The 72089-nt window shown below is 44.2% G+C and overlaps 1 protein-coding gene across 12 annotated transcripts; it reads right to left on the reverse strand.

Moving 5' to 3' along the window:
* Positions 1-15767: 15767 nt before the first annotated feature.
* ZNF217 (zinc finger protein 217) lies at positions 15768-58383 on the reverse strand. 12 transcript variants are annotated; one of them, XM_017944681.1, is made up of 7 exons: positions 58229-58383; positions 56814-56904; positions 46468-46545; positions 30361-32072; positions 27238-27354; positions 24670-26223; positions 15768-17961 (listed from the first exon to the last, which is right to left on the reverse strand). In XM_017944681.1, the coding sequence occupies exons 4-7, from the start codon at positions 31727-31729 to the stop codon at positions 17813-17815; spliced, it is 3189 nt and encodes a 1062-aa protein (XP_017800170.1). In that variant the 5' UTR covers positions 31730-32072; positions 46468-46545; positions 56814-56904; positions 58229-58383; the 3' UTR covers positions 15768-17812. The 12 variants fall into 12 exon arrangements, with proteins under 12 accessions (XP_017800170.1, XP_017800171.1, XP_017800167.1 ...); XM_017944682.3 differs by lacking the exon at positions 58229-58383 and adding an exon at positions 57293-57469; XM_017944678.3 differs by lacking the exon at positions 58229-58383 and adding an exon at positions 57075-57469.
* Positions 58384-72089: the final 13706 nt, after the last annotated feature.

Here is a 72089-nt window from a genome sequence, read left to right on the forward strand (position 1 = left end):
TTGGGAGGCCAAGGCAGGAGGATCACAAAGTCAGGAGTTCGAGACCAGCCTGGCCAACATGGTGAAACCCCGTCTCTACTAAAAATACAAAAATTAGCCAGGCATAGTGGCGGGCGCCTGTAATCCCAGCTACTTGGGAGGCTGAGGCAGGAGAATTGCTTGAACCCAAGAGGTAGAGGTTGCAGTGAGCCAAGATTGTGCCACTGCACTCCAGCCTGGGCGACAGATTCCATCTCGGGAGGATGGGGGCGGTGTTGGGGGAAAGTGTGTGTATAAAAACGTTTTGTGAGCTATAAAATGCAGCCGAGGTGACCTTCCTGTGGCCTCCTGGTCCTCTAATGACCTCTGGCCTGTTGCCACCTCTGCAGCCTGCCAATCCAATTTGCCTAAAGCTAATTCACTGAATAATCAAATATCAAATGATCATTTCACTGACTTTTCCAATTGTGTTTTTAACACCTTTCACAGCTTTTCTAAAAGCAAGAATATTTTAACAGCTTTAACAGAAAAGTACAATTTTGATTGCTGATTATGAAATGCAATTGTCTGAATAGTACCTAACCAAAGCTGATATGCTCTCTGAGAAGCTGCTGGAAGAATCCTGAACATGCTAGACAGTTGGCAAAATTGAAATCAATACAAACTAAAACATTCCCTTATGAAGTGTTACTTTTTCCAACCAAAATTCCAACTTTTTAAAATTTTATTTATTTATTTATTTATTTTATTTATTATTATTTTTTTTTTAGACGGAGTCTTGCTCTGTCGCCAGTGGTGTGATCTCGGCTCATTGCAATCTCTGCCTCCCAGGTTCAAGCGATTCTCCTGCCTCCACCTCCCAAGTAGCTGGGACTACAGGCACCTGCCACCACACCCAGCTAATTTTTGTATTTTTAGTAGAGACAGGGTTTCACCATGTTATCCAGGATGGTCTCCATCTCTTGACCTTGTGATCCGCCTGCCTTGGCCTCCCAAAGTGCTGGGATTACAGGCGTGAGCCACCACACCCAGCCTTCAAATGCTATTGAATAACGTGTTATATTTCATTTATTAGGCAAATTTTAGTTCTTTTTTGTCAATTTCACCAATGGCCTATCAGCCTTGTTTTTGTTTTTCTAAAAATGAACATTTCTAATTAAGTTTAATTTACATAATTTGATTTATTACGCTATTTCTCCAGCTCCTACGACGTACTGGGCAGAATGTCGGGTGCTTGGCAGAGAGTTATGAACCAAACCGAAGTCATCCTTGACCTCCAGGAATTTGTGGTTTACCAAGGGCTGAGGGCAAATAAACGGGTGCTCACAACCCCGCAAGTACCAGGAAAGTGGGAGTGCTTCGGGATCAGGCAGGAGAGGAGGCCCTACATGTGCCGGCAGCCACAGCTAAAAAAGAACTGCCAGCTGAGATCTGAAAACTGAAGAGAAGTAACTTTTTTATTGTTATTTTTGACATGGAGTCTCATTTTGTCTGGTATCACTTGAGGTCAGGAGTCTGAAACCAGCCTGGCCAACATGGTGAAACCCTGTCTCTACTAAAAATACAAAAATTAGCCAGGCGTGGTGGCGCACGCCTGTAATCTCAGCTGCTCGGGAAGCTGAGACAGGAGAACCTCTTCAACCTGGGAGGCAGAGGTTGCAGTGAGCCAAGATCACGCCACTGCACTCCAGCCTGGGTGACACAGTGAGACTCAGTCTCAAAAAAAAGAAAAAAAGAAAACCCAAAGCCCATCATTGTTTGAACCCACAAGATTCAAGTCTACTTTCAACAAGGAGGGGACCAGCCACCCTAAAATAAGATTTTTAGAGCATTTCTAATATTGTGGGATTCACATTATTGCAAATTGGGTACATACTGTGGAACTCTAACAAGCCTCTAATTCACAACTTCAGATTTGCACAATTCAGATTTGCAGAAAATGAGACCTCACCGTGTCAGCTAAAGTCCAAACAGACTGAATGCTACTTCTCAAGGTCTTTCAGCTTCTCAACTCCAGGTGTCTTCTGTATTGTAGATGAAACGAGGTCATTGCGCTGGTTACGACTTATGACTATTTGCTTTATATTAAGAATCAACAAAAATCAGGGCCGGGCACGGTGGCTCAAGCCTATAATCCCAGCACTTTGGGAGGCCGAGACGGGCAGATCACGAGGTCAGGAGATCGAGACCATCTTGGCTAACACGGTGAAACCCCGTCTTTACTAAAAAAAAATACAAAAAACTAGCTGGGCGTGATGGCGGGCGCCTGTAGTCCCAGCTACTGGGAGGCTGAGGCAGGAGAATGGCGTAAACCCGGGAGGCGGAGCTTGCAGTGAGCTGAGATCAGCCACTGCACTCCAGCCTGGGCAACAGAATGAACTCTGTCTCAAAAAAAAAAAGATCAACAAAAATCCATTACTAAGAGTCACTAGAGTGTTTCACTCTTTTTGGGGGGCGGAGTTCCACTCTTGTTGCCCAGGCTGGGAGTCACAATAGTCGCGATCTCGGCTCTTGCGGCTCACCTCCCAGGTTTGCTCAACAATTCTCCTGCCTCCATCTCCTGAATAGCTAGGATTAAAGCCCATGTCACCTGGCTAATTTTTGTATTTTTAATAGAGATGAGGTTTCGCCATGTTGGTCAGGCTGGTCTCAAACTCCTGACCTCAGGTGATCTGCCCACCGTGGCCTCCCGAAGTGCTGGGATTCCAGGTGTGAGTCACCACACCTGACCAAGGTTTCACTTTTCAATGTGCGCTGCACTCACCTGATCACCTTCAACTCTAACTGATAGTATCAAGGACAAACCAATAAAAGTTCAACCAAAAGTTTGTCTTGCATTTGATTTTAAATATTGCATGTCCACTTCCGGTCAATGAAATGGTAGATCTTGTCATTCTGCGACTTTGCACTCTTCATTGTCTTGTTTTTGTTTTTGTTTTTTTTCAGACAGGGTCTCACTCTGTTGTCCAAGCTGGAGTGTGGTGGCACAATCATGACTCACTGCAACCTTGGCCTCCTGGGCTCAAGCGATCCTCCTGCCTCAGCCTCCAGAGTATCTGAGACTACAGGCACATGCCACCACCCCTGGCTAACTTTGTTGGTATTTTTTGTAGAGACAGGGTCTCACTGTGTTGCTTAGGCTGGTCTCAAACTCGTGGGCTCAAGCAATCCTCCCACTTCGGCCCCACAAAGTGCTGAGGTTACAGGCATGAGTCATCATGCCTGGCCTCTTCAGTGTCTTTTTATTGACCACAAGATAATGCCCAAACTTCCTTAACCAGCTCACCACCACCTCTTCAGCCTCTTCATACCCTTTCCTGGCAGAAAACTCCCTACTCAACGGCATCCCCCTCCTGATGATCCCCAGAACATGCCTTGTTGCCTTTAACCTCCTCCCAAAAGGGAAGTTGAGAGGAAACAGCAGGTGCAAACCCTCCCAGATCCTTGTGCAAGCCTGTGATTAGGCAGTTCTTCTTCCAGGAAGCCCTCCCAACCCTCCTCCTGGGGGTCAGGGGCACTGACAGATGAAGCGTTCCAGAAATGGCAATCAAGTTCAACGAGGTGGGAGGAGCAGCTCCGGTCAACCCCACTGGTGTCTCTGCTGTATAAATATTCAGCCTCATTTGGAGTTAACATCAATGATGAAATGACCCCCAGGTCAGACACCGTGATGGAAAACACAGCTGTGCTAAGTCCAGTCACTTAAATCCTCTGCTAAACCTCCCCACAACTCCCCATCACACTTAGAGCAAAAGCTAAAAATTGGGCCGGGTATGGTGGCTCACGCCTGTAATCTCAGCACTTTGGGGGGCCAAGGTGGGCAGATCACCTGAGGTCAGGGGTTCAAGACCACCTGGTCAACATGGTGAAACCTCATTTCTACTAAAAATTACAAAAATTAGCCCAGCATGGTGGCACATGCTTGTAGTCCCAGCTACTTGGGAGGCTGAGGTGGAAGAATCGCTTGAAACTAGGAGGTGAAGGTTGCAATGAGGTGAGATCGCACCATTGCACTCCAGCCTAGGTGACAAGAGAAAAATTCCGTCTCTAAAATAAAATAAAATAAAAACTGGGCTGGGTGTGGTGGCTCACGCCTGTAATCTAAGCACTTAGGGAGGCCGAGGTGGGCAAATCATCTGATGTCAGGAGTTCAAGACCACCTGGTCAACATGGCAAAACCCCATTTCTATTAAAAATTACAAAAATTAGCCGGGCCTGGTGATGCATGCCTATTTATATTAAGAATCAGCAAAAATCAGTAAGAGTCACTAGAGGGTTTCACCTCTAGTCCCGGCTTCTTGGGAGGCTGAGGCCAGAGAATCACTTGAACCTGGGCGGCAGGGGGAGCGGCAGAGGTTGCAATGAGCTGAGATCATGCCACTGTACTCCAGCCTGGGTGACAGAGTAATACTCTGTTTCAAAAAAAAAAAAAAAAAGGGAGGCGTATTGTGAGTCGTAACCTCAATTTCTTCATACTTCATTCTGCTACTTTTTCCTTTTTTAAATTGAAATATAATACAGCCAGGTATGGCGGCTCATGCCTGTAATCCCAGTACTGTGGGAGGCTGAGGCAGGAGGATTGTTTGAGGCTAGAAGTTCAAGACTAGCCTGGTCAACAGATCATCTTTACTAAAAAAAAAATTTTTTAAGATTTTTAAAAATTAGGCATGGTGGTGCATGCCTGTAGTCTAAGCTACTGAGGAGGCTGAGGCAGGAGGATCACTTGAGCTCAGGAGTTGGAGGCTGCAGTGAGCTATGATCACACCACTGCACCCCAGCATCCCGGTGACAGAGTGAGACCCTGTCTGTAAAACAAACAAAAAAATTGAAGTATATATATACATATATATGTGTATATATATATATACAAACACACACACACACACACACAGTGCCCAAATCATAAGTATAGACTTCAATTTATTTTCACATAGACCAGCACCCAGACCATGAAACAAAAGGTCTAGAATCCCAAGCGAGTCTGTACCCACTTTTGTTTGCCCACCACCACCCGCATAGCACACACCATCCTGACTTCCAGCAGCATAGGCTAGTGCTGCTCATTTTGGTCGTTTGCATGAGTGGAGTCATACAGAACACACTTTTTTGTGTCTGGCGTCTTTTGCTCTGCATTATGTTTGCAAAGTTTCTCCATGTTACTTTATGATTGTAGATCATCTGTTCTTGTCACTGTGTACTGACCACTGCAAGGAGATGCCACAATTTACTCATCCATTCCATTCTTGGCAGGCTTTTGCACCTTTGCTATTTTTTACTTTGTTTGTTTGTTTTGTAGACATGAGGTCTCGCTATGTTGCCCGAGCTGTTCTTGAATTCCTGGGCTCAAGTGATCCTCCAACGTTGGCTTCCCAAAGTGCTGGGTTTACAGGCAAGAACCACCGCACCCAACCTATGCTATTTTAAAGTACTGAACTATCAGTATTATTGTTCATGTACTACCATTATTTTTGTACTTAACAAAATCTGTAACCAGAATAATTGGCATCACATGGCACACCCAAGGAGGTATTTGTGGCATTAAAGTTGCATCTGGGCTGGGCACAGCTGCTCACACCTGTAATCCCAGCATTTGGGAGGTCAAGGCGGGAGGCTCACTTGAGGCCAGGAGTTTGAGACTGGCCTGGCCATCATGGCGAAACCCACCTCTACTAAAAATACAAAAATTAGCCAGGTTCCACTGCACTCCAGCCTGGGAGACAAAGTGAGACTCTGTCTCGAAACAAAACAAAAAACAAAACAAATAAAGTTGCATCTGAATAGAAGTTCCAGAAGCCTTGTGATCTCTGTCATCCTGAGTTTCATTCCCATTTGAGGCAAATGGTGAGTTGGATCAATTTTCCTTGCTAGTCATCTTTAAGTCCCACAAGCCACACTAAGCCTGGTCCATTTCCAGAAGTGTGTTTTTTTTGTTTTTTTGTTTTGTTTTGTTTTGTTTTTGAGACGAAGTTTCTCTCTTGTTGCCCAGCCTGGAATGCAATGGCACAATCTCAGCTCATCACAACCTCCGCCTCCTAGATTCAAGTGATTCTCCTGCCTCAGCCAAACGAGTAGCTGGGATTACAGGCATGCGCCACCACCCCCAGCTAATTTTGTATTTTTAGTAGAGACGGGGTTTCTCCATGTTGGTCAGGCTGATCTCGAACTCCCGACCTCAGGTGATCCGCCTGCCTCAGCCTCCCAAAGTGCTGGGATTACAGATGTGAGCCACTGCGTCTGGCCCAGAAGTTCTTGATGGATCCATTTGCAAATGAGGGATAGAGGAAAGAGAAGTGGGGAGACAAGAAGGCAGGAGGAAGGGGTGAGAGAACCAGGAGGAGAGGGGAACGGCTCCAGGCTCAACCCCACCCCGCCTGGAGCCTCAGCAACTCCTTCCCTTCCTTCAGGACTGGCTTTCTCCCTTTTCCCTCCAGGGCCAAATCCTGTCTCTGAGGACTTGACTCTTTCTTCCCAGGGTAATTTACTTTCCCCTGGGCTTTCTTGCCTTACAATACAAGCCCTGCCCCTGGGGCTCTCAGAGCCCAGCACCTGGGGCAAAGTGGAGAACACAACGGCAGTGAGGGTTCCTTTTTTCTTCTTCTTTTAATTAAATTGGGCTTTTGGGGCCAGGTGTGGTGGCTTACACCTGTAATCTCAGCACTTTGGGAGGCTGAGGCGGGCGGATCACTTAAAGTCAGGAGTTGGAGACCAGCCCGGCCAAGATGATGAAACCCTGTCTCTACTAAAAATACAAAAAGTAGCCAGGCGTGGTGGTGCATATCTATAATACCAGCTACTCAGGAGGCTGAGGCAGGAGAATCGAACCCCAGGAGGCAGAAGTTGCAGTGAGCCGAGATCACTCCACTGCACTCCAGCCTGGGTGACAGCAGAGCAAGACTCTGTCAAAAACAAAAAAAGGAAGGAAGGAAGGAAGGAAGGAAGGAAGGAAGGAAGGAAGGAAGGAAGGAAGGAAGGAAGGAAGGAAGGAAGGAGAAAAGAAAGGAAAGGCGGCGACGGCGGCGACGACGGCAGAAGCGCGACGACGCGGCGAGCAGCGCGCGGCGGCAGGCGGCATCGACTTCGTAAATCAATCGATCGTCAGCCGATCATTACTCGGACGATATCGCCAAAATTTCAGATCCAGCATCGAAAATCAGATCTCTATCAAAGTTGAATTTCAAAGCTGCTAGAACAAGGCACTGGCAAACTTAACACCCATTGCACCTGGAGGTGACACTTTATAGCACTAAGTAAAATGTCCCATCATTGGTCAGTTAGTTCCATTGAGAAAAATAGCCTTGAATAATTCAGGTGTTCAATGATTGATGGTCTTCAAGAATGCACTTCTCCCCTACGATTTGGTGGAAGTGTGTTGTGCTCATTGCATTCTTCATAACTAGAGACTGGTTTGGTTTCAATGCAACCAAATCCTCATTACCGCTTTAACTAAATTCACACAAATAACCATTTTGCAAAACTCGGGTAATGTAGCAAGACCCCCATCTCTACAAAAAAAAAAAAAAAACACACACACACACACAAAAGTGGAGTGGGGAGTAGGCGGGCGGTGGCTCCAAGCCTGTAATCCCAGCACTTTGGGAGGCCCGGTGAGAGGCCCGGATCACGAGTCAGAGATGAGACCATCCTGGCTAACATGGTGAAACCCGTCTCTACTAAAAATACAAAAAACTAGCGAGGCGTGGTGGCTGAGGCCTGTAGTCCCAGCTACTCGGGCTGAGGCAGGGAGAATGGCCTGAACCTGGGGCCCAGACTTGCAGTGAGCGAAGCAGCCACTGCACTCCAGCCTGGGCGACACAGCCTTGAGACTCAGTCTCAAAAATTGGAGTGGGGTGCAGTGGCTCACAGCTGTAATTCCAGCACTTCAGGAGGCCGAGGCAGCAGAGCATTTGAGGTCAGGAGTTCGAGACCAGCCTAGCCAACACGGCAAAAACCTGTCTCTACTAAAAATATATAAATTAGTTGGGTGTGGTGGCATGTACCTGTAATCCCAGCTACTCAGGAGGCTGAGGTGGGAGGATCACTTGAACTGAGGAGGCAAAGACTGCAATCAGCCGAGATCACACCACTGCGCTCCAGCCTGGGTGACAAAGTTAATTCTGTCTCAAAAAAAAAAAAAAAAAGATTAGCCAGGTATGGTGGCATATACCTGTAGTTCCAGCTACTGGAGAGGCAGAGGTGGGAGAATCCCTTAAACCCAGGTCAAGCCATGATCGTACCACTGTACTCCAGTCTGGGAGACAGAGTGAGACTCTGTCTCAAAACAAACAAACAAACAAAAAGTTATTATTATTATTTCCATTGAGATGGTCTTGCTCTGCTGCCCAGACTGCATGGAGTGCAGTGGTATAATCATAGCTCACTGCAGCCTCCACCTCCTGGGCTCAAGTGATCCTCCCACCTCAGCCTCCTGAGTAGCTGGAACTACAGGTTTGCACCACCAGGCCCAGAAAATTTTGTTATTTTATTTTATGTGCAGACAGAGGTCTCACTCTGTTGCCCAGGCTGGTCTTGAGCTCCTGGCCTCAAGCAATCCTCCCATCTCGGCCTTCCAAAGTGCTGGGACTACAGGCATGCACCACCATGGCCGGCTAATTTTTGTATTTGTTGTACAGATAAGGTCTCTCCATGTTCCCCAGGCTGGTCTAAAACTCCTGGGCTCAAGTGATTCACCCTCCTCGGCCTGCCAAAGTGCTGGGATTACTGGGATTACAGGTGAGTACCCCACACCTGGCTAATTTTTGGATTTTCAGTAGAGACGGGGTTTCACCATGTTGGCCAGGCTGGTCTCCCGACCTCAGATGATCTGCCCACCTCGGCCTCCCAAAAAGCTGGAATTACAGGAGTGAGCCACCGAGCCCAGCCAGATTTTCTTTATATATATATATATATATATATATTTTTTTTTTTTTTTTTTTTTTAGACGGTGTCTCTCTTTGTCTCCCAGCCTGGAGTGGAGTGGCGTGATCTCAGCTCACTACAAGCTCCGCCTCCCAGGTTCACGCCATTCTCCCGCCTCAGCCTCCCAAGTAGCTGGGACTACAGGCGCCCGCCACCACGCCCGGCTAGTTTTTTGTATTTTTAGTAGAGACGGGGTTTCACCATGTTAGCCAGGATAGTCTCGATCTCCTGACCTCGTGATCCACCCGCCTCGGCCTCCCAAAGTGCTGGGATTACAGGCTTGAGCCACCGTGCCCGGCCGATTTTCTTTATATTAACATGTAGTGGGATTATTGCTGTTCTTGAATTTGTAAATTATTTAATTGTTTTCCTTATCTAATAAGGTAAATATCAATAGCTATAACCTATATAAATAAAAACTTTTGAGGATCCTGAAAGCTTTTTAAGAGTGTAAGGGATTCTGAAACCAAAAATTTGGAGAATGGTCATTTTATGTTAACTTTTCCTACAATGAATGTTAATGGATTGGCATGAACCAAAGAATGTCTTTTCTGTGACTGATGAATGTCTCAGTTTCTCAAATGCACATAATGCCCTTTCCCCAAGGATCTGTAATCTTTGATGATCTGATTATGATACTCTGCCCTCCAGCCTCCTGTACTTCCTCCACCATCACTCACTCCCATCAAAAACAAAAACAAAAACCATTCAAATACTTCAGCTCTCTTGATCCCATCCACCTTTTATTCTTCTAAAATACTCGCCACACCCAACCATCATTCTTTCTCTAAAACTCCTTTGAGGGCCAGGTGCAGTGGCTCACGTCTGTAATCCCCGTACTTTGGGAGGCCGAGGTGGGTGGATCACCTGAGGACAAGAGTTCCAGACCGGCCTAGCCAATATGGAGAAACCCCGTCTCTACTAAAAATACAAAATTAGCCAGGCGTGGTGGCACACGCCTTAATCCCAGCTACTAGGGAGGCTGAGGCAGGAGAATCACTTGAACCCTTTTTTTTTTAAGAAGGAGTTGCTCTGTCGCCCAGGCTGGAGTGCAATGGCACGATCTCACTACAACCTCCGCCTCCTGGGTTCAAACAATTCTCCCACCTCAGCCTCCTGAGTAGCTGGGATTACAGGCGTCCGCCACCACGCCCAGCTAATTTTTTTGTATTTTTAGTAGAGACAGGGTTTCACCATGTTCGCCAGGCTAGTCTTGATCTCCTGACCTCAAGTGATCCGCCCACCTCAGCCTCCCAAAGTGCTGGAATTACAGGCGTGAGCCACCACACACCACTAATTTTGAATTTAAGTTATAGGAGAAACTGTGTAGAAAAAAATGGCTTGAATGCACAAAAGCAATGTCCATGATTTTTCTGGTTTCTGTTTATCTCCAGTAATTAAGTACTAAGGAATTAGGATATTTAGCTCCACTCTGGCCCTCTAGAGTATTTCCCTACAGTGTCCAGAGTAATCCTAAAACAGAAATCTGATCCCACCATCTGCCCAGATACATTCAAAGGCTGCCACTGTACTTAAACCAACCCCCCAGAAACAAAACAAAAAGCCCAAATCCCTACTGAGATTTAATGTGGCGTTCTCCAAATTTCTCCCAACTTATCCAGGTCAGTCCTTCAGCAGGGACATTTTGCACACCCAAGGACATTGGGTTGCCTGATGACATTTTTAGTTGTCACCACTGGCGAGGGGCTGCTACTGGCATCTACTGGGTAGAGGCCAGAGATGCGGCTAAACATCCTGTGGTGTCCAGGACAGCTCCCTGCACCCAACACAAAGAATTATCTGGTCCCAAAATGTTAATAATACCAAGGTTAAGACCTCTGCTCTGTAGCCACGCTGGTCTCCATTCAGGTCTTCAAATCCATGCAGCTCTTTCTGACCTGAGTCAAGCCCTGTGCTTTCTTAAAGGGTGCCCTAGGCTGGGCGCAGTGGCTCGCACCTGTAATCTCAGCACTTTGGGAGGCCAAGGCAGAAGGATCACTTGAGCCCAGGAGGTCGAGGCTGCAGTGAGCCATGACCTCCCCAGCCTAGGTGACAGAATGAGACACTGTCTCAAAAATAAAAAAAACGACAATTGCTTGAACCCGGGAAGTGGAGGCTGCAGTGAGCCGAGATAGCAACACTGTACTCCAGCCTGGGCAACAGAGTGAGACACCATCTCAAAAACAAACAACAACAAAAACAAATAATGAATGGAAAAACAAACAAAAAGATTTTTTTTTTTTTCTTTTTTGAGACGGAGTCTTGCTCTGTCGCCCAGGCTGGAGTGCAGTGGCGCGATCTCGGCTCCCTGCACGCTCCGCCTCCCGGGTTCACGCCATTCTCCTGCCTCAGCCTCCCGAGTAGCTGGGACTAAAAATTTTTTTGTATTTTTAGTAGAGACGGGGTTTCACCGTAGTCTCGATCTCCTGACCTCGTGATCGTCCCGCCTCAGGCTCCCAAAGTGCTGGGATTACAGGCGTGAGTCACCGCGCCCGGCCAAGATCCTTTACTAAGGCATTAATTACATGGCCACCTCCTTTCATCCTCTAGGACCTGTTAGGACCTGTCCTGACCACCCAGCTCTCATGGGTTCTCCTAATTATTCTTAGTCTCCTGCTGATTTCCTCCCCAGCCACTACAGCAGGGCCCTAACTGGTCTGTTGAACTCCCCTCCCCTCCCCGCCCCTCCCACTTTTCTTTTCTTTTGAGAGTCTTGCTGTGTCACCCAGGCTGGAGTGCAGTGGCACTCTGCAACCTCCTCCCACCAGGTTCAAGCAATTCTTGTGTCTCAGCCTCCCAAGTAGCTGGGATTACAGGCGCCCACCACAACACCCGACTAATTTTTGTACTTTCAGTAGAGACAGGGTTTTGCCATGTTGGCCAGGCTGGTTTGGAACTTCTGACCTCAAGTGATCCACCCGCCTGGGTCTCCCAAAGTGCTGGGATTACAGGCATGAGCCACCGCACCCAGCCATGATGACCTGTTTTCAATATATCTTCCACCCCCAGCAACCCCACAAAGACAGCCCCAGAAGGGTAGGAAACGCTACCTGGTTCATGAGACACATGTCCCTGGCACCCAACCAGTACTAGCCTCGAGTGCCTGGTACTTAGTGAAAGCTCAATAAGGATGTACTGAGAAATAAAAGCAGGTGGAGAAAAGACCACCAACTAGCCTCTCAAGGTAGATTCCTTGAGGTCAATGCTTGATGTTCAGCAGAAGGCGTGTTCTTTTTAAAGGCAGAATTTTTCAGCATTTGACTTTTCCTGACTGTGTGTGTGTGTGTCTGTGTGTGTGTCTGTGTGTGTGGTGTCTGTGTGTATGTGTGTGTGTGTGCGTCTGTGTGTCTGTGTCTGTGTGTGTGTCGTCTGTGTGTCTGTGTGTGTATCTGTGTGTGTGTCTGTGTGTATCTATGTGTGTCTGTGTGTGTCGTCTGTGTGTGTGTCTGTGTGTGTGTGGTGTGGTGTATGTGTGTCTGTGTGTGTGTGCGTCTGTGTGTGTGTCGTCTGTGTCTGTGTGTGTGCGTCTGTGTGTGTGTGTGGCGTCTGTGTCGTGCGTCTGTGTGTGTGTGTCTTGCGTCTGTGTGCATCTGTGTGTGTGTCTATGTGTGTCTGTGTGTGTCTGTGTGTCTGTGTGTGTGCGTCTGTGTCTATGTGTGTGCGTCTGTGTGTGTGCGTCTGTGTGTGTCTGTGTGGTGTGGTGTGTGTGTGTGTGTGTCTGTGTCTGTGTGGTGTGTGTGTGTGTGTGCATCTGTGTGTGTGTGTGTGTGTTGTGTGTGTGTGGTGTGTGTGCTGTTTCATTCTCCAGGAAAACAATGAAACAGTGCTAAAATCAGCCTGTGCTAGTGTGGACTGTAAACTCTTTTTTATATAAGAAAGGGAGATATAAATAGACCTGCAAATATGCCTGTATTTTCAAAAAGAAATAATGGAAAGATAAATCAAAAACTAATTTTTAGGCTGGGCGCAGTGGCTCACGCCTGTAATCCTAGCACTTTGGGAGGCTGAGGCAGGTGGATCACCTAAGCTCAGGAGTTCAAGACCAGCCTGACCAATATGGTGAAACCCTGTCTCTACTAAAAACACAAAACTTAGCCGGGCTTGGTGGCATGTGCCTACAATCAGCTACTCGGGAGGCTGAGGCGGGAGAATTGCTTGAGCCCGGGAAGGGGAAGTTGCAGTAAGCCCGAGGATAGATTACTACTGCCTCAGCCCTGGGCTACAGGCAAGACGCTCGTTCTCAGAAAAAAAAAATGATAATTTTAAAAAATGGTTACTTTAGGCTGGGCGCGGTAGCTCACGCCTGTAATCCCAGCACTTTGGGAGGCCGAGGGATCATGAGGTCAAGAGAGGCCAGGAACCATCCACCAGCCGAACACAGTGAGGCAGTCTCTACTAAAAATACAAAAAAATTAGCTAGGCAGCGGTGGCTGGCGCCTGTAGTCCCAACTTCTTTCGGAGGGCTTCAAGGCAGGAGAATGCAGCGAACCGGGGAGAAGCCGGAGCTTGCAGTGAGCAGAATCCCGGCGCCCACTGCACTCCAGCCTGAAGGCGGCAAGCCCGAGACTCCGTCTCAAAAAAAAAAAGGTTGCAAAAGAACAGAGTGAAAGGATGAAAAGCTAGATCTCTCTGAATATACCTGGTTTTCTAATTTTGACTTTGAAACTATGTAAATGTTTTGCATAACAAAACATGAAAAAGAGCACAGCAGTGTCTAAAGATGGAAAATGATGATTCTGCGTGTGAAGGGGTTGGCATAGCCACACACAGTTTCAACAGGCTCGGTGATGCCCACTCAGTATTCCTTGGTGGAATGTGCCCAGTAGAGACCAGTGTCCACTGGGAAAGCGACTGCTGGGCCCCACTTGCCGAGTTCCTGATGGAGAATGTCTAGGGCAAACCTAGTAATTTGCATTTCCAACAGTTTCTCAATGATTTTGCCAGTCAGGGACAACTTGAAAACTATAGACAAACAGAACTCTAAAAAGAAATCTGAGGCCGGGTACGGTGGCTCACGCCTGTAATTTCAGCACTTTGGGAGGCCAAGACAGGTGGATCACAAGTTCAAGAGATCGAGACGATCCTGGCTAACACGGTGAAACCCCATCTCTACTAAAAATACAAAAAATTATCCAGGTGTGGTGGCGGGCACCTGTAGTTCCAGTTACTCAGGAGGCTGAGGCAGAATGGTGTGAACCCGGGAGGTGGAGCTTGTCACTGCACTCCAGCCTGGGAGACACAGTGAGACTGTCTCAAAAAAAAAGAAATCTGAAAAGTTCACTGGGCAGTGATGTGAGTAATAACATTGACATTGTTATATACAGGTTAAAGCCAGGTAACCCAGCTTTTCAGAAAATCAAAAAAACAAAAGAAAACTAAAACAAAATGGCAGTATAATCCACGGAGGTTTCCTTTTTGATCATATTTCTTTTCCCTACATTAAAAAGGCCAGGAGCACAACCACCCAGGTAGGACTAAGCACCCCTTGCACCCAAATCACCCCGACCACCGCTTCCCATAAAAAGAATCCGGGATCCTCGGATAAACGACAGTTCCCAGGTGTGGGTCAGTACAGGTGGGATTTGGAACATCTTGGGTTTTGTTTTGGGGGTTTTTCTTGTCTGTTTTTAGAGACTGAGTCTCGCTCTGTCGCTCAGGCTGGAGTGCAGTGGTGCAGTCTCGGCTCACTGCAACCTCTGCCTCCTGGGTTCAAGCAACTGTCCTGTCTCAGCCTCCCTAGTAGCTGGGATTACAGGCGCCAGCCACCACACCCGGTTAATTTTTGTATTTTAGTAGAGATGGGGTTTCACCATGTTGGCCAGGCTGGTCTGAAACACATGACCTCAGGTGATCGGCCCACCTCAGCCTCCCAAAGAGCTGGGATTACAGATAACAAAAAGTTAAGCAGCCTTCAGGCTGTTGTCCTGCAAACATTGGGCCAACTTAAAACTCCCACTGATCAAAAATGAGAGACTCGAGGCATCAAAATGATGACCACATGCTCTCAACGTATCAAGTGTATAAAGACTTGTGAGCTTGGGCAGGCGCGGTGGCTCACGCCTGTAATCCCAGCGCTTTGGGAGGCTGAAGTGGGCAGATCACTTGAGGTCAGGAGTTCAAGGCCAGCCTGACCAACATGGCAAAACCCGTCTCTACTAAAAATACAAAAATTAGCGGGGTGTGGTGGCGCATGGCTGTAATCCCAGCTACTTTGGAAGCTGAGGCAGAATCTCTTGAATCCAGGAGGCAGAGGCGGCAGCAAGGTGAGATCGTGCCAGTGCACTCCAGCCTGGGCAATAAAGACCCTATCTCCAAAAAAAAAAAAAAGTGTTTTTTTTTTTTGAGACAGAGTCTTGCTCTTGTCGCCCAGGCTGGAGTGCACTGGCGCAATTTCAGCTCACTGCAACCTTTGCCTCCCAGGTTCAAGCAATTTCTCATGCTTTAGCCTCTTAACTAGGACCACAGGTGTTTACCACCACACCCAGCTAATTTTTATATTTTTGGTAGAGATGGGGTTTCACCATGTTGGCCAGGCTGGTCTCAAACTCTTGGTTTCAAGCGATCCACCTGCCTTGGCCTTCCGAAGTGCTGGGATTACAGGCTAAGTCACGTGCTGCCTTAAGATTGTGTTTATAATCCAGGCATGATGGCTTGATACTCGGGAGGCTGAGAGCTGCAGGATCAGTTGAGCCCAGGGGTTCAAGGCTGCAGTGAGCCGTGATTGCATCACTGCACTCCAGCCTGGGTGAAAGAGTGAGAGCACATCTCAAAAAAAAAAAAAAAGAAAGAAAGAAAAAAGAAAGGAAGAAGACTAAAAAGTTAAATAAAACAAAATGAGAAACCAGAAACACAATAAACACTAAAACTCAAGATTGCAAAACACCAAATCTATATTTACACTTCCACATATAATAACATAACTTTAAGCTGAAATATATCATAAATAAAACAAGTAATGTCTACTGTTTGACAACTTAAGTATCAACAATTAAAATAAATCAAACTGGAATGAAATAAATACATAAACAAAATCCAACGAATTGTACCTCTATTATATGTACTGTTGTCTCAAAGAAAAAAAAAACATATAAAACCAGTAGTATACCAATAGTTAATACTGATGGACACAAAAACATATTTTGAAGTACAAAGGGCTGTAGGAAAATAATTGGTATTTTCATACATTCAGAAATGTGGTTAAAAAGAGAAATCTGAAAGCCCAAAAAATTCCAGCGTAACACAAATTGACTTGTTTTCAAATAGATTTGGTGATTCTTTTTTTTAAATACAGGTTTAAATTCCAGCCCTCTATTATCACATACCCCCTTTTAAGATTTATGGTTCTAGTTCAAGCTCTCTGTAACACTCATTGGATTAGGCAAAGATTGAGTCAATCATCTTGCAAATGTGTTAATCTTCAAAAATAGGCTATAAAAGTGCAAAACTATGAAAACAAAAATCTAGATTATGTACATATGGCTCAGCTTGTGAACAGGAAAAAAGGTCAATAGTGTACACTTTCCTGATACAAAGCACTTCATTGCAATGCCAGCAGACTGATCTCAAATTACTTCTCCCTTGTAACACAGGAGCTAAGACTTCTATCAAGGAGGACATCTTACGTTGCATAATTTAAAAAGAAAAAAAAATCTTCTAGGACTTTACCCTTGCTCTATGGAGAACAGCGAGGCCAGAAAAATGAACAGTGCAAATTTATTTTTGAAAAAGTTTCTTAATAAAATATTTTGTGGTCACTACGCCCATGTACTAATAAACTCAGCCATGGACAGCACATTAAAGAACAAAAGTTTAAAATATCTAGGAAGCCAGCTGGTGGCCATCTTCTCTAAAACCCAAATTGCATGTGCACTGAGAAAAATGCTACTGCTTCGTAACAACCAAAAATGGGAAGATAACTGAGGTCTAGAAACAGATTTCCTCTTTCTAGACTCCCAGGAGGCTCGGCCAGCAGTTCCTTATTCAGAATCAATGTGTCTATAATCAACTCTAGTATGTCCACAGTTCACCCAAATGCCAGATACATTAAGACTACCAAATACAAACCTAAAATGTTTCCCCAAAAATTTCCCTTAAAACTGTTCCCCAGTATCTGCAATTCACAGGTATAATTTACCATTTTTGTTTTTATATACTAATTTAGGCCCCCCCCCCATGAATCTTCCAACAAAAGTGATTAATTTGATAGAAACAAATATAAATAACTGCACATACAGTTTCTTATGTTTACACACTGTGTGGCTGTTCTACAGGGAGAACACTTCTCTGTAGACACACACTCTTAAAAATCCTACGAGCCATCCCAAGCCCCTCAGTCAAGGATTCTGGAGGTTCCAGGACAATCGGAGAGGCGAGGAAGAAGGTGTCTTCCCCAGCTGAGATGCTGAAAGTTGCAATAAAATGCTGCCAACTTCCAAATGGCTGACTCAATATCTGCAGCACGTATCATAGAGGGTCAATACTTCCATTAACAATTTTAAGACAACAATAGATTTCGGAGGATTCAACATAATACAAAATCATTGGCAGTTTAAAAAAAAAAAAAACATACATTTTAAATGAAAGAGCACAATAGCAGAAACTGCTCCAAGTGATGAGCTGTATTAGAGAAAAGGAATACACACAGTATTTGAACAAGCAGGTTTACAACTTAAGATATTTACAGATTTTTACCTGAGGTGCAAGCATTATATACTTTTCCCCCATCCCACCCCACCCCACCCAAATGATTTCTTTTCAGCAGCGCTCAAGTATGCAAAAATTCCACTTCTTATTTGGTCGATTCTAAAAAAAATATTATTCAGGGACAAAATAGAGATTTCCAGTCCCCATGTATGTAGGTTCCAACTGTTCCAACTAGTTTTTATTGCTATTTGGTACAAAAGTTAACAGAACAACTTTACAAAACTGTAGTGTTCCTTGCAGATTCCTCATATGTTTTATGTACAGTACAATCACAGCTTATTTCAGTAGCTTTCACCATTCGCTTCTCAAAGGATGAAGTAAAATTTAATTTCATGGAGAGTAAGCACTGACATCCACCAAGACCTAAGGAAAAAAAATTTTTTTAATGATTAAGATCAAAAATGAACACAGTTTAGAAAATTATTTCTTTAAAAAAGTATAATAAATAGAAACAAATTGGCATAGAAATGCAATGGGTTCTGTTTGTTTTTGAGATGGAGTCTCGCTCTGTCGCCCAGGCTGGAGTGCAGCGGCACAATCTTGGCTCACTGCAACCTCTACCTCCCAGGTTCAAGCAATTCTCCTGCCTCAGCCTCCAAAGCAGCTAGGACTACAAGCATGCGCCACCACACCCAGCTAATTTTTTTGTATTTTTAGTAGAGACGGGTTTCACCATGTTGGCCAGGCTGGTCTTGAACTCCTGACTTCAAGTGATCCGCCCACCTCGGCCTCCCAAAGTGCTGGGATTACAGGCATGAACCACTGCGCCCGACCCTGGGTTCTATTTAAGTTCAACTTTTGCCATGAAAGTATCAGGAGAACAACTAATTAAATAATGCTGCAAACTTCGGAGCTACTTTTAGTAATTTAACTGAGATGACTTAACCAAGAATCAGAATTGAGTAAAAGGCAATTGCCATGCACAAGAAAATCCCAGCTACTCAGGAGGCTGCGGTGGGAGGACTGCTTGAGCCCAGGAGTTTGAGGCTGCAGTGAGCCAAGATCGCACCACCGCACTCCAGACCCTGTCTCAAACAAACAAAACCAGTATGTGAGCTGGTCCTTAGGATCAGAAAGAAGAGGTTGAAAAGCAAAGACAGTGCAGGCAGGCAGTTCTCCAGATGAAGGAAACACAAGCAGAGAAGCTCAGAGTCCTAGAGAGACACCAGCTCCAGATAAAGGAGCATGGTCGTTTGCTACTACTTATCAGTTGTAATGGATGTTGCAAGTAACCTGCTACTAAAATCTGCTCCTTATAATTCATAAGTTATTTTTATGTTTTAATATAGAGTGGACTGAATCTTAATCCTGTGATGACAAAGCTTTACTCCCTCGTGTTCTTCAGCTATTATCCTAAGTAGGAGAAAAGGCTGCAGAACTGTATAAGGCTCATGTTGCCCAGAGAGAACATCATCTCGGTTCCCATGTGAGTCCCAGTGAAAGTATGACAGAAATTCCATCCTGGACCACGAGCATCCTTTCATCTTTGTATCCTAGCAGCCAGCAGGCACTCAGTAAAGAGGCTGCTCAATGAATATACAGTGATGGTTTTACGGGACAAGAGTTATCTGAGAAACAACTAAATCTGCCCGTGAGCCCCAAGCTGTCCATTTAATCTTATTGTTGAATGAGTCATAGTATAACCTGTACACAGACATCACACCTTCTGCCCAAGCTAATTAACTAAATATAAACTAACAAAACATGTAATTCTGATACTACTTGAGCCTTATGGGACGGGAGTGCACTACCATCAGACCGTTAACATGTGAACCGCATGCTCACATATACTTGCTCCTGTCCCAGTTCTCCTCCAACAGATAAGGACTTGCCAAGTCTTTGAACAAGCTCTTAACCTAGAACACTGGGCACAGAACCTGGATCTTTGCAGACCTAGGACAAAAACCAGGCTTCTGCCTCTCACAGGCAAGAGGGAGGCTTTGAGCAAACTGCGTAATCCACGCCTTGGTCTCATCTGAAAAGCATGCACAATACCTCCTAATGCTAGGTCACCAACTTTTTCTGTAAAGGGCCAGATGGTAAATAGTTTCAGCTTTGCAGGCCACATGGTCTGTCACAGCCGCCCGAGTGCTGCTGCAGCAAGGAGGTAGCTACAGACCGTATGTTAACAGATGGGCATGGTCATGTTCCAATAAAACTTTATTGATGACGATGGGTGAAAAGCTAGTTTGCTCATCCCTTACCTAAGCCCTCTGCTGCAACTGAATTAAATGAAATCTTGATTATAAAACACTTCATTCAATGCCTAGCACAAAGTAAATGCTCAGTAAATTCCAGTCACCATGACTGTTTTTCCCATTATTCTCACTAATATCCAAAGATCCTGAGGACTCTAATTTTAAACACCTAAAAAAAATCAAAATCAAACTTAAAAACAATTTTGTTACATTAGACAAGTTAACTTCATTTCCAATCAAGTAAACTCAATCCCCACCCCCCTCTTTTTTTTAAGACGGAGTCTTGCTCTGTCACCCAGGATAGACCGCAGTGGCACAATCTGCAATCTGCAACCTCCGCCTCCTGGGTTGTTCGAGTGATTCTCCTGCCTCAGCTTTCTGAGTAGCTGGGACTACAGGCACCCGCCACCACACCCGGCTAAATTTGTGTATTTTTAGTACAGGCAGGGGTTTCAGCATGTTGGCCAAGCTTGTCTCAAATGCTTGACCTCAGGTGATCTGCCTGCCCTGACCTCCCAAATGGCCACCGCGCTCAGCCAATTCAGTGTTTTTAATTGAAACGTATGCTCACCTTTTTTCCCCCAAATTAGTGAATCAAGTTTTTTTGTCATTTGGTCGATAATGTGCATTCCCAATAAAATTCTCATAGTTTCTCTTTTGTACCATGCTGTTAGATAAGTGTTGATATGACACAGGCCTTTTTCCTGATTGGGAAAAAAAAAAAAAACTATTTAGAGTTAAGGTCAAACAATTAGGTAAGATGTGTATAGGTTGTTAGAAGTCAATTTTCAAAATTCCTGACACTGATAATGTAATCACAACACATAAGTCACATAGTGGCATGCGCGTTTTCAGTTACAGCTGAATTGTGTTTATGACACTTGTTAGCACAAATGTGGTTGATGTCACTAAAACTAAAATTGTCTGTCACTAGAAAGAATTAAAAAGCCAGAAAAAAATTATATCACAAAATACTTGAAACCTATATGCATCATGAACCAAACTATGTAAGTGTTGCTTTTTTTTTTTTTTTTTAATCATTTAAAAGGGGATTTGTCAGCCTGGGCAACATGGTGAGACCTCTTTTCTACTAAAAATAAAAAAGTAGCTCGGTATGGTGGCATGCACCTTTAGTCCCAGCTACTCAGGAGGCTGAGACGGAAGGACGGAAGGATTGCTTGAGCCCCGGAGGTCAAGGCTGCAGGGAGCTATGATTGCACCACTGCACTCCAACCTGGGCAACAGAGTGTGACCCTGTCTCAAAGAGGGGGCGGGGGGAGAAAAAAAAGGAGGATCTGACTTGCAACACACAGAGCCTTTTCCCCCTTTAGGACAAAGTTTTGATTCCCGTCCATTTTAAGCACCATGGGGGGAAAATGAACCTTTTTAACCAAAAGGCAGTAAAAATTACTATTTCATCACAATTTTTATAAAATCTACTGAAGTGTGTGAAAGCAATTGTTTTTTAATTTGCTATCTCTACCGAACCAATCAGCATCAAGCAAATCTTGATAGAGTGTTGTCACCACACAGAAGCCTCAGTTTGAAACTAACACAAACTGAAATGTGTAAAACCAGCTGTCTCCTTGGGGAGCACAAACCAGTAGAGCCTCTATCTGATAAAGGCAGGCACTGCGGTTTGATCAAGTTTGCCAAAGGGAAGATGTCCCTGGGACACTGAGCTCCTTTTTTACACATACAGGTATGTGCCAGACACCTGTACGAAGTGACACCACCATGACACGTTTCCATGGGGAAAACCCCAGTCATCTACGAGGTCAACAATTTACCTACAGGGGAAATAAGGCTGGTTTTAAATTTATACAGTTGTCTCTAAGTATCCGAAGGGCACTGGCTCCAGGACCACCCCCCCTCCACCGCCCCTGCCGCACCGCCAACAGATACCAAAATCTATGGATGCTCACTCAGGTCCCGAATATAAAAGTGTCATATTTGCAGTATTCATAGTATTTATAGTACAATTTTTTTTTTTGAGATGCAGCCTCGCTCTGTCCCCCAGGCTGGAGTGCAATGGCACAACCTCAGCTCACCGAACCTCCGCCTCCTGGGTTTCAAGTGATTCTCCTGCCTCAGCCTCCCGAGTAGCTGGGATTCCAGGTATGTGCCACCACACCCATCTAATTTTGTATTTTTAGCAGAGATGAGCTCTCTCCATGTTGGTCAGGCTGGTTCCCAAAGTCCTGGGATTACAGGCGTGAGCCACCACGCCCGGCCTTGTAGTACTATTAATTTGTAGTATTCGTAGTGTAACCTATGCACATCCTCGCATGTACCTTTTTTTTTTTTTTTTGAGACAGAGTCTCGCTCTTTAGCCCACGCTGGAGTGCAGTGGCACAATCTACACTTACTCACTGCAACCTCTGCATCCCTGGTTCCAAGCAACTCTCATGCCTAAGCCTCCCAAACAGCTCAGATTACAGGTGCCCACCACCACACCCAGCCAATTTTTGTATTTTTAGTAGAGACAGGTTTTCGCCAATGTTGGCCAGGCTGGTCTCAGATTCCTGGCCTCAACAGAGCTGCCCACCTCAGCCTCCCAAAGTGCTGGGATTACAGATGTGAGCCACCACATCCAGCCCCTCCCATATACTTTAAATCATCTCTACATTGCCGGGCATGGTGGCTCATACCTGTAATCCCAGCACTTTGTGAAGGTGAGACGGGTGGATCACCTAAGGTCGGGAGTTCGAGACCAGCCTAACCAACATGGCGAAATGCCGTCTCTACTAAAAATACAAAACTTAGTCTGGCGTGGTGGCGGGTGCCTGTACCCAAACTACTTGGGAGGCCGAGGCCGGAGAACTGCTTGGACCCGGGAGGTGGAGGCTGCAGTGAACTGAGATCACGCCACTGCACTCCAGCCTGGGCAAAAGAGCGAGACTCCATCTCAAAAAAAAAAAAAAAAAAAAATCATCTCCTTCATTATTTACAACACCTAATACGAAGTAAATGCTATGTAAATAGTTGTTACACTGTATTATCTAGGTAACGTGGACAAAAGAAGGAAATCCGCAGATGTTCAGTACAGATGCAACCATCCCAATTTCCCCTCCAATATTTCAGTCCCACAGTTGGTTGAATCCACTGAGGTACAACCCAAGGATATGGAGGGCTGACGACATTTAACAGCATAACGGTTCACAAGACCATTTAACTGGAACTTCTTATGCTTTCTGCTCTTGCCAAGTGAAAGGTCCTCATGCGGTCCTTACTGGGCGCCCCCCCGCCCCCCAATTCTGCCCTGTGTGGGAAGCATGTGACTTGACGTGTACATATAAAACGTGGTTTCTGCTCTTAAGAAGTTTACAGGCCAGCAGGGAGTGGTAAAATACCCGAGGAAGAACTCCCAGGCTGGGCGTGGTGGCTCACACCTGTAATCCCAGTACTTTGGGAGGCCGAGGCCGGCGCATCGCCTGAGGTCAGGAGATCAAGACCAGCCTGGCCCACACGCTGAAACTCTGTCTCTACTAAAAATGTAAGAATTAGCTGGGCATGGTGGCACGTACCTATAATCCCAGCTATTCAGGAGACTGAGGCTGGAGAATCGCTTGAACCCTGGAGGAGGTTGCAGCGAACCGAGATCGCACCACTGCACTCCAGCCTGGGCAACAAGAGCGAAACTCGTCTCAAGAAAACAAAACAGGGGGCCGGGCGCAGTGACTCAAGCCTGTAATCCCAGCACTTTGGGAGGCCGAGACGGGCGGATCATGAGGTCAGGAGATCGAGACCATCCTGGCTGACACGGTGAAACCCCATCTCTACTAAAAAATACAAAAAACTAGCCGGGCGAGGTGGCGGGCGCCTGTAGTCCCAGCTACTCGGGAGGCTGAAGCAGGAGAATGGCGTGAACCCGGGAGGTGGAGCTTGCAGTGAGCCGAGATCGCGCCACTGCACTTCAGCCTGGGCGGCAGAGCGAGACTCCGTCTCCAAACAAAACAAAACAAAACAAAACAAAACAAAAAAACCCACAACTCCAGGTGGACTGGCAGTGACTACTGAGCACGCCATCAATGTGCAAAGGAAGAAAAAGGGCTGCGATGAAGTGAGGCAAGCTGGGGCCTAAATTGGCTGCATCTGGAATTTCAACAGCAAGACAAGAATGGACTAGATAGACCAGTGTTCTCACCCGCTGTTTCCATGATCACTCCCACAACAGAAAAATAAAATGAACAAGAAAAATTACTCAAGAATAAGGCTGGGTATGGTGGCTCATGCCTGTAATCCTGGCATTCTGGGAGGCTGAGGCAGGAGGATCACTTGAGGCCAGTGGTTTCAGACCAGCCTGGGCAACAAAGCAAATCCCTGTCTCACAAAAAAATAAATTTAAGTTAGCCAAGCGTGGTGGAGTACATCTAGCGTCTCAGATACTTGGAAGGCCAACACAGGAGGATCACCTGAGGCCAGGAGTTCAAGACCAGCCTGGGCAACTCCATCTCTACAAGAAAAATTTAACAATCAGCTGTGCATGGTAGCAGCACAGTCTCAGCTACTTGGGAAGCTGAGGCAGGAGGATCCCTTGAATCCAGGAATTCCGGACTACAGTAAGCTATGATTACACCACTGCACTCCAACCTGGATGACGGAGCAAGACCCTTTCTCTAAAAATAAAATGAGACTAAACAAATAAAAAGAATAAAATATTCAGGGTGAGAGTTACACCCACAAAGTAAGCTTTGGAGGACCACAAACCACTGCCGTATCTAAGAATGCTTCTCTCCGTGACCCCCAAGAACTCTGTGCTGCCCACCCCCAACCCTTGGGAGTGGTACCATCTCCATTGAGAATGCATGGATTAGCTGTTAGTCACCGTAGGCATCAGTGCCATTTAAACACGACACCCCTCATGCAATACCTTCTAACGTCGAGCTGGATGCTGGACTACTAGCAGGCACACAAGTGTAAAGCGGCCCGGAGCCACCGTAGGGCTTCTGAACCGTCAGCACATTTGGAGACTCGACCTCGCTGGAGCTCAGGAACCTCGGTTTGGGAGGCAGCGCTGGCGACGGATACACGCAGTCCTGCGGTAACAGTGAGGTGATGCCTCTGACCATATGGTACTTGGGAAGGTCATAGCCTCTTCTGTAATTGGCCCCAGGCTGGTCAACGTCAAGGGCAACCACGGTGGACTTCAGTCTTTTTGGAAGGGGTTCACCAAATTCTGCTGCAGTGTTGCTGGCACTCCGATTACAGAAATAGTCTCTTCCTGGAGGTGCCCACGGGCTGTCATTCTTGGGAGGGTAGTCGATGGAACCATTGATGTGACTGCTGCCGAGGGTGGGCTGAGAAGGAGCTACTGGGAGAGGTTTCAATTTTGTCTCAGGTCTTTTTGTCTTATCCGGTGCAGGGGAAACACTGGTTTTAGGAAACATCTCAGATTGCTGTTGCCTGGTGGCGGCCCCTTGGACCCCCACATTCTGCTGTGGTCTGTGGGACTTCAGGTTACTTGGGGCTAAAGTGCTAGAGTCTATCCCTGAAGTCAGAGGGGCCTTGCCTGGCCCAGGAGGGCTCTGCTTCCCCTTCGCAGATGGCAGGGATTTGGACTGCGCTGGGAAAGCAGACTTCGGCTTGGGTTTACAGAAACTAGAGAGGGGAGGCACATCTTTTCCCAGCAACGCTGGCGGGCACCCGGTACGTCGACTTCTAAGTGAGGACTTGTTTCGACAGTTTTTATGAACGTCAGGATTGTATTTATGCTCCAGTCTCTGGTGCATCATTAAAACTTCTGGATAAAATGTCTTGAAGGTACAAAATGGACAGGTGATACTTGGAATTAAACTTTTGCCCAAAGAAATTGCCGGGCAATTGTGAAGAGCCCCCAGGGATAAATTTAAAGGTTTTTCGTGACAATCCACACTAGGCCTGTATCTGCAGTCAGCTGCAGTCTCCGTTTGCTTCTCTTTGGGGTTAACGTCAAGGTTATGGGTGGTACTGCCGTCCGGAGGAGGAGTAACATCCGCCTTGGTTCTACAGATGAGGTTATTTGCCTGAGTTTCAACTGCTGATCTCTTTTTTAACAGGTCCAGGTAAGCAGGGGTAGGGATTTTATTCACTTTATCAGCACTGTCATCAGCTGCATTTTTATGGAAATCCTGAGTATCTTTGTGTGCTGGTGAGAGGACAGCGCTGCCCAGAACATTCTGAAAAACAGAAGGCATCTCCTTAAGCTGCTTTGCAGGTGGACTGCCTGTAACATCTTTGGCACCATCAAAAAATCTTTTCAAATTTTTGGTTTGCGCACTGTCAGCGGTTAATAGTGCATCTTCAGTGTCCTGATTTTTACCATCGTTCTTGGCTTCAGCAGCAACATCGGTCTGTTTCTCCTTGTGGTGTCTCTCCAAGTGATACCTCAGAGACGTCTTCTGGGCTGCAGCATAGTCACAAAATTCACATTTGTACGGTTTTTCACCTAAGGCAAGAAATGGCACTTTATTATAGAAGTGTATGAAAAGCACTGAAATACAGCAAAGGGCTATTTACTGAGAAAACAGGCTTCTTTCCTCCGTTTGCTTTCTCTATCTGCTATCACCTAGTATTTCTCATCAGTTCTTTACCACCCTTACTGTAATGAGTATTTGAAATTGTGAATACCTATCTTCAGTAGAAAAATTAACAGCAACACTTCTAACTCATTTAATCTTCCTAACAGCCCTAGGGAAATAGGTATTATTCCACTTTTACAGTGAAGAAAACTAAAAGCACAAAAAGGTTAAATAACTTGCCCAAGGGTGCACAGATAGTAAGTGGAAGAGATGAAAGTTCAAATCTACGCAGCCTCCTCCACCATGATGTCATAGCTCCTTTCACAATCTCAAGACTACTAAAGAGATTCTCATTTCATTCTCAATCATAAAGACGTAAGATGCAGCATTTTAAAATATTGTAGTTTTAGTAAGATGAGAGTCAGGATATAGCAGTCATAAACTAAACAAATGAACTTTGTCCAGGCACGGTGGCTCACACCTGTAATCCCAGTGGGTGGATCACTTGAGGTCAGGAGTTCGAAACCAGCCTGGCCAGCATGGTGAAACCCCATCTCTACTAAAAATACAGAAATTAGCCGGGTGTGGTGCCAGGCGCCTGTAATCCCAGCTACTGGGGAGACTGAGGCAGAAGTATTGCTTGAACCAGGGAGGCGGAGGCTGCAGTGAGCCGAGATTGCACCACTGCACTCCAGCCTAGGTGACAGAGCAAGACTCCATCTCAAAAGACAAAAAAGAAATGAACTTCAAATAAGAACAATGGCTCAAGTTACAATGGCACTAAAAAAATAGTAATAATCGCTGTAATCAACACGCTACATATTTATCCTTAAGCTAGTCCAAGGATCTGGCAGAGTATCTGAACACCACCACCAAAAAATCAGAGAGATAACTACATAATTTTTAACTAAATCATGGTTAAAAATATAAAAGTTCTTTACCTGTATGCGTTCTGAGATGAATATTGAGGTAATAATTTGAACGGAAAAACTTTCCACAATAACTACACTCTCTTGAAGATGTAAGATGCTTTATTTTTCCTCCATCATCATTTTTATCTTAAAGGAAAAACAGAAACATTGATATAAAAAGGTAGCTGAAGCACGGGAATAAGGCATGCTGACTTAAATGTTCTTGACAAACATTTTTGGAAAGCATGAAAAAATTCTTTAATATAATATCGGGTTAGAAAAGGCTAGACACACACCACATGCTGTTTTGAGGTTGTCTGAAGTTTCAGAGTGTTGTAACGTGGTTTTGTTTTTTTTTTTCTGGGTACAGCAGAGTACACTATTAAAGATCCAGTTCTTTGTTTGCCTTAATCACAAAAAAGATCATTTAATAGACCGAACTGCCCGGACAGCTTCCGGTTCTCAGTATCTCTGTGAGCAGGCAGGATCTGGCAAACTGAAGGTGGACACACATACTGGCGGGAAAAATGATCTTCTTCAGAATCATTTAGAAAAATGAGCCAATTACAAACCACCAACCACCATGGGAAAAATAAGCCGTTTAAGGGTAAGATTAAACAAGTGACCACTAGAGGGCAGCAAGCACAACTTAATCTTCAACAGAAAAGAAAGTTTGGCATCGGGCAAGCACCTAGGAAAGTTTGTCAAAATTTAGCAAAGTTTTGGAAAGCAGGCTGTATTGTCCACAAACACTCATGTGGGCGAAACAGATCTGACGAATGAAAACCTGTCCCCAAATGACACAGTGTTTGGCTTCAGTCTCTGCAGGACAATAGGACAATGCGTCTCACGTGCATCAGTGAAGTCCACTCGAAGGAGGACAGAACTTCAAACACACACCAGCCCTCCAAAAGACTGAGAGGTGCCGCCGTTAAAATACCACCCCCAACACACATGAATGTTTAACTTTTAAATAAATGTCCCCTTACTGTAGATCATATGACTATCCACCTGTAAGACAGACACACCCTTGATCTATAGTCTAAAGAAAGACTTAAAAAAAATTTACCTGATCTTCTTAAATCTTAAAAAAGCCAAGGTGATAGTACAATATGATAAATCTAGACTACTAAGATAATATAAGTTTAGGAAAATCAATTCCCCAAAAACAGAATGGCCAGCTTTTTTTTCTTACAATCATACCCAAACTAGCTGGGTTTATAACTGGGTGTTGTTGCAATTTCCGACTCCCAACTATGTGTCAGGATTTATGGTATGTTGCGTCATATCCAAAAAGCTATGAAATGCCTTTTCTTTAGAACAAAGGACATGACATTTCCACATCTACCTGATTCCTGCTCTTTCAACCATCACCTCTGACTTTACAGTTATATTTTTAAAAGGACTGTGATCTTTTTACAAATAGGCTGTTCAAATTGTCCTTGGGAGGTGGAAGACAAGGGTCAATGAACCATTTTGCAAACAGGGAAACAGTGGCAAAGAAAGGTTAAGCAACTCATAATTGGTCACAAAACAATGCAGTGGTAGAACGAGAATTCAGTGCCAAGCTGTGGTGCTTCCACCCACAGCCAGGCATTCGGTCCTGCCTGATGATCTAGCCCATGTTTTCCACACCACCTACCAGTAACCGGTCTTTTCCTTTCTTTCAGGGCACTGGGGCATCTCACAAGGCCCCTACAACAGTACCGGCACTAGCAGAAACCACTTCGCTAACTGGAGTCTGTGTTTAAAGCCTCTTTTTATGATGCCAGTAAGACATCAGATTTGTAGTATGCTAAGTGCTAGGTTTCCTGTGTCCCAGGAAACTCAAAAACATTCTAAAGATGTGATATACAGACTACAGTTCTCATGTCAATCACATGATCAGAGAAGGAACTGGCACTGCCTGAAGAGCAGGTGAAGGACGAGTCTGATCAACTGTGTGGGCAAATTCACCGTGGGTCTCATATATACAGTTCTCCAAAGAATTCACACACACAGCCAAGTTACACTGAGAGGAGGAGGCACTTGTTTGAACCGAGGACCACTTTAATAAAGGCTTCCCCAAGACCAATTCATGTTCTCATCATTCACTTGTCAATTATGGCCTGCCCATCAGGGGTCTTTTCCAACTGTTTTAAGCAGCAGGATCCTCTATTCAAACAAAATATTAAACTCTGATAGGAGAAGCTCTGGCTACAATGAGGATGGGCACAACTCCAAACTCAGGTGGAATCCTCTGCCCTAGATAACGCCCACCAAGGTTCGGGAATATGATGTGGGCACGCCTTCAGTGATCGCCTTCTGTTTCTATAAATGCCGTTAGCACACTGAAAATTTTGCTGAGCAAATGAGCTTTCTTAAAAATGTCTTGGTGTGCCCACATTCCTTGTATTTTATGACAAATCATTTGGGTTCTTGAAGTACCAGCTTGCCAGACAGAATGGATAGGGTTTCGGACAGCACCAAATGGCTGCCCAAGTAATATTCCTGGCTCTAGTTGATCATCACTCCCAGTACCTTTTATGACCACTGGAAATTCACTACAGGTAAGATCAGGAACACCAGAAAACCTTAGGTGAAGGCTAGGGTCTCTCAATGATGAAACTATTGATACTTGGGACCAGATAATTCTTTGATGATGGGGCTGTCCTGTGCATTGTACCATACTGAGCAGTGTCCCTGGCCTCTGCCCACTGGATGCCAGTAGGCACACAAGCACACGTGCATGCACACACCCCCACACACAGTATAACAACCAAAATGCCTCCAGACATTGCCAGATACTGACTGGGAGCAAAATCATCCCAGTTAAGAAGCAGTGCATTTGGACTGGATGCACAAGTTATTTAAAAAAAAAAAACCACCATGTTTTGTGAGCAAAACGTTCAACGTTTAAAAAAAAAAAAAAACACAAGATTTTCAGAACAAGGAGACCTTTTAACTCAACCCTGTTATTACAGAAATGAGAAAATTAAGGCCCCGAGAAGTTAAATGGCTTACACAGAGTGATACCAAAAAGAGCCTGGATTTGACTCTGGCTCTCCAAACTCCATTCCTGGCCAGCGTTGTCTAGAGATGGGAAGAGAGGGGGAGACAGACAGACAGACAGACACAGGCGGAAGAGCACGGGAGGGAGACAGGGCAGCTTACCCAGATGGATTCCTTCGGGAAGCCCATCCTCAGATCCGTCTTCAGAACCACCTTCCCCTCGATCCACGGCTCCATTTTCATCCAGAGGGGTGGCGAGGTCAGGAGAGCATGTCCCCGGCTGCCTCCCGTCCACAGACATGGTGGGCGACTCCGCGCCAGCCCTCCGGTCCTTCTTGTGGACCCTCGAGTGCAAGACCAGCTGGTGGTAGGTTCTGAAAGCTTTGCCGCACTCGGAGCAGTGCGTGGGCTTCTCCTTGCTGCTGGTGGGTAACTTGGGATCCGCGTCCACGGAGGGCGCGTCACCGTTGGAGTGTCTGCACTTCTCTTTCTCTTGCGAGAGGCCTGTACAACTGCCCTTATTTTCTCCAAGCTCCTTCTCGGAACTCGAATCATCGTTGTCGGTGCTCCCTTCTTGTCCCGATTCCTTCACTTCTTCTTGGCAAATGGCAACTTTTCCTTTGGTAGCCAGCTGCCAAGCCTGGAAGGTGGTGAATGGATCGAGCTGAGGTATGCATTTGACAAACTTCTTCCCCGTGTCAGTGTGAGATTTTGGTCTCAAGCTGAACAACCGCAGGAAGTCTTCCCTGGAGGACGGCATTCCTTCTTGTGGAGAGTCTGTCTGCGTGCTGCTGGTACCGGGAGCAGTTTTTTTGGTGTGCAACTTGCTGTGCTCAATTAGATTTTCTTTATTTGTAAATAGGAAGCCACAAACCATGCAGATTTTGTAAGGCGCGGGGATGCGCTCAGCCGCGTGCACCTGGACGACCTCGTTGATCGTCGCGGGACAATCCAAGCCTTGCTGCAGTTTGCTCCTGGCCCCTGATTTGCCATTATGTGTCCGCATGTGATTTTTAAGAAACCAAGGCTCCTTGAATCTTCTTCCGCACATGTTACACCCGTAAGTGAAAGAATCTTTGTGTGTCCTCATGTGGATCTCAACATCAAAAGCCACTCTAAATGTCTGCCCGCATACCTCACAGCTAAATTCTTCATTTTCCTTGCAATTCTTTTCCTTGGGAGGTTCTGTTCGTACTTGACTTTTATCAAGCGGACTAAGATACTCTGCTTCAACCCGCAGAACTGCTGGTTCACAAAGGGTAGGCCGGTGTTGCATTAAGACGTGTTTATTAAGGTCTTCCGAATGTGTGAAGGTCTGGCTGCAGAACATGCAATCCAAGGGCATATACCCCTCTATTTGGATGACATTTTTCTCTTGCGTAGCTCGGAATGGAACAACAGCGGTCCCTTTCATTGACATGGCGTCCTCCATCTCCATCTGACTGCCAAGAGAGCTGCCAATCACTTCTGGCCCATCCATGTACATCAAGAGGGATTGAGTTGGCATGTTTCCTGTCACTTTCGATTGCATATAATCTCAAAGTTCCCTTGGGGAATTTCTGGAGTTGGAATAAGGCCACTTGTAAGACTTGTCACTCACCCCTCTAACAGCCCTGGGCTTCAAAAACCAGAACAAATATTTATTATAAAAGTTCAAAAGACAGTGTCTAGTCCTCTAACTTCTTCGGAACTTTTAGGAAGCTCAGTGGTGGTGTCACTGGTTCTTTCCACAAACAAGGCATACAGACTCCCCAATGCTTTGATTCAAATATGAATCAGCACAAAGCATGAGTTCTCTTTGTCTCCATTGAATGAGTGTTTCAATTGAGCAAGAAGTCAATCCCAGCAACCTGGAGACAAGGGATTTCCAAACCCTAGAGGAAAAAAAACAGAAACGGTTAGCTACACTCAGAGCAGAGAGAAGGCTGGTGTGGGTGAGTCAGACGGTCTTTTCCGTGCAGCAGAGAAGATACCTAATTCAATTGCCTCACTTTTAACTAATATATACAGCATCCTGTTAAACATGCTTGTTAATTAAATCACTGGCATTTTATCCAGTCAGTACACTTATTAAATCAGAATTCCATCCAGTTAAAATCCAGTTTAAATCAGTGCTTTACTGACTTAAATCTAAAATGTCAAGTTTTAGGTCAGAAATGGTTAAATTCAGCTGAATACATTTTAAATGTCACTAAGATGCACATGTGGATGCCATCAACAGCCTTCCTAAATCTAAAGACTGTAAGAACTGTGAAAATTAAGATGAAAAAATTTAGTAAACTAAAAAATTTTAAATCCAGGGTATATAAAACAATTTAAAATGTTTTGTATACAAGCAAATCTGCATTCAAGAAATCTAAGTGCCCAAACACACCCTCAGAGATTGCACATACAGAGATCAACAAAATGAGCACAGAAATAGAGAAACTTTTCCTAAAATCCCCATTCAAGAAATATGAAACACCTCAGAACGGTCACTCATCTTGGGCAGGGGAACCCTGATATATTCTGGTTCACTGTATATTCCAAACCTCAATCCACTGTTCAAATCCCGGCTTGCTTTCAACAACTTTCTGCCTTCAACAAGCACTGGGTGGGGCTTCCTAGTCCAAACAACAAATAGGGAAAGACATACACAAAGCTCCTTTGTGAATGTATAGATTTAAAATAAAATCCTCAAACAGGGCTGTTTCAACAGGGCTTACATCAGAAAATGGGTCCTCTCGTTTTTTAATCTACCTTTCACATCATGCACTGGCCAGGTGGAAAATTACTTTATTTAGCTCTGCTGCTTCTGGTTTAGAAGCTAATTTTTCACTCCTGGAGAAGAATTAACTTCTAAAGCCAATACCCTCGGCCTTTACGGCAAACATTGGATAGGCATTGTTTTTAAATAGTCCCAACTACTTAAAACTTAAGTCAGTTAATTCCACCCAAGAAAATCAAAAGGGATGCAAACTACTCCCAGCAAAGTAACCATAAAAAACAAAAACATACTTTATTTTCCTCCCTCTCTCTACTTCCTTAAAGAGTAAGGAGGGCCTGTAGGCTCAGAGAAGGCAAGGAAACATCTCCTTTACACTCTGAAATAAATTCTCATACTCCTTGTTATCTTTAGTTTTGAATAAACTAGATCTTTAACATTAAGCTTTTCTAAATAAGACTGCAGATCAAGGATTAGGGTAAAAGAAAGAAATGTCCTGAAGTCTTTTCTTTGTTGCAATCACAATGGAGGATCAACACATGGGCTGGTGACCAGCTTGGTGTGATATAATACAACACACCAGAGACCCGAGTTCTAGTCACAACCTTCAAGCTGTCACTGCCACATACCACCTCCTTCTATTATGTATTTAATGCAGTTGGTTGAACTATAGGATGGCCTTTACAGTTCCAATATTCTGTGATTCTGGGGATAGATCTACACACTGAAAAGAATATTCAATTACTCTGCTAATCAGAATGTGAAGTGATATTTGGACATGAGTCTGACAACTTAGGTTTCTATACATAGAAGTTTAAGTTTCATTTGCTTATTCAACAAGTATTTAGTGAATGCCAGCATCCCAGGCAATATTTTAACTGAATAACAGCACATACCCTAGAAAAACAGTTATCAAACTCTGACAACGTTTTCCCTGGCCAAGAACAAAGACTCATTTATTTGAGGTCATTCCTACTTTTAGATGCTAAAATACGCTTATTTTTCAAAAAATCAAATAGTGGCAATAGGCAATAGTGGAGTTTGTTTTTTTTTTTTTTTTTTTTTTTGAATGTCCTTATTTAGCAAAATGAAAGTTAGGTGAGAATTTGGGGGAAAAAAAATCTAAGTTAGTCCCTATGTCAGCTCTCAACATTATTACTGTATTTTAGAAACTTGACTAATATGTGAAACTGTAATTTTGGGGAACTCCACTTCTCTACTGACATCCTTTCCAAAAACAGACACCAGCTCTACACTCAGTCTCGGGATTAGAAATAAGATGTGAGGCCGGGCACAATGGCTCACGCCTGTAATCCCAATGCTTTGGGAGGCTGAGGTGGGTGGATCACTTCAGGCCAGGAGTTGGAGACCAGCCTGGCCAACATGGTGAAACCCCTTATCTGCTAAAAATACAAAAATTAGCTGGGCATGGTGATACACACCTGTAATCCCAGCTACTTGGGAATCACTTGAACCCAGGAGGTGGAGGTTACAGTAAGCCAAGATCGCACCACTGCATTCCAGCCTGGACAACACAGCAAGACTTTGTCTCCCCAAAAAAAAAAAAAAAGAAAAGAAAAGAAACACGATGGAGTGTAACTTTATTATTTCCCACTCAGGGAAACAGCATAACTTACTGAAAACATTTACTAATAGAAGAATGTTTTGGTTCCAATTCTCAATTATCTGAAGTTACCATCACTCTCCACCCAAGACCTTGTAGGATTATTTCACTGCAGTGAAGGACAATGAAGGAGGTTCAGTGGGAAACGATCTAAGAAGAGAGGAAGCTTCCACTTTGCCTGGGAGGGTGAACAGCCTGGGAGACCTGGAGATGAGGGCAGGCATTCTAGGCCAAGGGGTCTTCCTGTGTGGTCAGATGGGGAAGGAAACCCTCCTGGCAAAACAGCACCAATTCTTTCTCCAGGGAAGCTTCTGAGACAGACTCTGACAATCAATTGTGCCTAACTGTCCTAAGCTCCCAGGGTCACAGGAATCCTTAGGCACCCCAAAGGTGCCATCCCTGACTGCCCAGCACACCCTACCCCCAAAGCATTGTGACGGCTCAGGGATGACTCCCTCTGAACTTCTGTCCAGATCTAAAACCATCATGTTTGCTTGTAACTGTCTTTTTCGAAAAGTAACACCTCAGGACCAAGACTCTGTTGCCTTGTCCACTGCTGCCCCCAATGCCTGGAACAAGGTGCTGGACACAGGGTCAGCCACTCAACACACAGCTGGTGAATAAACGTCATGGAATTAGCATACGTGTAGAATCAGTACACACATGTTTGGCCACAGTCACTAACCGTAACTGATCAGAAATTAAAATTAACTTGCATATTCATCAGAACTTCTACATGGCTATCAGTGGCTGCCATCTAATTGCCATTCTGCAACTTCAAGAGTGCAATTTCAAGAGTGTAATAAAAAAAATTGCATTAAACACCCCATAAAGTTGATCAGCACAAGCAAAAAAAAAAACTGCACCATTTGAATTTATACTCACTCCACTTATGACCCTCCAAAACAAAAATGCTGGGCATCCTAGGGCTATCTCTGACAGCAAATGCCTTCAGCTCTTGGACTTAGAAACTGTAACATACTGGACAGAACACTTCCTTAAACTCTAAAACAATGAATAATTTTAAACCAGGTTTACATCGATTAAAACCAATTTGCTAATCAGTAATCAAAGTGGTTGTAACAATAAAGACGTTAATAACGGAATACAGCAAAATAGAAATTCTAATCTACTAACAGCAAATCACCATTCCAATTGAATGGGGTGTGTGCACAAACATAAGCCTTCCCAGAAGCCTCCAGCTCTCCACACTCCTGCACACATAAGGCAGCAGTAAACTGATGGCACTGCTGATACAGTCAATTGTCTTTCTTGACAAAGAACTGAAGGGGAAAAGGAGGATATTATAATCCAACACTATAATCTAAATGCTTCTAGTTTGCAAGGAAGTGAGCATTATGAACACACTAAGCTTACTGAAAAGTACTTCACAAAAATGTTTTCCAATGTTTAAAAACATTTTAAAATCTTTACTCCAGTAAACGACAGAACTTAACCTCCCAAATACCCCCTAACACCTAAGGCAAGTGGCTATGCAGTATAGCCATATTTTGAGAAAATACTAGGGTTTAATTTATATTGGGATTATTTAAGTAGACACTTTTACAATTTGCCAGAGCATAATCTTTGAAATCCAGTAGGAACCATATTGCTAGAAAAGGCTGGACTAGAAATGTGATGTTCTTCAGATCACTAATTACACACTGATTTGTGACTAAAGCTACCACTACCTGTAGATCTTGAAATTAGCAAATACGACACATTATACACTGCTTAATAAAAACCACAGTAATCTGTGCTTAAGTACAACTAATTAGGTACAACAGCCACTTTGCTGACAATTACTGTAACTTGGGAATATTTTTCTTTACATCCAGATGTACTCAAACTGTTAACTTTTAGAAACAGCACAGCTTCTTTGTTTCGGCTTAACAGGTTATCTTACCTTGTTGATATGAAATATGTATCTACCATAATATGAAGCAATAAGGTATTCAAAGTCCTCAAAAACACAGAAAAATTATATTTATACACAATCTGTCATACTGCTAATAAAGCTACTTTTTCCCGAGTTACTGAAGTGTCCAAATCAGGAGTTATTAAAAAATTCAACTTAAATATCTATTCTCTGGCCGATGCATTTGTACCCTGAAAACTACAAAATTGAATCTTTAAGACCTGGCTAGAAGTTTACACTTTTTCTGAAAGTTTTCCCTCTGGATTTTACACACAGTATTTTTTCTTAATCTGACAAGTGAAGAAAACTCTGTAGAGCCGTCTACTAACAATCAAAAAGCTACAGGGTTTTTTATTTTTTATTTTTAATGCTCTAAATTCTTCAACACTGTTTCAAGGAAATTACTAGGGGTCACACCCATGAGGCTAAATGGTCAACCCAACGTTCCTAATATAGCTGTGGAAAGATGCTTCCAAGTTAAGCAAAAGAAAAAGATTGGAATATTCAAAGTTTTTATTTAAGGTTACAACCTCAACTCTTCAAACTTGGGAAGCTCGTAAAGGAAATAACTTCATTTTGCTGAAATTGTTCATAAATTACCAATTATAACTAGGATTAGAGATCAAAGTACTATAAAAATATAATCATATAGCATATTTGAGTGTCATTAACTAGAAACTGCCTGATTCATCATAAAATCAGTTAAGGTCAGTTAAGGGATCTTAATAAGAACTTAAAGTATAACATAGTAGCTTTAGTTTCAATATTAACAGGTACTGTCATCTCCAAAGTAGTTTTTAAAAACATACTGATCTGAAAAAAAGTTATAAGGAAAGTGAATTTTTAAAAACTTTAATTAAGCAAGATTAAGCATTGCTATCCATTTCTCCTATTACTACTACTTAACCAGTACAATCTTGTATCTGTAAAAATTTGACAGGCCTAACTGCACCAAAAAGATTTCAGCAAATTAATAAACTGTTAATAAACTGTTCTATCTTTACCTGCACTAACTCTCTGCAATGAAAACACTGAACGTGTGTGTATTACACACATATATATACACACACATACACACACACAAATAACTATGCCCATGACTAGACCACTACACCATACAGCTTTTTCCAGTGAGCGCTCTGAATTAAACACAATTCAAGTAACCTAGCTAAATACAAGCTTAGGCAATGCCTTTTAAGGCATAACATCTTTCTTCTCCAAGATTTAAATATTCCCATCCTATCTTTTGTTGACTACATACTAAAGTTGTGTATCTGGCTCTTTCCAGTCACCTGTTTGCTTTCAAAATCAAGGGGAAAAGTCTCCTTTCAATTAATAATACAATCACTGTTCAGTAGACTTATAAACTGAAAAAAATATATATATTGATTACAAAAGAAAGAAACACACTTCTTCAGTATAACTGAGATGCTTTATGTTATCCTTATTTGATACAGGTAGAAGTATTATTCCTAAGGTTGATTCAAGAAATGTCTAGAGTCTACATTTCCAGTCCATTTAACTATATTTTAAATTTCAAAGGTTTCCAGACACACCCGAAAATAATGGAACACCAATACAGAAACACTACACGAATCCGTTAAAAACCTAGCTTCTGAGTCTAGGGGAGCTTTTCCATAGGAAGTACAGGCATGTGGAGGTCAGAAACAAGTTTTGTAAAGCTTAATAAGAACAAAGGCTAAGTAAGGAATCCAACTAACTCTCATACAACTTCTTCAGCTGTCTTTTCAGGTTTAGTAATTTTATTTCTCAACTTTATCATAAAATTACCAAACTGTCCCCAAATTTCCAGTAACTCAGTTATGCTGATACCCTGGGCAGGAAGTAATGGAGATGTTCAGAACAGTCAGTCAACAAATGTTCAAATGGAAAGCATTCCAACGTTAAATATAAAAGGGTAATATGTGGCGGCAGCTGGCTAGCAGGGGCTTCCCCCCTATTTATCTGGAAGATAGATGTGTACAAGAATTGAGCATGTCATCGTGAGCTGCAGATTTTAGGAAAGAATGGTCCCTGTTCTTCTACTTCCTTCAAGTCAGATTTCTATCTGCCCTCGTGGTCTAAATTCAAAAACCTTTGCCCCAGATACCACTGCAAATTTGTCTGTTATTACTGGTTGGGGAAAAATAACCCAGTTCACCTTACTCCAAAAACATGAGCATTTCAGGAAAGTTTTTTACTGCCTCTAAAATGAGGCCCTTAAGTGATATTCAATAATCAGGCTTCCTTCACCCGAATTTAAGAAATTTCCTGCCGTCTTTGTGTAATACATTTTTTCTTCCACGTGCATTTAAACTAGTTAACACCCCTCCCCGCCAAACTCTGGAGATGAGGTGTGCGGATCAAGACCCCCCCCCACCCCGCCATTGTCTCAAGTTTAATTTACATGCTGTAACCAAACCCTTCACTCTTTAGAATATTTAACAAGATTGAGATTCCTTTAATTCCATTTTGGTAGCTGTTCTGTAAATACCTTTCAGGTTTTTATTTTTTAATATCCCAGTAATCTAAAAACTAATTCTGTATATTTCAATTGTAGTAACTGGATTTAAAATCTTATTACATTTATTAGTGCAATACTCAAGTTTATGCAACTCTCTCATGTTTTTCATTCCTACTTTCTAATTCTAAGGCTTGAAAACAGCCATTGCTCAGTCCTTCAGCTTCACCTTCCCAATTCATTCATTAAACATTTTGCTCAGGGATTAAACTGAAATGGGAAATTAGGAATGAACCATTTAAAACAAATCATACCCAGCAACCTCAAAATCCATAACATACAGGCCATACGGGCATACAGGAGATGGGACAATTTGGATTTTTTTTTAAGCAAATGGAAACAAAGCTTCATATAAAACATAAAAAGGGTCCAATCATTTACTTTCAAATAGCGTCAGATAAAAGTAGCTCCTTTTTTAAAGTGCCATCTTTGAGGCAGTCAAGAGTCATTAAAACTACTCCAAAGTTCTTACCAACCAATATCATGTTTGTGACAACTGTGAGAAAAGAATGTAATTTTATAAAGTGGGAAAACAGCACATCTTCTGGGACCCCCGAGGCTCTAATCAGGCATCTCAGAATTAGGAGTGCTCCAGGGTTGGGAAATGGCTACCCTGCTGTGGCGAAAACATGCCATTTCATAATAAATGTTGTTAAGAGAGAAAAAAGTGATTAGCATGTATCTGCAATGAGGAGATAGAAGGACTTAGTCATTGCCAGGCCATTATATTCCTTAATTATTTCATCAGTTTATAAGTGACTTGATGATTAAGTCTTATTTTCAGATTTCCTCCAAAACAAGTCCACTGGAAGGGGATTAGGAGCTCCTACTCCTCCCTGAAGTTTTCTGCCAAAAATGGAGGCTTACAAAGAAAATGCAAATTTACCCCCACCTTAAAAGTAAAGGCAGTCAAAGTCAAAACCTTCACTGCTCCTCCTTCCTCCCCTACTACCTGGAAAAAAATTTTGACCTATTACCAAAATAGATTCCTCAGGGTAAAGGGGAGAAAAGTTTTCTACACATTTTTTCTAAGTGGTGTATTAGTTCCTTTTTCTGAGTAAGAAGTGAAAGGGAATAGGAACCCAACAGAACTGCTAAACTTCGATCTCACAAGTTATTAAAAAAACAGCAAAGGTCAAACTGCAAAGCGTTAGGAAAGTGTTGTGAAGACAAAAAGATTAAAAGAAGTGGGACACTAAAGAAAAAAGTGTGTGTCCTTCACCAATAAAAGTCATATCTTGTCCTCTACTTCCTCCTTCTGTAGGCAAATAAAGACACAATTCTATCTAAAGGACTAGCTTTCCTCATCACGCCAAATAATTAAAATTCCAAACAAACAGATTATTAATCCTATTCTAACAATTAAAATAAATTATAAATCTGCCTTGTAACTACTGACAACTGAATTTTAAGTAAGTCACTGCCTCTTGAATTTAATCCTTATATAACCGATTAAAAATGGCAGCAACATCAGGGTTAGGAAACAAAACAAATCGAAACACTATTAGTCTCTGGAACACTGAACAAAACAGTATCTAAAATAAATATGACTTCTCAGAAGGAAAAAAGTTATCTACCATTAAGGACACACCTTAAAAGTTCTTAGCACACATTAACTAAGCAAGCACAAACTAGTGGCTTGCCTGTTATATTTTCAGAGAGAAAGAAATGAGGTTATTCCTCTACACTTGTCACTGCAGACACATAAAGGCTTTTAGAAACTACATCTATTACTCAATGTCTAAGTATCATAAAACTTAGCATTTTAATTCTTGATATCAGTCAAGAAAGAACATCCATTTCAGGGGAAAAAAGTACAGTAAAATAAGAATATTGTAAATGTCCTTCTTGACATATACAAAAGAGAAGGTAAAAGGCCTCCTAAGACCCCTACCTAGTGGCCAGGCCTGGACGGCAGCTGTTGCTACCTCGCCTTTTCTTTTGTTGAGCTTAATCTCATGTCAAGTCATTCAACCAACTCAAAAGCGATGAAGACATAATTGAATCAACCTGAACTAAATCAGACCTAGGCTTCTTAAAACATACAGCTTAATGCTTCCAAACGATCTAGAAAACGAAGAAACCTAGCTACGCTGTAGGACATACGGTGGCCAATAATACAGGACCCCCAAACTGGCCAATGGACAACTGCAACCGCCATTTACTACCTCTGTGTTTAGGAATGTTCAACGCTTCAAGCCCCATAGGCTGATTCAAGAAGATAAACTGAGGCTCAAGGAATTTCGAAGTGGAACAATACACCAAAGCCTTAAACCTGAAATGACTATCCTTTTCTGGGGCGGGGGGGGGGGGGGGGGGAGAATAGAAAAAGAGAAAAGACTTTCTGGGGCTCCCAGGGTGGCCCGGATGCCAGGGTCCCAGAAGGGGCCTTTTCTAGCTCCTGTAACTAAACCTGGCGGAAAACTCCCCGCCTGCTCACCCCACCCCCACCCCACCCGCCCAAGAATGCGCCTTCCCGTCTTCGGTGGCCCTACCCAGAATCCCAAAATGTGGGTTCCAACCGGGGCCCTGAACGTCTTCCCAAATCCCCGGGATCCAGGTTCCGGCTGCGCGCCCCGCGTGCCGGGTCTAGCCCCTTGGGCGGGACCGCCCAGGCGGCCCCAAATCCAGCCTCCTGAGCCCCCAGCAGCGCCCTCCACCATCCCGTCCCGCTCGCAGTCGGGGCCAAATCGAGAGACAAGAGGGCTGTGCATCTGAAACTGAGCGGTTTCACCACTCGGCACCTCCTGGCAGAAACTTCCCTTTAAAAAAAAAAAAAAAAAAAAAAAAAAAGCAGCAGCACTTTTGGGCTAGCATTTCAATCCTTCCTGCCCTTTAGAGCTCCCAGTTCTGCTTCCAGCTGGCTTTGGGTGTTCCACTACAATTGAGTTGTAAAGACATTAAGTGTTTTATACAACATTAAGACTTAAATAAAAATCTTTAAAATTAGAGGGAAAAAAAGCCACCTTATCGCACACATCCAGGAAACGCAGCCCGTGCATCCCTGCTCAGGGATGAGCAGGCGCCCCGAGACTCCCGGGGACAGATTTTTGGGCACCCGAGGGAATCACCGGGGCGCGCGTCGGGGTCCGCGGCGAGGCCCAGCCCCTCCCGCAGTCTCTTAGACGCGCCCTCCGCCCGGCCCGTGTGGACCGTCCCGGCCATTGTTTGCGGGGGATGCCCGTCCGGACGCATTGTTTTGGCCGTTTCCAACTTGTCCCAGCCCCTCCCGGGCATCGCGGGGGACCCCACGCCGACGTACCCTCTCCGCCCGCGCCCCAAGGGCCGAGTGGGCAAATTGGGAGACCCGCCCCGAGGGGCGACGCAACTTTTCGGAACAACCCCCTACCGCCCACCCCCGCAGCCCCCGGACCCCTGCTCCCGGCGGAGATTCTGGGGACACCGCACCCCAAGCCCTTCTGAATCGTGCGGCGTGAGTGTGACGGCCAAGAGCGGATGCAGTCCGGAATCGCCCGCACCTTCCCGCGGGCGGAAACGCCGGAGCCGGCTGGGGAGGGGGCGCCCTAGAGGAGCGGATAGAAAGCTGAGGCGGGGAACTGGGGTCATCCTGGGGGGGGACAAGACAACGAGCCAGGCGCCTCGGGGGCGGCGCGGGAGCCTCCGCAGGACCGGGCGGGCGCCCCGGGTGGCGCGGGCGGGGGGCGCGCCCCCTTTACCTGCGGCTCCGGCTCCTCGGCCATTTCCTCGCGCGGCGGCGGCCGGGACTGAGCTGACACCACTCGGGCCGGCCGGGTTTGAATGAGGAGGAGCGGGCGCGGAGGGGAGGGGGCGGGGAGGGCGGAGGGAGGGAGGGAGGCGTCGCGGAGTTTCTCTAGGCCTTTTGTGCGGACACCTCCCGGATTCCCCGCCCGCACCCGGCCCCCCAAAAGACACGGGGAGCCCCGGGCGAGGGATGCAGCCATCCGCCGGGGCGCCTCGTAGCTTCGCGCTTCCAAGACCCCCCCGACGAAAAAAAGCGTCCCCCACCCCCAACCCCGCCCCCGCCCGGAAGATTTGGGGGCCGGGCTCACCTCGGGCGCGGGGCTAAGGTGAGCGGGGCGGGGGTGCGCACGGGGGGCAAAGGCGCGGGCGCCCCCTACTCGTCCGCGCGGGGACAGTGCAGGCACGGGGGTCCCTAGAGCCGCCGGGGCGCGGCGCGTCCGGCGCTGGGGGACTGTTGGGTCAGAAAGTGTTCAGGGAGCAGCTGTTGCGCCCTCCCTCGGCCCCGCCGCTCGGAGACGCCCCGCCCCCTGCCTTCACCGGCCGTCCGGCCCCGCCCCGCTCCGCGCCTGGCCCCGCCCCAGCGACCACGTGACCAGCATAGGCGCGCCCCCGCTCCGCCCCCCGCCGCGACTCCGCCTCCGGGAAGCGAGCGAGCGCGAGCGCGCGCCGTGCCACCCTCCCCGCGTCCTCCGCCCCGCACCCCTCCTCCCGCCATCCGGCTTAACGTGGCGGGCGCGCGCCGCGGCCGTAGCCGCGACAGGTACTAGGGGAGGGGGACTGCGAGGGTGTGCGCAGGCGCAGACCCGTCCCCCGCCCCCCGTCCCCGTCGCCCCCTCCTCTGCAAGGTGTGCCCGGGCGAGGGGAGGGGCCCGGGGCCCGAACCCCTGGGTCACCCCGAATTACAAACAAAAACCTTAACGCAGTTGCGCGCGGGTTAGAAGGCAGCTGTGCGCGAAAAACACCTCAGATTTTCTTCAAGCGTGAAGAAGGTCGAGAAGATAAACAGTTTTTAAATGAGTATCTTCAGAAAGCTATTTAATTGTTCTGATTTTTTTTTTTCCTGAAAGGGCCGGGCTTGCGCTATTCTAACTTGAGATTTCTAAACTTAGTCTAGGTTCCAAGAATCTACTTGGTTTTGATAGAAATCCATTTGGAGGAAACCGGGGACAAAAAAAAAACAAAAAACGCTACCCTTTCCCCCTCCTCCCTACGCCCAACTCATTTAAAGCGTTTCCCAACTGTTTTTTTTCCTTGCTAAAAAAAAGGACAAAAATAGGTTCTGATTCCCAAAGCCTGTGATATTTCCCCATTTTAAGTAAGCCTCGAGGAACCATAGACACAACAAGCACACCCCCAACTTTTCTGCCCCAAAATGGATACTAATGCAAATGTGAAATGGATCTATGCAAGTCGCTACCAACAAAATAGCCAAATATTTATTTTTTTACTGGCCTTCGGCATATCCAAAATGAAACTTTAAAACACATCAAGAAAAACATTTAAAATATGTATTTCCTAAATCAAAAGAAAGAACGCACTACAGAAATGATCCGGAGCTGGTGAGCAATGCAATCTTAATAAATAGGAAAAGGAATCTGAGAAGACAGCTACCTCAGCAAAGGGGAAGAATTTGCCAAGTGTCATGTTTTGCTGTCATTTTATATATAACTACTAACCCCACATATGGTCTGGTTAGTCTTTTTTAAAAAGGAAGTGAATCAATTACTTACTCACACTTAATTAATTAGCAGTGCCAGTAGATTCTTAGGCCAGCACTAAAAACCTAAATTGGGTGATTTTTTTCACTCAAGTCCACTGATACTGATCACTTTTAGTATTAGGATTCCTTTTCTCACAAAAGATGAATACCTTTCTTTAAAATATATTTTTTAATCTTATTGTCACATTCTAAAACACAGTCCAAAAACACTCTTCATAAACAAGAAACTTCATTTAACTTTATGAAAACAAATGACTATGAGCCTTGCTACACAACAAAGAAACTGAACAAGTGGAACCAGGTTGAGCCTTAAGTGTAGCCTCATTCTACATGTTAATGGATAACCTTTGAACTCTGAGATCTTGAATGCTGTAAACACAATAGCACTGATAGTTAAAAATTCCAGTGTCAAAATCGAGCATAAAGAAAAGTCCAAACTTTTCAGGGGGAATAGGGAAACAATCAAATATTTTGACAAATAATCGTTTCAGTAAGAACAAGGAGATTCCTGGCTCTCAGACCTTGTTGCTACTGAAGTATTTTCTGAGCAAAAACGGTTGTGCTTGTTTTCCCCTGTGCCCTCCAAAGCTACCACTTTGTTCACATTATAGCATCATGATTTGTTACTGTTTCACCGCCTCCTCAAAAAAAGAAAAAAAGTGCCTTATTATATTGTAGCTTTTAAAATTGAAAGATGATTATATTCACTGATCTATCTTCTAAGAGTTTTATTTATATGTGATCCTCCTTATGTTTGAGCAAAGAATTACAAAGAACCTTCTCCTGGAGTCTTGCCAACAAAACTGGGAAATCGTTGCAAAATTCTGCCAGCGACTGACTGCTGGGTTGCAAATACATACTGTGTTTCCCGAAGGACATAGAGGGATCTGAATTCGCCCGGGAGGGCTTCCCTGAGACACATTCTTCCCTTAGAATGTGAGACTCATAGTTCACATTTATTTGGAAAGCATGTATAGTTCAAACAACTAAAATATGGAAACTCCAAAAGTAACAGGAGAACACTGGAAACATTTGGTTTTGTAATAAAATCCAGGAACTCATATTGCACGAAGTGAAAATTGAAAATCGAACGTTGGTCTTCCTACGCTTAGCTCCACCCACAAGAAATCCAGCTTCGCCATCACTCCCAGCCTAGGCCATCTCTAAAGGACTCAGGTGCTACTAGATGCCAGCAACAAAAACAAAGAATGGAACCCAAAGAAAAGCTCTGCATATGTTACTTGGAGAAAGGGCAGAAAAGCTCCACTTCACCTTGTTTTAATGCAGCAAACATCAGCTACACTTCATTTTTCACAATTATCCAAACAGACAGGCCCTCCTTAAGACGTATTTCCTAGTATGCGCTTATAAAATCACACCATTATCTCTGATTTAATTCTAGTGATATAAGGCCTCTTCGTTTAGTCAACATCTGATTTTCTATCCAGATCCTGCCAGTCCCAGCATGCTCATGCTCAGAGCTAGTAACATAACAAAACAAAACAAAAAAAAAAAAAGAAGAAGAAGAAGAAAAAAACCAAAACTTCTGATTTGCTGTATTTAACACTTACTGGAATCATCTGTTGAGACTCAGCCTTAATTAGAAGAACAGAATGAGGTATGATCTTCTTATTTCACAAGTCTTTATTTTACTGTGGAATTATTATAGAAAAACTATTTGGAAACTGTGTGTAAATCCCTGGAGCTGAAACAGAGCCAACATAGATACGGGACGTAAAAGAATTCAGTGTTCAGAGCAGGAAAACCTGAAAAACTGCAGCGAGGAGTTAGCAGGAAAAGAACATGAAAAAGTTAGGCAAACCTGCCAGCATCTGCAAACTACAAAGGACATTTGAGAAGGAAACAGGGACAGCCCTTTGAACAAGACTGAATGCACTAAAGTAAGTAGGAATAACAAACAGCTCGAAGGAGCAACACATTGCTCTCTTTTCTATTAAGTTTCTTGACCCCATGCAACTCACTCCTCTGTAAAGTATCACAATAATATACAATTAAAAAATATATATATGTGTGTATATATATATATAGCAGAACTTACCTTTCAGAAGAGAAGGCAGGGTCTGGAACCTGATAACTCTCTAGGACAGGACTTCACTCTACCTGGCTCTAACCAATACTGGAAGAGATGTGATTGCTGGTTTTTATAAGCACACCAAAAAGGGAGGGGTCAAGAATAAGGCTCAATTTAAATAAAGGTTTTAGTACCCTCCCAACTTGATTAGATTAGTCAATCTTGATAACGTTGACAGCATTTTTTAACTGGATTTGTCCCATTGGTGCGTTTGATGAGTGCCCTCCCCCACTGCAAACACAACTCATGACTCCTAATATTCTGGATCGTCTTGTGAAATTACCTTCACTCAAAATGTTAATGTAAACTCCCTTAAAAATGGCACACAAAACACAACACTGGGAACACCTCTTTAAAGTTTTCTGCCTTCATCAGATATTCCAAACGGGTAGCTTTGGAATGAGGGATGGAGGGGAAGAAGAAGGTAACTAACATTAATTGAAATTCAATCATCATTATAATCTCCAGCCAAACTCTTAAAATCTAATCAGGATATTTAATCTCCACCCTACTCCACCCTACACAGACCTTGCATCTGTCAGCAAACCCTCATATGTCTCAATTGTGTCCATTTACCTTTATCTGTAACAAAAGCCTACACCAAGGTGCCACTGGCAGGTGCCATGCACGTGAACATGGAGTCTGCTGTTGGAAATGCGTTGGGAAGGGCAAGTTCCCGGTGAGAATCATGCACATTTAGGAGTTTTCCAAATACTGATGGCATGTTGAGTCATCAGACTGGATAAAATTGCCCAAAAGAGGTGCTAGTATTGGGCCCTAGGGTGGTTCGGCGCCCGGAAGTCAAGGAGAAGAGAAAGAGAGCAAAGGGGACTGAGAAGGAGCAGGCAGTAAGGTCTGAGGGACCTCAGGAGAGCATGGGGGCCCAAATGCAAGGGAAAAAAGGGTGTCAGTGCCACCACATGTTCTCCTCCAGACACAGACAGTACTGTATGTACAGGTTTCTCCAAATTTCTTCCTTTCTAGGTTTCCCTTAATGCTTTCTCTACCTATAATCCAAGATTTTTACCCAGAAAGACCCAAGTCTTTTACCATGCATATCAAATAAGTTCACTACCCCTTAATGGCTTCCTATTGCCTTGAGGGAAGAAAAACTCCATAGCTTGCCCCACCAGCCCTGCAGATCTGGCCCCTGCCTAACTCCAGCCTCAAGTCCTGGCAAGCCCTTCACTTAGGCATCTGAACTCCAGCCTTCTCTCTGACCTAGAGCCTTCAGCCCTGGGGTTCCCCTAGCCTAGCACCCCTTTTCTCATTCTCTTCAAGAACTTGGCTTCTGTTCTTTCTGAGAGTGGTTTAAACTCCCTGGTTCTCTGGGAGGGGGAGGAGAGGGGGAGGCTCTGACATAGTGTCCTGGTTATGAACATTTTCTCTCCAATAACTTGGGCTCAGATACTCAAATTCTACCTCTGGAGAGCTGCATAGGCCTAGAATATTATTTAATCTCTCTTGGGTTTCAGTTTCCTTATCTATAAAAGGGAAATGATGAAGATGATGAAGAAGACAATTAAAATAATTGTTTGTGTTACTTATATAAGTAGTAGTCACATTTCTTCAAGACTCTGGAGAATGAAATGAGACACACTACAGAGCTTGTGAGCCCAGAGTTTTGGGGGCCCCGGCACTGTTCTAGGCATGGGAGATAGAGCAGTAAGCAAAACAAATGAATTCCTTGTCCTGTTGGGGCTTATCTTCTGGAGGGAAGCAGACAACACACCGGTAGTTATATTTGCAACCTACTGGGACTGGGTCATAGGAGAGGGGAAAAGCCTGCCGTTTTAAATTGAGGCTCCCTGAGGAGCACAGACCCTCCAGGAAGTCAGGTGGCAAATCATACCAGGATGGAGAGGGTTCCATTCACTCAGAGGGAACAGAAGGGGAGAAGGACCAGAGAGGAAGAGAGCCAAGCTTGGAGAAAGAACTGGCGGGCAGCCAGTGTGTCTGGGGGCCATGGAATGAAGACAGGGTAGGGACAGAGGAGCAAGAAATCATGGCAGGCCCATGTGAAGACCGGAGATTTGACTCTCGTTGCAGCAGGATATCAGTGACCAGTTCACTGTTCCCTGGTATTTGCCACATCTGCAACACTTGATAGAGCTCTTTTCTGCCTTGCAGTTGGATCCCCATGCTCTCCTGATCTCCATTAGTCCTCTCTGGCTGCTCCATCCCAGACCCCGTGGCTCCTTCTTTAGACTCTTCTCCTTGACTTCCAGGTGCTGACATGCCCAATGCTAGCAACACTTTCTTATTCATGTGATTTTATCCAGTCCGAAGGTTCAACATGCCATCAATATTTGGAAAGCTCCTAAATGTACATATTTCCCACCTGGAACTCTCCCCTCAACTCCCAAAACACATTTCCAGCTGCTGATTTGTCTCTGCATGCAAGGTCCCTGTGTTTACAGGGCAGAAATGTAGGCAGTCCCATTCTAAGTGGCCACAACTGACCTTTTCAAAAGCCGTCGTCTGGTTATGTCATGCCCTCATGCGTCTTAGAATAAAAACAAAATTCCCGATAACACAGCCCTCATGCGTCTTAGAATAAAAACAAAGTCCCTGGCTGGGCGAGATGGCTTGTGAGATGGCTCATGTCTGTAATTCGTAATTCCAGCACTTTGAAAGTGTGAGGTGGGAATAGTGCTTGAGTCCAGGTGTTTGAGACCAGCCTGGGCAACATAGCGAGACCCCCCTATCTACAAAAAAATAAAAAATTAGCCGTTGTGTGTCTCTACTCCCAGCTACTCAGGAGAATGAGGCAGGAGGATCACTTGAGCTAGCGAGACAGAGGCTGCAATAAGCCAAGATTGTGCCACTGTACTTTAGCCTGGGCAACAGAGTAAGATCCTGTCTCAAAAAACAACAACAAAACAAAAGTCCTGAGAACATGGCTGGCAAGATCTGGTGGACCATGCTAAGACTCTGGGTTTTATTCCAAGAGCACTGGGAAGTCACTAAATGAAACGGAAATAAAACCAAAGGAACCATCGAACGTCAACTAAGTCTTTCTTTCCCAAGAGATACTAGTATCTCCTAAAGACCCCATCCTGGTTTAACAAAGAGGACATGACAAACTCTTAAGAAGTTGGAGTCCTGCTGGGCGCGGTGGCTCACGCCTGTAATCCCAGCACTTTGGGAGGCTAAGGCAGGTGGATCATGAGGTCAGCAGTTCAGACCAGCCTGACCAACATGGTGAAACCCTGTCTCTACTAAAAAAATACAAAGGGAGGTGGAGGTGCAGTGAGCTGAGATCACGCGACACCCTATCTCAAAAAAAAAAAAAAGAGAGAGAGAGAGAAAAGTGAAAACTAAGGCTCAGGATCATTAAGTAACCTGCCTGAGGTCACACAGCTAATAATTTGTTTCCCTGCTTTCCCGACTACAGTGAAGCCAATGCACCAACTGAACCCAAAGTCAGACTCCCCCTTTAACACCAACCTAAATTTCCTCAATTCTAAAAATTGACACTAATGCATATTTCTCGACCCCCTATTTCCAGGATGTTTACCAGTCAGTCATGTGTGGCTCTGGGGCAAGGTTGAAATGTCCTCACCCACTGTCCTCCCCTCCCCACATTCTGGAACAGCAATAGTGTTTCACTTGGTTGCCTGAGGGCTAGTTTCCTCCCACCTGTCACTCCCTTGAGTTCTTGGTATACCTGTGTACAGGACCCTCTTCCTCACCAGACTCTAACAGACTATAAATCTTTTTTTTTTTTTTTTTTTTTGAGACGGAGTTTCGCTCTTACTGCCTAGGCTGGAGTGCAATGGCACAATCTTGGCTCACTGCAGCCTCCATCTCCTGGGTTCAAGCAATTCTCCTGCCTCAGCCTCCTGAGTAGCTGGGATTACGGCGCCCGCCAACACGCCCGGCTAATCTTTTTGTATTTTCAGTAGAAACAGGGTTTCGCTATGTTGGCCAGGCTGGTCTGGAACTCCTAACCTCAGGTGATCCGCCTGCCTCAGCCTCCCAAAGCGCAGGGATTACATGCGTGAGCCACCATGCCCAGCTGAAATCTCTTTTGAAAAGGAAGCCGGGCACCGTGACTCATGCCTATAATCCCAGCACTTTGGGAGGCCAAGGCGTTCACCTGAACCCGAGAGTTCAAGATCAGCCTGGGCAATATGGCGAAACCCTGTCTCTATGAAAAATTAGCTGGGCATGGTGGCTGGCGCCCGTGGTCCCAGCTACTCAGGAGGCTGAGGTGGAAGGATCTCTTGATCCCGGGGAGGTCACGACTACAGTGAGCCGAGATGGCATCACTGTACTCCAGCGTGGGCCACAGACCCTGTCTCAAAAAAAAAAAAAAAGAAAAGAAAGCGGGGAAGAAAAGGTGATACAAATTAATATACCAACAGCAATTAGTGAGTGCCTCTTCCATGGAGCTGGGAGAGAATAAATGTTTGTAAAATTAAAATGTTCTATGCTAGATATCAACTTTCCTTCTATGCCTTCTTTATTTCACACCTCATAGCTAGTTAGTAAATCTCACAAATCCTATCCTTCTAATCTCTTTGAAATGTACCGTTTCCTTTCTATTCACACCACCCATGTTTCTTTGTTTCCTTCTGGCCTGTGTAATAATCTCATAATCGCTTCTCCTGTACCTGCCTTCTTTCTAGTCCAGAATACTTTTTCCTAAATTCCACTAATAACCATCCTGCTACTGCTTTGTGTGAAATTCTCCAAAAAAAAAATTTTACTTTTCCAAAATAAGTCAAGCTCCCTCTCTTGGGATACAAGAACCACACCACGGTCCCAGCCAATCTTTCAGCCTGATTCACTCAATATATATTTATTGACCACTCCTTTCTCCCAAGCACTTAGCTAGATAGTAATTCAAGAGTGAGGCACAAAACAAATTGGATTCCTTCCCTCATGGAGCTTATATTTTAACAGAAAACATAGACATTAAATAAGTTAAAGCACAAAAAAATAGAGAAGCATATAATTACAGTATCCTAGAGAATTATCACTCGTGCAGAAAGCATACACAAGGATGCAGCACCGTTTACAATAGTGAAAGGCTAGAAACAACCTACATGTTCATCAAAAGAAAATGGCCACATAAAACATACCATATCCAAATTTTAGAATATAGACAACAGGCCGGGTGCGGTGGCTCACACCGGTAATCCCAGCACTTTGGGAAGCCAAGGTGGGCGGATCATGAGGTCAGGAGTTCAAGACCAGCCATGGCCAACATGGTGAACCCCGTCTCCTCTAAAAATACAAAAAAAAAGTTAGCTGGGTGCGGTGGCAGGAACCTGTAATCCCAGCTACTGAGGAGACTGAGGCAGCAGAATCGCTTGAACCCGGGAGGCAGAGGTTGCGGTGAGCCAAGATCGTGCCACTGCACTCCAGCCTGGGTGACAGAGCAAGACTCCGTCTCAGAAAAATATGTATATATAATATAGACAACAGGCCGGGTGCAGTGACTCACGCTTGTAATCTCAGCACTTTGGGAGGCGGCGGTGGTCTGATCACCTGAGGTCAGATGTTTGAGACCAGCCTGGCCAACATGGTGAAACCCCGTCTCTAATAAAAATACAAAAATTAGCTGGGTGTAGTGGCGTACGCCTGTAATCCCAGCTACTTGGGAGGCTGAGGCATGATAATCACTTGAACCCGGCAGGTGGAGGTTGCAGTGAGCTGAGATCACGCCACTGGGCAACAGAGAGAGACTCCCTCTCAAAAAAAATAAAAACCCCACTGTGTTAATTACTGTGCAGCACAAAAACTTAGGAATAAAATGTTTACTAGTTCCATATCCTGCTTTTGGATAAACATTTGATAAACCATTCTATACTTACTCCTCTCTTTGCTCTATTCCAACAGCCTACACCCCTCCCCTGCCACCCAATCCCCCAACATATATGCCGTATATATAAACATCAACCTGTAACCACCCTAATCAGCCTCAAGGTCACTCCAAATGCCACCTCCTTCAGTTACTCTCTCCTTTGTTCAATGCCTCCTTTATGACACTGTCTGCATTATGCCTAGCCCTGGGTATGTTGTTGCTCTTACCACCTGTATAGGGTGGAGGCTTTTCCAAGGGAAGACCGGTTTCCTCCATGTTGTGGAATGGTCAACACACAGTAAGTGCTCCAATCAATATTTAGCTGTCCCAATACTTAGCTGTTCTGTGCTCCTTGGATTTTCTTTTTTTTTTTTTTTTGAGACAAAGTCTCACTCTGTCGCCCAGGCTGGAGTGCAGTGGCGCGATCTCAGCTCACTGAAACCTTTGGGGTTCAAGCGATTCTCCTGCCTGAGCCTCCTGAGTAGCTGGGATTACAAGCATGCACCACACCTGGCTGATTTTTAAATGTTTAGTAGAGACGGGGTTTCACCATGTTGGTCTCCAACTCCTGACCTCAAGTGATCTGCCCGCCTTGGCCTCCCAAAGTGCTGGGATTGATTACAGGTGTGAGCCAGTGCGCCTGGCCTCCCTGGATTTTTTTTTTTTTTTTTTTTTTTTGAGACGGTGTTTCGCTCTTGTTGCCCAGGCTGGAGTGCAATGGTGTGATCTCAGCTCAGTGCAACGTCTGCCTCCCGGGTTCAAGTGATTCTCCTGCCTCAGCCTCCCTAGTAGCTAGGATTACAGGCGCCTGCAACCACACCCAGCTGATTTTTTGTATTTTTAGTAGAGACAGGGTTTCACTATGTTGGCCAAGCTGACCTCAGCCTATCCACCCGCCTCAGCCTCCCAAAGTGCTAGGATTATAGGCATGACACACCTCGCCCGGCTCCTGGATTCTTTAATACACTCTTTTTTTTATTCTCTCATGTGACACGTACATAGTAAACACCCACCACGTACCAGGCATTGTTCTAGGTGCTGGAGATGCCACAGGAAACCAAACAGATCAAAATGCCTATCCTCATGGAGTTAACATTTGATATTATAGTCTGTTAGATATTATAATAAGTACTATGGAGAGAAATACAAGGGGCAAAGGGGCTACAGAGTGGAGGGATGGGGAGGGAAATGTTAAATAGATTGGCCCTGAAAGGCTTCATCATAGACATATCTAAATAAAGATCTGAAGGGGGTGACAGTGGGAGCCACAAGAGGTTCTAGGGGAAGAGCATTCCAGGCTCAGGGACAGGCAAGCGAAGTCCTTGAAGCAAAGTGCGCCCAGTGTTTCAAAGAACAGCAAGGAGGCCAGCATGGCATTGTGGTTGGTGTGGAGACAAGCCAGGAAATTAGGATGGGGATGGTGCATTTTGATTGCACGGATCTTTCTGGCCATGATAAAGATTTTGGATTTCATTCTGAATGGGCCTGAGAGCTCTGAATAATTTGAGCAAAATGACCTGGCTCAGTTAGTAAGTGGCGTATTAAACGGGTTGACACAGTCAAGAGCACTCCTAAAATAGTAACGCAGGGTCTCTCTCCTTTGCTGAAATCACTCAGATATTTAAATGTATCTATTTCAGGTACTTTTACAACCATAACAGTAATAATAATAATAATAGTAAGAAGAGGGCTGAGCGCAGTGGCTGGTTCATGCTTGTAATCCCAGCACTTTGGGAGGCCGAGGCCGGCGGATTGCTTGAGTCCAGGAGTTCAAGACCAGCCTGGACAACATGGTGAAACCCTGTCTCTACAAAATACAAAAATTATTACAATATTAGCCAGGAGTGGTGGCAGGCGCCTGTAATCCCAGCTACTCAGGAGTCTGAGGCAGGAGAATCACTTGAACCCGGAAGGCAGAGGTTGTAGTGAGCCGAGATCACGCCACTGCACTCCAGCCTGGGCAAAACGGGTGAAACTCTGTCTTAAATAAAATAAAAATAAAAATAAAAATTAGCCGGGCTTGGTGGCACGTGCCTATAATCCCAGCTACTCGGGAGGCTGAGACAGGAAGATAATTTGAGCCCAAGAGGTCGAGGCTGCAGTGAGCAGTGTTTGGGCCACTGCACTCCTGCCTGGCCGATACTCTCAAAAAATAAAATAAATAAATAAAATAGGAAGAATGGGGAGGAGAAGAGGAGGGATAAGAAGGGGAAAAACAGACCAGGCTCGGTGGGAGGCCAGCACTTTGGGAGGCCAAGGCAGGAGGATCACATGAGGTCAGGAATTCCAGACTAGCCTGGCCAACATGGTGAAACCCTGTCTCTACTAAAAATACAAAAATTAGCCGGGCATGGTGGTACACGTCTGTAATCCCAGTTACTTGGGAGACTGAGGCAGGAGAATCGCTTGAAACCCGGAGGCAGAAGTTGCAGTAAGCAGAGATTGAGCCACTTCACTCCAGCCTGGGCAACAGAGACTCTGCCTCAAAATAGTAATAATAATAAAAGGGAAAAAACAAAACGATTTACTGCAGCCCCGCTATGTGCCACTCTCAGCTCCAAAGCTGATTTATATTATGGTGTTACTTAGTTCTCCTGATAACTTTCATGCTTAAATCCATTTGCAGATGAGGAAACTGGGGCCTGAGGTTAACTTTCTGACTTAATTCTCTTACTTGAAGATCTACAACTAGAAGAAAGTGGGGTTCTAGCTCAGATCCAGCGCCAAAAGCCATGCTGACTCATACCATTCTTTTGTGTCCTAAGTGGTTGACCTTGGCCTTAGGAAAACAGAATAATAATAACGATCACTGATTGGGCATTGACTCTGGGGCAAGCACACCATACTCCATTTCGAGATCCCCCCCGCAGAGTAGAAAGTAGTGCCTAGGAGCGGTGACCCCGCAGCAGGTCAGGGCTGAGCTCTTGAAAATGGCTCTCTGGGTTCAAACCAAAACTCGATTCCCCAGATGTGCTGCTTTGGGGCTTCCTCTGAACTCTCTTTGACTCCATTTTCCCCATTTTACAGATGGGGATAATAGCACACCCTAATGGCCGGGCGCGGTGGGTCCCGTTTGTAATTCCAGCACTTTGGGAGGCTGAGGTGGGCAGGTAACTTGAGCTCAGGAGTTCAAGACCAACCTGGGCAGCATAGCGAGACCCCCCGCTTCGCCATCTCTACAAAAAATACAAAATTTAGCCAGGCATGGTGGCTGCAGCCTGTAATCCTAGCACTTTGGGAGCCCGAGGCGGGAGGATTGCTTGAGTCCAGGAGTTCAAGACCAGCCCTGGCAACATAGTGAGACCCCCATCTCAATTTATTTAAAAAATAAAAATAAAAACTAATAGGCTGGGTGCGGTGGCTCACACCTGTAATCCCAGCACTTTGGGAGGCTGACGTGGGCGGATCACGACGTCAAATCGAGACCATCCTGGATAACAAGGTGAAACCTTGTCTCTACTAAAAATACAAAAAATCAGCCGGGTGTGGTGGCACGCACCTATAGTCCCAGCTACTCAGGAAGCTGAGGCAGGACAATCGCTTGCTTGAACCCGGGAGGCAAAGGTTGCAGTGAGCTTAGATCGCACCACTGAACTCCAGCCTCGGCAACAGAGCGATTCTCTGTCTCAAAAAATAGAGAGATACATAGATAGGCCAGGCGCGGTGGCTCACGCCTGTAATCCCAGCACTTTGGGAGGCCAAAGTGGGCGGATCACTTGAGGTCAGGAGTTTGAGACCAGCCTGGCCAACATGGTGAAACTCTGTCTCTACTAAAAATACAAAAATTTTTTTGTATTTGAGACTCCATCTTAAAAAAATAAAATAAAATAAAATAAATAGCCGGGTGCAATGGCTCACGCCTGTAATCCCAGCACTTTGGAAGGCCAAGGCAGACGGGGTGGATCACCTTAGGTCAGGAGAAACCCCGTCTCTACTAAAAATACAGCCTGGCGTCGTGGCCTGCGCCTGTAATCCCAGCTACTCAGGAGGCTGAGATAGGAGAATGGCGTGAACCCGGGAAGTGGAGGTTGCAGTGAGCTGAGATGGCGCCACTGCACTCCAGCCTGGGCGACAGAGCAAGGCTCCGTCTCAATAAATGAATTAATTAATTAAAATATAAAAATAAAATTTAAAAAATAGTACTCGCTGACAAGTGAATTTGGGAGGAATAAGCAAGCCCTCACTCGTGGTAACGGGCGCAGGGTGGGGGAAGTGGGGGGGTGGCACACAGCGCTCAATTAAGTCACGCTATTTTGATCACGACCATCGCCCGCGGCCGCAGAACATGCCCGCTCTGAACACCGGGGCGGACACCCACAGACGCGTCCTTCACCCGCGCAGGGACCTGCCAGGGCTCTTATACCGGAGGGTGTTCAGAGTAGGGAAGGGAGAGATCAGGTCTGAACCCGGATCCGTCTCCTCCAGAACTTGAGTAGCTCAATCATCAGCTAGATCACCCAGTGTAGACAAAGCAAGTGGAATTCTTTGAAGGGTATACCTTGAGTTGGGCAATCCTCATAGAAGGTGGGAGACGACCTGCCCTTCAGTGTTCCTGGGGCATCTTCTCCAAAGTGGAGGTCGAGCCAGGCCTAGGAGGAAACAGAGGGAAGGTGTGGACGACCCCACCGCAGAGACGGAGGTGAAACCGACGAGCTCCAGGTAGGTGTGTCCTCCTCAACCACACCCTCCCACAGGGCCCTGAGACTGGGGAAGACCGGAGATGAGATTAGGATCAGAGCCACACCCCTGACCGGCTTACTGGACAACCTGAAGCCACGCGTCTGCACTGGCACTCGGAACTGAGTTGGCCCAAAGCTTCTTCACCGCTTCCAGCGGAGGGCTTAATGCGGTCCCCCAGCACTCACACAGCGGGTTTTCTCAGAACCCAGTCTCCAGAGACCGCCGGGACTCAAATCCTGCGCCGCCCTCAGCCGCTGGGAGACCAGGGCCTTGGCCTCACCTGCTTCCCAGCCTCACCTGCAGAATGGGCGGTCCCGAGGGTTAAATGCCCTCATCACCATGAAACCTTAAAACGGTGCCTGGCACATGGCGATCACGCAATAAACGTCCGCCAAAATGACGTTAGCCAGGATTCGCCCCGGAAGGCTGCCTGTTCTCAAACAGCCCTTCAATGAGGGCTAATCCCTTTGACTCCTTGAACAACTTTTTTTTTTAATGTGGTTAGCATATTTTGTTGATTTTTTTTTTTTTTTTTTAACAAAGACCAAGTCAGCATGTTCTCTTAAAAATATTTTAAGAGATTATGTTTTGTTCCCACTTGCTTTGAGGAAAGACTTCGTCCTGATTGAGTGGGGTGAAAACAGTGAAATGCGAACAAGGATAATAAGACCATCTTTCCTGTACTGTTTCTTAAAAAAGGAGGGGAGGGAGGAATTAAAAATTCAGATGCTGGATTTTAAAGACCGTCATGCTAAGTATTATCAACTTCCTTCTCTTTTTTTTTTTTTTTTGCCCTCATATAAACATAACAGTAGTGAGTTTTTCCTTTTTTCTTGACTCAAAAAAAGACACAAAACTGACACATAAACTTCTCCAAACCAATACAGCTGAATTTTCTACAAAGATTTGTAACTGATAGGATATATTCCTTAAAGAAAATAAGAATGCTCTGAACAGAAATAAACAGTTTCTGCAGCAGTTTTATTTGAAGCCCACAAATAAAAACAGCATGTCCCCAAGGAAACAAAATAGAATTTGGAGTTGCAGCTAAAATGGCTCTGCTCTAATCCTCTCTTACCCAGTACTATGGGGTTTGTTTACAGGAAACCCCTGCCACGAGAAGTTTGCTGCTAGTTTTCAACCGTATTTTGGCATCATCAACTCAGGCATATGGAAACAAATGAAATATTCAGCTTTAAAAAAAATTACAAAGTAAACGAAGAGAACGCTGACCTGTTCCTTTCTACCTTCTTCAGGATGGGTAGAGGCATGAAGAAATGCAGGCTCCCCTCCCCCTCCGGGCCGCGCTTCCCGGCTGGGTGGAAACTATCTCATTACCACACTTTCAACAAGTAGACCAGTTTCCTCCTTTAATCAAAGTTACTTTGTGGTTGTTTAGCAGTCTGCGCATGCCATGTTTTTATAGCTATAGAAAATGCGTATTTATTTATTTTGAGATGACTATGACCATATGACAAACCTAAGTCAGCCTCTTATAGCCAATGATTTATAAGAGCTCTGAAAAACCCGGCCTTTAAACATTTTAATAGAGGCTCTCTCATCCTTTGTAAGTGGAAGTGTAAATTGGTACAGTCCTTTTGTAAACAACTCAATGAGACAAGTCAAGGGCCTTACAAATGTTCATACATTTGGATGCAGCAGTAACACTCCTGGAATCAATCCTAAGGAAACAGCCCTAATGTAGGAAAAGGTGTTAGGAACAAAGATCTTCGTGGTAACAAGATTTACTCCGAGGGGGAGAGCAATACATGTTCACTCTCCATACATGTGTGGAGGCACACAAATAAAGGAGTGGTTAGTCACCCAAGTTATGTATCCCCACACGATTACACACAGTCATTTTAAAATTAGAACGTTTTGAAAAATAGGCCATTGGGAAATATTTATAATAGCAAATGAAAAAACCGAGATGCAAAGTTGTATTTTTAATGAACTCTAATTTTTTCTATTAGTAACAAAAAAAGGATATAATATACATAAAAATACTAAAATAAATTTTATCAGAAAAATGTTAGTACAGACTGAATATTATATGAAAACAAAAAAACTTAATTTCATTAGCTGCGATAATGGCATGGATTATTACAGAATATGTATACATATATATAAAGATATATACTGAAGCATATAGAAGAATGACATGATATATGAGAATTTATAATACTTTAGTAAATAAAAAAAGAAGAGAATTGAACCAAATGCGGTTAACATCTTGAAACCAGAACTGGGCATCAGTTATGGGGGGTTACTCATTACACTATTTTTATTGTTCTCTCTACTTTTGCATACATTTCAAAATTTTTATTAAAATTGTTTCCTTTTTTCTTTTTTTTACCCTTAATCTTATGACGGGTTACATTTAAACATTTTTTGATGGTTGTTTTTCAATAATGGAATATGTATGACCCTTTTTCCACTATTTTTCTCTATTTTTCATAATATACTTGTATTACCTTTGAAATAAATTAGCATTTATTTTACCAAAAATAAATTAAAAATAAGAATAGTAAACAGTCCCACAGAAAAGTTTTTCTTGCCGTGTAATTCTAGTGAATCCTCAGAATGCTATGATAAGCCTGTGTACCTTAAAATGTGAGCTCCTAAATGGTCCAAATCTTTTGGGACGGCACCATGCCATCTGAGACTGCTGTAAATATGATCAACTGATAAAAAGGCCAGCTGCAACTAACCATTTTAAAGATTAGAAACCATTTAAAAACACACACACACACCACCTCTTGCCTCTTGAGTGTTAAGTGGCAAGATACTCTGGTTTCTTTCTAAAGTTTCATGCAATAATCATGTAAGCACTGAGTGGGACAGAATTCTACATACTGCCAAGCTGACTCAGAAAGAAGGGTTCCACATTCCTTAATTAGCAGCATCAGAAAAGCACCACTTCCTGCAGTGGAGTTCCCATTTCATCCAGCCACTCCACTGGCTCAGTACATCCTCAAGTTCACGTAAAAGATTTTCATAAAGTCTGGAGACATAGTGTTATTTAATTTATTTCATTTTACTCTGTTTTGTTTTATCCTACTTTATTCTATTATACTCTATTCTATTGTATGTATTCTAATTTTTACAAATTAAGGATGTTTGTAATGACGTAGATTCTTTGTTTCCAGACTTTATGGATGCCCGTATATACTGAAATCACAGCTGGAGGCAGAGTAGGAGAACACCTGACCAACTTGAAAGGACAGCTTTCACTTTGGGAGGCCAAAGTGGGAGGATCACTTGAGCCCAGGAGTTTGAGACCAGCCTGAGCAACATAGTGAGACCCCCGTCTCTATTTTTAATCTTTCTTTTTTTTTTTTTTAAGACAGAATCTCACTCTGTTGCCCAGGCTGCAGTGCAGTGGCATGATCTTGGCTCACTGCAACCTCCCTGTCCCAGGTTCAAGCAATTCTCATGTGTCAGCCTCCCAAGTAGCTGGGACTACAGGTATGCACCACCACGCTCGACTAATTTTTGTATTTTTAGTAGACATGAGGTTTCTCCATGTTGGCCAGGCTGTTCTCGAACTCCTGACCTCAAGTGATCGGCCCACCTAAAACTCCCAAATTGCTGGGATTACAGGCGTGAGCCACACATCCCCCCACCCCACCCCCCGCCAGCCCCCACCACCACCAGTCGTCTCTATTTTTTAAACGAAAGAGAATACAGCTTTCTTGATTATTAAAAGTCAAAAGATTCAAAGTCCTGGACCAGAAGTTTCTTTTTTAGTACCTATGACTTAAATTTATGATTTGCATTAAAGTTCTCTGGCAGAACTCCTACAGGATGCCAAAGCCTGAGGAAGACTTCCAAACAAGATTACATGGTTTTCTAATAGGATATATTTGATCACGTGTGAAAACGTGGTGGCAGCACTACTGCAACCTGAAATGAAAGGGCAAATTCTCAGGAAACACGTTCTACTTGTAAATATTGGATGTAACCATTGTAACAGTTATTTACTTTTAACTTCAGAGGTTTTAAAGAAATGTAGCCGCGCGGTGGCTCACCTCTGTAATCCCAGCACTTTGGGAGGCAGAGGCGGGAGGATCACCTTGCACTCCAGCCTGGGTGACAGAGCAAGACTCAAAAAAAAAAAAATTATAGCCTTTTTTCCTTTTTCCTCTAAGTTTTTAAAGAGTTTATGTCTGTCTTGGTTTTCAAGGTATGCAGCAAAACATTGTGGATCCATTACAGAAACACTACAATTTTAGCGCATAAGAATTCAAAGCTTCTGTTATCTAGAACACAAGGGCACCCCTCATTGCCAGTGTATCCTATTGTGTTCTGTTTGCATAGAATCCAGCCTAAATGCTGCCCACCTGGAGTGAGTTGCTAGATGGACTGAAATAATCCTAGCAAACTTGTAATGGTTTGGGCACAACCACTGCTCCTTTGCCATCTAGCTGGTACTGCTGCTGTTACCAGGTCTGTTAGATAGCGACCAATGAGGCCTCCTGGCCTTGTTGATATTTCTTTGCCTATCAGTGAATCGTTAGCTGGAGTGTTTCCTTAGTCACAAACCGGCCATTTATGGGATGTTCTCAGTAGGAACTACATTTGCAGGTAACAGATGGTTATTTAAATAAGAATGTGAAAAATGTATATACTCTTTCTCTTTGGGGACCTAAGATGGTTTTTGCTGATTCTTAAACTTTTAGCTGTTTTTATGAGTGGATATCTGATTTTTAAAAACTCTCTCTTATGACATTTAATTAAGTTGCTTGAAAACATTTACATTTTCTGACCAGCCAGCAACACTTAAAATCTTCCATAGTTCCCAAGATTAAGAAAATAGGAGAAAGCTAGAGAGATTTGGCAAAGTATGTAATAACCTAGCAAGGAAATTCTTGAGCAAGAGTATACGGGTTTGAATTTATTGGAACATTTGAAAGCAATTAAAATTTTTTTTCTCCAAACTTATTTTTGTCCTTTTTAAAGCACACACAGGCACACAACTGAAAAAGATCACTGCAAGTAAAATGAATCATTAAGCTGATCAAGCCTAGAAACCACCATCAGAGGTATTTATAGCATTATTAGGGTGGAGTATCTATAATCCATTCTCAGACTTATTATAAGTCCCAAGATCAACCCTTTGAAAAGCTAATCCTATCTTCAATCTTCAAATTTAATTAGTATTTATTGATCTCATACAGAACAGCCCGCACAGTGTTAAAAAGGACCATCTTCATCAAAAAAAAAGAGAAAAACCAAAAAAATTGAAGGAAAAAAAAAGAAAGAAAAAGCAAACAAAACAAAAAGTACCATCTTCGAAATGTGAGGATAGGTGCTCAGATGATATCTGTGGTTCAACTATACATGCGTGTTGAGCAAATGTAAATAGCATATAGTAGAAGCCACCATAAATGAATCAGAATGATTCAGGTTAACTTTTCACTAAACTTGAAGAACATTACTATTAGGTTTGCGTATCTGCCATATTTCAAATACAAGAGTCCTCACATTTTATAAGGTCACTTAGGAAAGATTAGCGGACACGCTCTAATATGCAATGTATGATTTTTTTTTTTTTTTGAGATGGAATCTCACTCTGTCACCCAGGCTGGAGTGCAGTGGCACAATCTCCTGGGCCATTGCAACCTCCACCCTGGGTTCAAGCACTTTCTGCCTCCCAGCTTCCCCAAGTAGCTGGGATTACAGGTGCCCACTACCACACTCTGGATATTTTTATTTTTAGTATGTGTTTCACCCATTCACAGCTGGTCTGGAATTGACCTCGTGAACTGCTTCCTGCCCTGGGCCTCCTGAAGTGCTGGGATTACAGGCGTGAGCCAACACGCCCACCCAGTTTTTTTTGTTGTTTTTTATTTAAGTCTTCTTTCGTACTAGTCATGCAATGTATTTTTTTTTTTTTAAGACGGGAGTTCTGTGCCCTTGCCCAGGCTGCTGGAGTGCAATGGTGTGATCTCAGCTCCCTGCAACCTCTGCCTCCTGGAGTCAAGCAATTCCCCTGCCTCAGCCTCCAGAGTAGCTGGGATTACAGGTACCTGCCACCAAGCCCAGGTAATTTTTGTACTTTTAGTAGAGAAGGGGTTTCACCATGTTGGCCAGGCTGGTCTCAAACTCCTGACCTCAGGTGATCTGCCTGCCTCAACCTCCCAAAATGCTGGGATTACAGGTGTCAGCCACCACACCGGGCGGCAATACATAATTCTTAAAGAATACTTTTTTATTTTTATGATTAGAAAGCCTTACTTGGCTGGGTGTGGTGGCTGACATCTGTAATCCCAGCTCTTTGGAAGACTGAGGAAGGAGGATTGCTCGAGGCCAGGATTTTGAGGCTGCAATGAGCCATGACTGTGTCACTGCACTCCAGCTTGGGCAGCAGAGCAACACCCTGTCGCAAAAAAAAAAGAAAAGAAAGCCCTACATATCATTATAGAAAATTTGAAAATTGGCCAGGCGCGGTGGCTCATGCCTGTATCCCAGCACTTTGGGAGGCTGAGGTGGGTGGATCACGAGGTCAGGAAATCGAGACCATCCTGGCTAACACGGTGAAACCCTGTCTCTACTAAAAACAAAAAATTAGCTGGATGTGGTGGCAGGCACCTGTAGTCCCAACTACTTGGGAGGCTGAGGCAGGAGAATGGTGTGAACCCAGGGGGCGGAGCTTGCTGTGAGCCGAGATCCCACCACTGCACTCCAGCCTGGGCGACAGAGCGAGACTCTACCTCAAAAAAAAAAAAAAAAGAAAAAGAAAATTTGAAAATTGCACCCATAAACCCAATACATAACATGCAGAAATAACCACTGTTCCAATTTTGCTGCCTTCTTGCAGCTTTAAAAAAAAAAAAAGCCATTTGTGACATTTTGGTCTGGATGATAAAAAAGAAAAAAAATGGCCATATGTATCTTCAAAATATGTACAACCCTTATGTATTAATAAAAAAATTAAAATGGCATAGTACTTAATTGACCCCTGCTCTTTATCTGATACTTTACAATGATCATTTCTTTTAGGTGTCAAAAATAATGTAAGACCAGGCATAATGGCTCACACCTGGAATCCCAGCACACTGGGAGGCCAAGGCTGAAGGATGACTAGAGGGTAGGATTTCAAGACCAGACTGGGTAACATGGCAGAACCATGTCTCTACTAAAACTAGAAAACATTATCAGGGCGTGGAGGCATGTGCCTGTGGTCCCAGCTACCTGGGAGACTGAGTTGGGAGGATCACTTGAGACCAAGAGTTAGAGGCTGCAGTGAGCCATGATCATGCTGCTGCACTCCAGCCTGGGGCAACAGAGCAAGACTCTGTCTCTAATGATTGATAATAATTTTAATAATAATAATAATGTAAAGTTTTTGGTTTTTTTTTTTGAGACAGGGTCTTGGTCTTTGCTTTGCACTGTCGTCCAGGGTGTAGTATAATGTCGGGATCATGGCTGAGACTAAAGGAGTATGCCACCACGCCCAGCTAATCTTCACTATTTTTTTTTTTTTTTTTTTTTTTGGCGACATCTCCCTCTGTCGCCCAGGTTGGAGTGCAGTGGTACAATCTTGGCTCGCTGCAACATCTGCGTCCTGGGTTCAAGCAATTCTCCTGCCTCAGCCTCCCAAGTAGGTGGGACCACAGGAGCGCGCCATCAAGTCCAGCTAAATTTTGTATTTTTAGTAGAGACAGAGTTTCACCATATTGGTCAGGCTGGTCTCAAACTCCTGACCTCAGGTGATTCACCCACCTCAGCATGCAAAGTGCTAGGATTACAGGCTTGAGCCACTGCACCCAGCCATCTTTGCATTTTTATACAAATAAAAATAAGTAAATACGGGCTGGGCGCAGTGGCTCATGCCTGTGATCCCAGCACTTTGGGAGGCCAAGGCAGGTGGATCACCTGAGGTCAGGAGTTCAAGACCAGCCTGGCCAAATCGTGAAACTGGGTCTCTATTAAAACTACCAAAAAAACTTAGCCGAATGTGGTGGCTGGTGCCTGTAATCCCAGCTACTAAGGAGGCTGAGGCAGGAGAATCGCTTGAACCTCCGAGGTAGAGGTTGCATTAAGCCGAGATCACGCTAATGCACTCCAGCCTGGGCAACAAGAGCGAAACTCTGTCTCACAAATAAATACATAAATAATCTTTACTCTGGTCCTAGGAATGACGCTGTAAGGGGAAGAGGACTCGACAGTCAGGGGAACCACAGTGGGTGGGAGAAAGACTGACTTCTCTGTGTACCTTTTGATATCAGAATTATGTTTTAACTTCATAAAAGATACATATGTCAATTTTTTTTTGAGACAGAGTCTCGCTCTGTCGCCCAGGCTGGAGTGCAGTGGTTTGATCTTGGCTCACTGCAAGCTCCGCCTCCCGGGTTCACGCCATTCTCCTGCCTCAGCCTCCTGAGTAGCTGGGACCACAGGCCCCGCCACCACGCCCGGCTAATTATTTGTACTTTAGTAGAGGCGGTGTTTCACCGTATTAGCCAGGATGGTCTCAATCTGCTGACCTCGTGATCCGCCCACCTCGGCCTCCCAAAGTGCTGGGATTATAGGCATGAGCCACCGCGCCCAGCCCTTCTCTTATTTTTTATTTTAGAATCTTTTTTTTCGGGGTTAGGGCAGTGGTGGGGTGAAGGGCACAGTAACTAACCTGCTCTATTTTGCTTGCCCTTGAGTAAAATCTCAGAAAAGCCTTGACAACATCCCCAGAACTAGATGGCCTAACCAAATAAAACGGCAACACCTAAAGATACTTATAAAATAAATCTTTAGGCCCGACACGGTGGCTCATGCCTGTAATCCCAGCACTTTGGGAGGCTGAGGCGGGCGGATCACGAGGTCAGGAGATCGAGACCATCCTGGCTAACACAGGGAAACCCTGTCTTTACTAAAAATACAAAAAATTAGCCAGGCATGGTGGCGGACGACTGTAGTCCAGCTACTCAGGAGGCTGAGGCAGGAGAATGGCGTGAACATGGGAGGCGGAGCTTGCAGTGAGCCGAGAATGCGCCACTGCCCTCCAGCCTGGGTGACAGAGCGAGAGTCTGTCTCAAAAAAAATAAAAAACATAAAATAAAAATAAAAAAAGAATCACCCCTGACCTAACACAACAGACATGAATGACAAAAAGTCTGATTGTGCAATTTTCTCCATAAGAGGACCTGAGGCAGGTTCTATGCTTGCTGTCTGCATTTTAGAAAATAATTTCAATGTATTTTGGATTCATCCATACTAAGCAGTTTTTGCTTTGTTAACGGTTTCGCCTTATGAGATTTTTATTTTGAGAACGTGTGGTGAACGTTGGGATGTTTTTTTCTTCCTCCTCTTTTTTCCTTCTGCTTTAAAAACAAGATAAGCTTGTATGCAAATGAGTTCAGGGTGACCACAGTAACATTCTCAGCTTTATTTACTGAATTACAGAGTCTTCCTTCACTTGATTAAGTGCCATTTGCATACTTTTAACATGAGAAACACTTTATTCCATTAAGGAGTCATTTGAGACATCTTCAGAGTTTATAGCTCTGAAGCTAGCTTCAACCATACCAATGCTGAAAGAATGGATATCTTCTGTATGAAAACTTAGGGGTTGTTTATGTGCAGAGAAAGAGAGAGACAGACAGAAACAGAGGTTTAAAAAAAAAAAATTCTAAAACTGAAATGTGCTCAAATGAATTAAAGATATTTGAAATATATTTATGTATGTATTTCTAACTAAAGAAATATACAGTATAACATTCTTATTCTATGAAGAAATAGGCTATTTCCTTTTGTGCTGCATATAATTAGTTTTCAAAGAAGAATAATAACTCTATATGTTTACTATTTTTTTATTTTAATTAATTTTTTTTTTTTTTTTTTGAGATGGAGTCTCACTCTGTTGCCCAGACTGGAATGCAGTCGCATGATCTCGGCTCACCACAACCTCCACCTCCTGGGTTCAAGCGATTCTCCTGCTTCAGCCTCCTGAGTAGCTGGGATTACAGGTGCCCACCACCACACCCAGCTAATTTTTGTATTTTTAGTAGAGATGGGGTTTCACCATGTTGGCCAGACTGGACTCGAACTGCTGATCTTGTGATCCACCCGCCTCGGCCTCCCAAAGTTCTGGGATTACAGGCGTGAGCCACCTCGCCTGGCCTATTTTATTATGTTTTATTTAATTTTTGGAGAGCAGTGGCTCAATCTCAGCTCACTGAAACCTGGACCTCCCAAATTCAAGCGATTCCCTTGCCTCCCGGAGTAGCTGGGACTACAGGCACCCACCACTATGCTTGGCTAATTTTTGTATTTTTATTAGAGGCAGGGTTTCAACATGAGGGCCAGGCTGGTCTTGAACTCCTGACCTCAAGTGATCTGCCTGCCTCAGCCTCTAAAAGTGCCAGGATTACAGGCATGAGCCACTGCGCCTGGCCGAATATTTTTAAATAGGAAAACAAAAGAGAGAGAAAGAGAAAGACAATCTCAATGCTTTTCTCAGAAAGAACAGGAAGCTTCAAGGAGGAAGTAGGTGACAGTTTATTTTTCAACAAGCACACGTTATCAAGTGAATGAAATTCCTCTGGAAGCTATAAAATTGAAGATTGGAGGATGGCAGTGTTCAGATAGCATAAAAGGCTGCTCACTATTTAGGAATTTTTTTCAAAGCTAAGTTATTAATGAAAGCCAATTATTTGCACTTTTCCAGAAGGAAACACTGAGTCATTCATGAAATGATCTAAGATTTCGAAACTTGCTTACACCATTTTTTTCCCCTCCTCCTTTTTTACCTGTGCCAAAACCAGAAAAGCCAACTACTCACTGGGGCCTAAATCCAGGGAACCTGCACCAAATTAGTTCAAGGCTGGAGTAATTTAACAGACTTGTGATGCCCCGAAGGCTTAGGTCCTTACCAGGATGGTAAACTCTGAAGCGCCTCCACTGCCCCCACAGGGTGCAGAGCACAGGGGTCTGGTCCCCACCTCTGGAGGGCCTGTGATTAACTGGTTCTGGCTCAGTAATTATTTGGCCATATCCCTGGCCTGCCTCCAAGTTTCAAGTGGAACAGCAAAAGGGCGTGGGCCGGCAGATAGGCAGGCCCGTGTTCCTAGGAGGTATTACTTATTTACAGCCAGATCCCTACGGAATTTGGCCAGAGATGGGATACAGATGAGAATGTGGTTGGCTAGGAAATACTGACTTCTTGATTCATTTATGGAAAGTTTGTGAGCTTAGGCCAGTAAACCATGTCAAAAACACAGTCAACAAATGTTTGTTTCAGGAATAAACTGTGAGTTAGGTGGTTTTAACCTAGGAACGGCTTCATACTGTTTCTTTCCTGGTGAGACAGAATATTTCTAGGTACTTTTTAAAAAACGTAAGTTGAGGCAAATTCACTAAAAATCAAACCACTGAAGTTTCTGGTTAGGCAGGCCATCAGTGGAAGCTGCTTAATTTCATCCTCACAAACAACTGTAAGTCCATGTAGATAAATAATGTAGACAAGGAAACAATGTTTTGATCCAAACAATACAGTAAAGCTTGGAATTGTGCCTCCTTAACATAACACCTTATGTTTGCATTGTTCTCTTAAAAGGATTTTACAGATAACATTATCTTCAAATATCACTGCAAGGCACAGAGGGGAAGTTGAATGTCCCATTTCACAGATTAGAAAATGGTGGCTCAGAGAGACCATGACTTTCCTAAGGTCACAAAATTAGTACATTGCAAAGTCCATGCTTAAATCCAGAGCCCCTAGCAAGAGTGCTGACCTTGCCCCTTACTAACCAGATCTGAATGTTCCCTTCTGGACACCTTCTGTATACCTGGACTCTGTGAGCTTGTATGTCCTGTGGTTTTGCATTAAACCTGAGCTTTTAGCTCCTAGAATTCACAAGGAATATTCAAGTCTATTTCCACTCCCTAGGTTGAAGCTCCTGGTCTGTTTTCACAACAGGGGATGTGCCTATTTGAGAAGGAAGTGGTCTAGAGTCTGGTATTAGTGTAAAACGGCTTCCTCTTTTTCTCCTTGAATTTATTCTGGTAGTATTTTATCCCAATACTCCTCCCCCGCACCAAAAAAATCCCAAATTCTGCAACACATTTGAGGAACTTAAAAAAAAAACCTTTCCCATCCACTAAGATGTTTCTAATGATCGCCAGTGATTTTCCCTTTGTATATGTGTGTATTTTTCAGTTTTTTTTTTAAAAACAATGATATACAGGGTGGGGTTTTCTGACATTTAGGGAAAAAATTATTTTTAAAAAATCTTATGATTTTTGTGTAATTCACATGGTGTAATTCACACAATGGGTGGTTATTACTAAAACCAGTAGGAAAAAATATCACAGGAGCTTCATGACAAATCCTTAGGCAGGGTTTAAGTCTCACTAATTTAGAATATGCCTGGTAAGCACTGGTTAAAAATTGATGATCCCGGGAAGTCTTTCTCAAACGATTTTTGTGAAATACCTAGGAGACCTTGAACATTCTGTTACGGAGGTTTACAATCCTGGGGAGAAGGACGGAGGGTGGCGTTCACGAGGGATACTGCCTATTACTCAGCTAAAAGTCCCCTTGGCTCTGCCCTCCTCCTCCTCCTCGTGCTGCGAGCTGGGAGGAGTCAGCGTTTTGTCTCCCTAACTGGCATTTTTACTAGGCAGAATACTTGTCTTTTGTGAACGTTTTCATTTTCAAGATATATAAAAGAAAACTTTGTTCTTTAGTAAGTGATTTTCTCCCCTCACTGGTTACAAATCCCTCCCGCTCCAGCTTAGTTTTCTTATCTCTTCATTACAGAGCAGTAGCCATTTTGGGGAGGGGGAAAAGCTGTCAGCAACTCACAGCCTAATAATGGCAGATATTTTTCTTAAACACTCACCATGTCCCAAGCACTCTCCCAAGAGTTTTACACGTATTAACTCAGTTAATCCTTCTTACAGCTTTATGGTATATGTGCTATTAGGATCCCAATTTTACAGAGGAAGAGACTGAGGAACAGAAATGTTAACTAACCTACCCAAGATCACACAGCTAAGCACTCTGCCCTGACCTATTTTTCTTTGCTGCCGGGAGGTATTCATGCAGTCTGCAAACCTTCAGTGAAGTCCCCATGGCTGGGATTAGCTCTCTGACCTCTGTCCCAGAGGCAGAATTTTTTTCTAATCTCACGAGTATAGGTGAAAGTCAGAGTCTCATTACAGACTGAGACTGAACAGAAAGTTGGAATTCATTGAAAAAGAGGTGTGTGTGACACTGATCAAGGCCAACACTTTTATTTTTGCCCATTTATACTTCCTTAAAATCGATGACCCAACTCTGTTGTTACAACACAAACACGCAGTGGTTCCCTAGCCAGGTCAGCTAGAAAACACAACATACGCTTTTGAACAACTAGATTTATTTTAATCCATTTTCAGTGTTTATATAATTCAATTTAAAATGTTAAAACTTGGAGGATTTTATTCACCAGCTGAAGGACTCATAGTTACTATCTTTAAAAACAGCAATGAATAAGCAAACTAGAAACAAACAAAAAAAACCAAGCACAACAAAACAAACAGCAAATTAGCTTTAATCATAACGCTTGGGAGAATATATATTTGGCTTCATTATACTTTCTTTTTCTTTTCTTTTCTTTTTTTTTTTTTTTTGAGATGGAGTTTCGCTCTTGTTGTCCAGGCTGGAGTACAATGGCAGGATCTCAGCCCACTGCAACCTCCGCCTCCCGGGTTCAAGTGATTTTCCTGTCTCAGCCTCGTAAGTAACTGGGATTACAGGTGCCTGCCACCACACCTGGCTAATTTTTGTATTTTTAGTAGAGACAGGGTTTCATCATATTGGTCAGGCTGGTCTCAAACTCCTGACCTCAGGTGATCACCCACCTCGGCCTCCCAAAGTGCTGGAATTTCAGGCGTGAGCCGCCGTGCCTGGCCAATTATATTTTCTAGTTACTCAGCTATCTACAAATAAAGGTTTTGTTTCATCTTTACATATTTTAAATATGTCTTACTATATATTTATATGTATATATAAATATTTCTTGTACTCTTTTAATATGCAAGAAATAGTTTTCCATCTTTAAACATATTTAATATGGCAAATGTCATTTTTTATGAAACAAGATTGAATATCAGCTAAATCACAAGTAGAAAAAAATCTCATTTTTCATGGAGAATTCACAGTTCTTTAATGCTGTCATTCTGAATCTGAATAATCATTCATGATGAACTAGAAAGCACAGTTAAGTCTGACCCATGTGGACTCTTCATAACATTCCCTGGAATCTTCCTTTTTCGGACCAAACCTTTAATATCAGTTCTGTCTTTATGATTTATCTCTTCCTCCTTCAAAGGGGGGAAAAAAATTAAAGGCTTTTTTAAATTTTATTTTATTTTTTTGAGACAGAGTCTCACTCTATCGCCCAGGCTGGAGTGCAGTGGGGCGATCTTGGCCCACTTCAACTTCCGCCCCGTGGGTTCAAGCAATTCTCCTGCCTCAACCTCCCGAGTAGCTGGGATTACAGGCATCTGCCACCGTGCCCGGCTAATTTTTGTATTTTCAGTAGAGACGGAGTTTCACCATCTTGACCAGACTGGTCTTGAACTCCTGACCTCGTGATCCACCCACCTTGGCCTCCCAAAATGCTAGGATTACAGGCATGAGCCACCGCGCCTGGGCTAAAGGCTGGTTTTATACATACACACACACATATTTTTTAATGTGGTACACACTATATAGAATATTGCAATGCAATTTTAACAAGATAAAGAAAAATGATCTTTGAGACACACTTGAAATTGAAGTACACAGAACTTATATTGTTCATGAAAACTTGTCTTTATGATACAGTTTCTGAACACTGAAGAACACAGGCAAAAGCTGTGACCAGTATAAATCTCATTTTGTATATGAGGAAAAGAACCGAAGGCTGTCATTTTAAAGTGAACTCCGTGTAAATCCCAAGAGGAAAGTGTACATGATTTTATTGTATGGAAGAAGTTCAGTGAACTTTGAAATTCTTATTGAGCATAATAGACTTATACTGATCAAACCAGGTCAGGTGAAGTGACTCATACCTGTAATCCCAGCACTTTGGGAGGTCAAGGCATGAGGATCACTTGAGCCCAG

The sequence above is a fragment of the Papio anubis genome, chromosome 16 (genome assembly GCF_008728515.1).
Source record: "Papio anubis isolate 15944 chromosome 16, Panubis1.0, whole genome shotgun sequence".
Taxonomy (NCBI): Eukaryota; Metazoa; Chordata; class Mammalia; order Primates; family Cercopithecidae; genus Papio; species Papio anubis.

Excerpts from the sequence above, each read along its gene's own strand:
- ZNF217 (XM_017944681.1), bottom strand. The coding sequence starts at position 31,729 with ATGCAATCGAAAGTGACAGGAAACATGCCAACTCAATCCCTCTTGATG. Across the intron at positions 27,355-30,360 it reads TCCCGAAGGAATCCATCTGG|ATAAAAATGATGATGGAGGA; the intron begins GTAAGCTGCCCT and ends TTTTCCTTTAAG. Across the intron at positions 26,224-27,237 it reads TCATCTCAGAACGCATACAG|GTGAAAAACCGTACAAATGT; the intron begins GTAAAGAACTTT and ends TTCTTGCCTTAG.